A 71,849-nucleotide genomic window follows, 5' to 3' on the forward strand; every position below is an offset into this window, starting at 1 on the left:
CTAGTTGGCTGTAGAGGATGCCATGTGGAGAAATCAGTTTGAAGAGATGAAAGCATGCAAAAAAAGAAGCCCAAAGTCTCAGAAGCTGACAGGGTCATCTAAGCAGGGATGGGTGGGGTGGGTGGGCAGCCTCATTCTTTCAGGACACTGTGTCAGGAGTATTTCTCCTGTGGAACACATGACTAATTTCATTTATTCTAACTCCAAGATAACTAAGTAAACATCTGGATGGAATTTGTCTTCTTAAATCCATTTACCTATAAAGGGAGACTGTGCTTGCCCTGAAAGCATGAGTATTCTGGTCAGTTGGTCATAATTCAGGTATGTACATCAGTCTCTGGGGTCTGGTTAATGTGAGTCCACTGGAGGAAGGTCAGGATCTGGGCCTTGATGATATTGTGACATTTGTGGTAAGTCAGTCAGCTGGAAATACTCTTCCATTCACTCTGTGTACAGTAATGTCAAAAGACTACACAGTGTCCCCACCCTCTGCCATGTTAGCATTTGCATATGACTGATTGCAGGACCCAACAAACTTAGTGATAGCCCAGTAAAATAATTGTTTAAAAAGCAAAAAAATAAATTAATACTTAAGTTAAAAATAAACACATTTGGCTTTGATGGTGGTTGTAGTTTTCAAATTTCTGCATCCTGTGGATTTGTCTGAATTTCTAAAGCAGTGGCTTCTTCAAAAATCGTTTCCAATTTTTCATTTTTGTTTTCCAAATTGCATCACTCAGCAGCTTCACCAGACCCCAGCCTGATAAGGCTTTTCATATTCCATCATGCAAAGACCAAAAGAACCAGGCCTTCTGTGAACGGAGAACATTCGCCAGGAGTGGACTCAAACAGGGAGATTTCGGCTGCATCTTCCCCTCCTCCATGCCCCAAAGTGTCTAAATTTAGTTTACTGGTTAGACTATAATGACATTAACATGTTGCAAGAACAAGAATCAAGCAAGAGAGAAAAAAGAAGCTTAATGTGGCCTGAGGTGTTTTAATGCCATGGCAACTCTGATGTCGTCTCCAGTATTTAATTCACTTCCTCAGGTCAGGTTATTCTGCCCTCTCTCTCCTGCACTTCCTGTTGCTGTAATCAAATCAGGTCACTCTGAATTCCTGAGTGTTGTTCCCGACTGCAGTCATGTCTATTTCCAGCAGAATGTATTTTCTCCACCTCTTCCTTTGCTCCCGGACCTTTGTTTGGTGCCCTTGTTCACCATGGCTCCTCTGTGCTCCACAAGCTGTAAATGCCTCTTTCATCCACATCCCCTCCCCCGTGCCCGTCTCCTTGCTGCTCCTTTCCCTGCCCCTCCTTCCTGCTTCGCACTTGTCACCAACATAGTTAGCCGCTTGATTTGTGACTCAGTGCTTCAGAACTCAAGGACCCTGGCTCTCCTGAAAGGCCCATGCCTCTCTTCCTAGAGTAAGATTCCTTCCTCGTGCCCAGGTCTCAGTGCCATCGCGTTGAGATGACTGGGGGACTTGAATATGGTGGCTACCCCTTTCCTTTTCCTGTGCATGTCCCCGGGACTCTCCAGGCTCTATTTAGCTTTTCTCCAGGAAAGGTGGACAGAGAAGGTTTGAGTCCAACCTCCTTCCTCACTTCCAGATGAAAAAACTAAGGTCCAGAGCGCTTCACTGACCAGTTGCATGGCTAGTTCTTGGAGGAATCAAAACAAATAGGGTGAAAACTCAATCAAATTGGCGAATTTGGTGGGGGAAAAATCTTGTTAAGGCATGAGCTCTTCTGATTATCACTCATTCTGTCCTTGTCTTCCCGCCAGCAGTGTAAACAAGCAAAGCAGAACGGAGACACCAGCCATAGACCCACAGGACACCTGGAGAGCTCCTTGCCTTCCAGGAGCGTGGAGGCTGGGAAGACTGCCTGGGCCCCCGCGGCCTCTACCATCAGGGCAGGGTGAGGGATCAGGGACAGGCCGCACTAGGGAATTCTGCAGAGTTCCACATCCATTAGGTTTTGCCCAATTTGCACGTGCGCATAGTGGTGAATTGACAGAATTGTTTCCCCTAAATGTAGGAAAGTGTATGAAATACAAGATATCTATAAAAACATATTTACTGTAAAAGTTATATCATCTTATAAGTAAGCCCCAGCCTTCTCTGGGGAGAGACATGGATGATAAAAATGAATAAAAGAACTCAGTATTTTGGTTGCTTGCTGCAGTGGAAGAGGGATTTACGTTTCCCAAGCTGAGGGTGGAAAGGAGGGATATGTCCTTGGGTGCAAAGGAAGCAAGCCAGACAGCTTAGAAAAAGCCACTCCTTGGTGTGAGCGTGGAAGCAGGTCCCACGTGGGGTGCTGTGCGGTCCCTGCGCTCCCAGCGAGGGCTGGTTCTGGCGCATTGATCTGCTGAGTTAGGCCCTGAGCCACGCAGCTGCTGCAGCTACCCACTGTGATTAAGAGCTTTATTGATTTTCTAGCCCAGGACCACATCGGTAGGGACAGAGTACGACAGAGGAGAATGGCGGGAAGCCAAGAGGAAAGAGGGTTTATGAAATGAGCTCTCAATGAAGAAAACTGTGGGGAAGAATGCGGTGGAAGCAGATTTGGGGCCAGTAGATGTGGGAAAGTAGAACACCTCAAAAACTCTTCCGACTTGAGCTGAAACAAAGCACATTGCCAACACAGGCAGAGGATCCCGTCTGTGAGAGAGAGACTCAGCACTGTGTATCTGCAACAGAATATTCCTCTCTGCAAAATCACCGCTGACATGGCCTAACCCTCATTCTGTACCAGGCACTGTGTTGGGCTGTAGGGCTGTAAATAACAACCGGTCGGTCTAGAGAAGGAGATTGAACACATACCTAAAACGATTTGCAAAAATGCAAATGTATCTCCAGAGAGTCACAAAAACATTTTGCCTAAATGTGGGGCCCAGAGCCAGCAGGCATGAATGGGGGCTCAAGGAGGCAGGACTGTGTGTTGGCTGCTGCCTGCCTCACGTGCAAATCTGATGCAGGGTCTCCGGGATCTTTCAGCCCCGTCACTGCCCTTCCTGGCAGGAAGACCCTGGCGGCTTCCCATGCCCACCCCTTACTGGTCCGGAGGAGGCGTGCTTGGGGGATGCAGGCTGGGCTCCCAGTGCTCTTATGGCAGCAGGTGGAAAGGGAGCAGTTGACAGTTTGGGTGTGCAGTACAGGCTGGGAAACCGTCATGGCCCCAACCGGATGGCTAGACAACCCTTTGGAACCAAGAGATAGGGGCCAAGCATTTAGGATGTGATTCTTGCCTCCAGCCCCACGTACCCACCCAGCATGAACTTGTGTATCTGTGGCTCACTTGTGTGTTTTGAGGAGAGATTTCTTCCAACCTACATTTCCATTCCCTTAGCCTTCTTTCAGTAAAGAAATAAATTATTTTTGCTTCCTGTTTGCTTTCAAAAAATTCTTTTTTGCCCCTGAAAATAAACTGGAAACTGGGGAAGATGTGTATCTGATGTGTTTTGGTATGTCGGTGTAATATATAAGGGAGGAGATGATATGTTCAAAAAAGGAAAATAAAAAAATATCATATAACTCAAAACCAGTGAGTGACCAAGCTCAGTACATGATGGCTTTTTTTTTTTCCCCAGTCAAAAATAAAACCCCATTTCTGTGGTCCCTGTGTGAAAATGGTGTGACCTGTGTGGCTCTGGCATCTATCTTCCACTGCGAGAAACACCTTCTCCGTGCAGCTTTGGAACCCAGGTATCTGCACTGGGGGGGCTCCAAGGAGGCTCAACTTAAGCCAGAAGCGTTCAGAGAGGCGCAGCCCAAACTGGAGGCCCTCTGAGTGGTCCAGCCCAAGCCAGAGGGATCTTATCCCAGTGTGGCCTCTGGGGGAGGAAAGCAAGCTGGCAGGGCTGGGGAGCAGCACCCGTCTCCCAACTCATAATCCACCACCCTTCCCTGTCTTTCTAAAACAGTCAAAAGGGATTGAAATTCCTGGCAGTGTGTGGGACAAATGTCCCCACCACTGTTCTTTTCTTCACAGAGGAAAACCGAATTTAAGAAGAAACTCATAACACCTGGCGTTTAAATACGGAGCCAAAAGCAAGGTGCGGTCTCCCCGGTGCTAGAAGTTCTCTGAAATCTTCAAAGCCTCATTCGTTGTTCAGAAAACAAAATCAAACAACTTTCTTTGCTCCCTGCTGGCCCCTCCCTCGCGCAGCGGCTGTTCTTGGCAGACGCCCAGAGCGGCACCCGGTAATTCCACGGCACTCTGTGTACATTTGCCTCCATGTAAGCAGCTATTTACAGCCACCGTTTATGCCACCTGTAAGAGGCGGCGCCACAATGACACTAAGTGGCTGGGCCGGGAACCGGGTGCCCCGTGATATTGTCCGCCTGAAAAGCCTGAATTTATGGCGTGGTTGGCACTTGGACAAACAGGGTAACAGCTGGGGACATCACAGGAGCGGTGCGGGAGGTGCGAGAAGGAGGCGCACCAGACGGAGGGTCCTTCCGCGTCTGCTCCACTCGGTGGCTCCTTTTCTATGACCCACCGCGAGGAGGAACCTGCGGGCCTTCCGTGCAGCCGGTTTCCTGCCTGACAAAGAGTCCGCAGCCGTTTGGACTTGAATCACCGAGACGCCTGGCGGTCCCGAGGAGGACGGGGACGCGATGCGCTGGGGTGGGAGCCTTAGTCCCGCGGAATCGGGACTGGATGTCACGCCCTGGAGTCTGGGAAACATGCTCGCGTATGTGATGCGGCGACACGGGGACACCTGCGCTCCCGTGCGTGCCGCACTCGTGCAGCTCCGGGTGGCAAACGGGGTGAAGTGAGGACGTGGGCGAGAGGAAGTTGAGGCGCAGGAGCGTCAGAAACACTGCCTTAGCGTCCCTTGTTCTTTGGAGGCTGTCCCGACGTGGGGGTCGGGGGGTGGCTGGTGGGCACCGCACGATGGACTTCCAAGTTGCCGGCACAGCTGGAGGTCGGGAGTGCAGGGCCCCCCGAGGGTCGGTACCCGGTGGTCCCAAGTGCCTACGAGACGCCCGCGGCGCCCAGGACCGCATGGTGCGCTCGGAGCTCACAGAGCTGCCAAGAAGCCAAGCAGAAACCCTGATGGGCCCGGGGGCTGGTTGGCTGGGGCGCAGAGGCAACGCGGACTCCGAGCGCCTTTCGTTTTAAGGAGCCTTACTTCTGGGAAGGGACAGGGAACTGTCAATCAGCGAGGGAGGGAGCGCACCGGCTCCGGGTGATGTCAGCGGATCAGCTGCTCGCTAACAAAGAGGGGGTATTACAGGAGAAAGTTGCGGCGGCGGCGGTCACGGCGGCACCCCGGAGCCTCGGAGGAGCGGGGCAAGTAGGCGAAGGGAGGGGGGACGGCTGCGGCAGCAGCAGCTGAAGGCCAAGGAATTGAAAGGGCTGTAGGGGGAGGCAGTGCGAGCCAGCCCCGACTGCTCCTCCTCTTCCTCCTCCTCCAAACTCGCAGGGTTCAGCCCCAGCGCTCGCCCAGCCGCCGGAGCACCCGGAGGGACGGGAGGCAGCCGCGCGGCCCCGAGCTGGGCAGGGTCCCCAGCCGCCATGGATAGCGACGACGAGATGGTGGAGGAGGCGGTGGAAGGTACAAACATTTCTCTGGGTCCGGGGGAGGAGGCGCCAAGGGCTCGGAACGCGGAAGGAGTGGCGGGCTGTGACCGGCGCTGCGCGGAGCCCCGCGGCCGCCACTGTACCCTACACGGGTGGCCCGGCTCCGGCAGGGGCTGGACAGCCACCGCCACACAGCCGGGAGCGCGCATTGAGCGGCGGGGCGCAGGCCGGGAACCGGGCTCCGCGGGGCCGGGGTCCCCAGTAGAGCACGGCGGCTCCATCCCGCCGGCCACAGCCTGCATCCCATCCTAGGAGTTTCTAAACCTGCCCTGCACTCTTCCCCCTTTCGGGGATGGAAGGTGGGGGTGCGCAGCAGGACAGTGCTTTGAGAACCGTGGTCTCCGCGGAGCAATGCCCCCGCCAGCTTTTGGCAACCCCGATCCCCTCTCCGGCCGCCAGCCCTTTCCTTCTTGCCCCTGCGAATCACCGTGACCACGGCTGCGGCCGGGTGGGTTCCCCCCCACCCCCGCCCGCGCAGCGCATGGTACCGAATCTGGCACGTGGCAGCCGCGGCCCGAGCGGCCGCTCCTCCGAAAAGATGAAATCATTGCAGGGCAAGGGACGATGCTCCCGACCCGGGGCTTGAACGTGCGCAGACAGGGAGCGGGTGGCCCTCCCCTTTGCTGTCCCCAAGCGAACTCAGTCACACCGCCCCCTCCCCCTTCCTGCTTCCGAGCCGGGTGCCGCCGCCACGCTGTGCAGGCGCGCCGCAAGCCCGGACCGAAATTGCTGGGTGACACTTAACTTTCTGAATTCCATGCAGTTGGCTGTGGGTGATATCACTGCCTGGGTGTCGTGTTTCTCCGCCCCTTCTCTTCTAGCGCCCCTCCCCCGACTTTTCTCGCACTTTGTTTTGCTGAGTTTCTCCACCTCTTTTTTTGCTAGTTCTAAAAAGCGAGGTGGGGACGTTATACAATCTCGTTGTTTGTATCATGAGATGTTATGATTTTGTAACAGTGAATACTGGAAGATACTCTTTAGCGTATTTATTTATTTGATTCTACCCAGACAGTACGTCGTGATGTTTTGCAATGTTGTGTGGTATTATTCCAGAATACTTTAAGCATCTAAGTAAACAATTTTTAGCTTTTGGTTGAATCTGGTTTCTACCTCATTTGTATAAACAATTTCTCATAAACGGTAAAGAGAAACAAAGTAGCAACACCGTACAAATTCATAAAGATACGTAATTATGGCTACATTGGGAAAAGAAATCCATTTTTATGTTTTCATAAAACATAATTGACTCTTCAGCAGCGCTCCAGAGGTCTTAGGATGAGATTAAGTAGAATAATATTTCTGAATTCTCTGAAAGGTATCCATTATAATGTAACTATTAAAACTTATTTCTTTATCCATCTTCAAAGAGTGTTTGTTGTTGTTTTAATTTCACAATGTTGTGAATTCTCTAATAAGTAAAGCCAGTGCTGGGGCTTGCTGGGGCCCAAAGACATTGATGGAGTCCGTCCATTGAAAGCCTTCTTGCAATTTAAGTTATTGACTTCTTGTGCCTTCATGTTGTGCAAGATAAATGAAAAAATGCTCTTCTCAAGTTGTCAGGGCTTTCTCTCCTTCTTCAAAGGGTACTTCTACTTGAGCTTGTAAAAATTTAATGCAAACCCTTGAGCATGGGGAGTGCTCCCCAGGTTAAACCACTTTTCCCTTTGAAGCTGCCTAGAAATAGAAGGCCCAGTTGCCCATGGTCCTCAAGCGCCTTGCAGAATGTGGACAAGCAACTTTAGAAATGTATCTCAATGTTGTTTTTGAGCTTGTCTAATTTGTAGAAACAGAGACCATTCTGTGTATAAACAAGGAATGTTCTGTTATATAGGGTGACTATATACATGGTTGTCCAAAATCAGAATATACCTGAGAATGAGAGGGACCACTATTAATACTTATGCTGGTAAAACAAAAACAAACTCACAGACACAGAGAACAGACCAGTGATTACCAGAGGGAAAGGGGGTTGGGGAGGGTGGGTGAAAGGGGTGAAGGAAGTCAATTGTATGCTGATGGATCATAACTAGGCTTTTGGGGGTGATCACTTTGTAGTGTATACAGGTAAATTACAAAGCTGTACACCTGAAACTTGTGTATGTATATACTTAATGCCGGGACAACTGGGTAAGCCTTCAGCATTTGGGGCCATCCAGGACACATAATCACTCAGCTGTACCTAAGCGTAAACAATTAGAGTAACAGGATCTTTAAAAGTCCTTAGAAGCAGCCAAGGCTCAAACTCACACAGTGTCTAGAATGTGTGAGTATACACGCGGTAAACTGTACCAGTGGGCTTTTCTCCAGCCATTCTTGGCCTTTTCAGTGCTGTTCGTAATAGTCTTTACTTAACATGTAACAACACATCATGGGGGACTGGTATAAAGCTAGTCTGACTATCTTGGAAGGACCAACTAACCTACCTCTCTGCATAAACAAAAACTCTGTTTTCAGTATTTTCACCGACTTAGCTATTATTATTATTGTTGTTGTTGTTGTTGCTACTATAATTATTTAGTTCTTATTTTATGCAGGCTCTGTGCTGGATGTTTCACACACACATTACCCATTCAGTCTTATGAGGTGGGTACTAATATTATCCTAATTTTACAGAGGAGGAAACTGAGGCATAGAGCAGTTAAGAACTAATCCAAGGACACTCAGTGGGACAGCAGACAGGCTTGGACCTCCAGATCCCAACCCCACCATACCCAACACTACATTTTTCAATTTTTTTGATTTTTAATGACTCATCAAATATATGAAATATATGAAATATATTCCAGCCGAGCCTGGAAGCAACAGTTAAATATTATGTCAGTATCAGTTCTTTATCAGTGGTTAACTTTCTAGAGGCTGGTTCTGATGGAGTTCAGTGATTTTCAGAAAAATGTATTTGGGGAAAGAGTTTCACTTACAGCCTCTACAATAAACATCCTTTTTCTTCCTCCTAAGAAATTTACTCTGGGGGAAAAAAATTGGTCTTTTCAGGACTTGATTTGAAATGCCTTTTGTCACATCAGACACATTTGGGTTCTCTGTCAAGGCGGAACCAGCTCTGGTGAAGTGCTAAACTCAGGATGGACCATGCGGGAGGGGAGCTGGTGGTCGGTGCACATGGCCCCTCCGGGATGGCAGTATAGCGAGCCCTGGGCCTCAGAGGCCTGAGACGCCACCTGAACTCCCGCGGTGGATTTAAAAAAATTCTTTTGAGTCTCCCTGGCTCAGTGGGAAGGATGTTTAGCTTTGGGAACAGAAATATGTATTACTATAGCCTGTCTTTGTCTCCCCACAAACAGACAGATGACTATAATGTGGTTCCTAAGATAATTTCAAATTAATATAGCATAGCTAAACAGGTGAAGTACCGGGCTTGAGAAGAAGTAAAACTTACTTCCAGCTTGAGACAGGAGATGGGGAAAGAGTTCCCACAAGGGGTGGAATGGAGTTGAGCCCAGTTGACGGGGATCATTGTGAATATAGACATAGAGGTAGGGAATTATGCAGGCACGCCCAAAGACAAATCACTGGGTTCTGCTATAGCAGAGAGCCCAGGGGGAGAAAAATGGAGAGTAAGACAGGGAAATGGTGGCTATATCACAGGTCAAGGCTGGGACTGTACTGGAAGCCACAGGAAGCCGTGGGTTCCTTAGAACTGGGAACCACAGGATCAGAACGTGCTCTGGGAAGATGAACCGGCCGTGGTGAGCAGGTGAGGCCATCACCTGGAAGGCTCTTGGCAATGGTCCCAATGTGCACTTATGAGGACAGAAAAAAAATGGAAAGGCCTGGAAATGTACAGGAGACTCTCAGGAAGAACACTCAGACAGGGGAAATAACAGAATCCCCGGAACCAAGGAGCCCGAATGAAAACACGGATCTCAGTGTTCCTGCCCTCAGCCCCTCAAAATATCAAGAATGTTTTAACTGTCTCCCTAATATCTATCCTGCCTGTCTCTGTTAAGATTGCGCATTCTCTGTACTTAGGAAAAATGCACTCTGCGTGTGCTGGCAGCGCCCTTTCCTGTGGCCACACCTCAAAACTGTGACCCTCACCGCTATTAATTGAGCTCTTGTAAAGAATTACCCTCAGAAATCAAATTACGTTTTTAACAACCAGTGTCAACGCATCATCATGAGGGCATGTTCTTTGCACCAAATCGAATAAGCTTGCCTTTTTTATTATTATTACTTTTTTAAAGCAGTTCTAGTCTATAAAACCAACAGTGCACGTAAGAGTCTCTTGTTGTAAGGAACACACACACACACCCCACTCTCAGATCTCCTGTGAGTAAGCCTGAGGCAGTAAGCAGCTGGGTGTGTGATCCGGAGGGAATTTGCCAAGCCCAGATGCAACCATCACCACCAGAATACAGGCCTGGCTCTCATCCGGTTAAGGAAAAAAACCTCAGGTAACACAAAGGGGGAAATTTCACTTTCTGTCCATTCAGTAGAGAGTGGTCTTCAGAATAAAGTGAAAAAGGAGACTTGTGAAACTGTTACATTTTTGTTCCTTTTCTCTAATGTCTGTAAATATGTAAAATCATGCTGCAGACACACAGACAGCACATAAGCTGGGACAGACAGCATTATTAAGCAGTCATTCCAGTGAATTTTCCCTGTTGTTTGGCCCGGTGTTCAACCTCCGTTTAGTGGGAACTGGCCTGGATGGCTAGCTGTTGGCTGATTTGGCGCATTTCACAAACTGACCTCACTCAGAGCAAGAAGGACTCGTGTTTCAATTTGAGTTAGGTAACACTTGGAAGGGGTAGGAATTCACAACCAGGATATGCTGTTGGAAAGGCTGGTGGTTCTGTGAGAACTATCTTCATTACAAAGTCTCTTCCATTTTTCTGCCTGGGACCTGGGCACACCTCCCTGTTTAGAAGCACCTGCTTCCAGTTTGCCCTTCCCTAGAGAGAAGCAGAATGGAAAGACCTGGGCAAGGGGCTTTCAGCATTTGGTAGCACATTCAGGGCTATTAAGGAGTTCCTTGGGCAAGTCATGTACCGTTGGCTTCCTCCTCTATAAGCTTGGCACTCGGGAGACTGTTGTGAGGTTAATTTAGGTAAAAGGAATGCACGCAACCCAGTGCCAGATGCACAGTAGGCACACAAACCTTTTTCTTCGCTATATATCAGCATCTCTCTCCATGAAACTGACTAATACCAACATGACAACTACAACCTGATCTATTGTCCAGATGGCATTTCACCAAGAGTTGGACCAGAAGCTCTTCTAGCGCTAATGTCGAAAGATGTGAGGGCACTGCCACCCAGTCTGTTCTCTTCCCTACATCTCTTGTTTTGGGAAGTCTCTTTGTTCTTCTTACTGTTTGGGTTGTGCTGCTGTTTTCTACACAAAGTTCTGCTTAGGACAACCACACTCGGCTATTAAACACTAACGGTGGAAACCCTGAATGATGATAACCCTTAATATTGAGTTCCAGTTCATTGATCACATCCTGTTAATTGATCACATTGTCCTCCTTTTAGAAGAAAACAACAAATAGGCCAAGAAGGGGTCCTGCAGTGGCCTGATAGAGGCAGATTCAGAACTTTCCCACAACCAGCAACCTAACACTTTAGAATGGCAGGGGAGCGTCACGCGTCCAAGCACTTCCTCCAGTGTTTGTTGAAGAAATGGCCATCGTTCCATCGTTCGGCAGCTCTTCTCTGTTCCTCTCTCTCCCTGGAGACTAAGAAGGTGATGGGACCCCTCTTCACTGGCCTGTTGAAAGAGGCGTTGAAACAAGTATCCTTCACTAAGTGGGGTTGATATTTCTGTTTTCGTCTCAATACCGTCCCTCTAGTGCTTTTAGTGTGTTATATGACACTTTCCATTTTTCTCTACTATCTAAATTCCATTGCTGAGGGTGCACCTGCGGTGTTTTATTCAGAAATAGGACTATTGTCACTGAGGAAAGGTGGATATGAATTTACAATGGGTTTTTCCCCCCTTCATGTTGTTCATGGTTATCTTAATATTTCTCTTGATCTAAAGTAGAATAACCAATTTTATCAAACACTAACTTTTTAAAGTCTGAAATATGTGAACTGTTTTCTTTGGAGGAAGCAGTTCCAACAAATTAGTAAATACTTCGATATAAGGCTAACATGATTATTCTGATATTTATACTTAAATCAAAAGTAAAATGCCAAAATCACAGGAATGTTAAAAGCTAAATCTAATTTGATCCCAACAGCATTTCATAAAAGAAGGCTTTTAGCTATACATTGAGTGGGGCTTTTTTTTTTATATATAATGAAAAGGAAAAATGATTTATTTCATTAAAAGAGATGTCATCAGTAGATATTTAGAAAATAATGGTCCAAATTATTTCATCTGACTCAAGTGTCATTGAATTATGTCACATACAATTTGTTATTGAGTGAGAAAAAAGCAATTATGGCCCATTTCCCTCCTGACCATTAATTTCCTGGCTCTAGGTAGAAAAAAAAATTGTGTTGAGGGGAAAGGAACTCGATCAATTGCAATTTAAGTAGCAATGTTTTATTGCAATATATTCTAGGTAACATTCTATACAGAGTCAGATGTAGCAATAAAACAGTATATTTGTTCATTGTTGTTTTATGCTTATGTAATAACACAATAAAAATTTAAGAGCTTGTTTGTTCTCTATAAGAGTTTTTACTTACCATCTCTTCCAAGGGATGCTATTCTTTTATCACTTTAAAGAAATCATTTTAGGACACTAAAGTGTTCATGGTGGTGAGATGGTTTGTGCTTTCTTTCATGTCTGTGAGCCATCTGGAAGCCACATTTAAGTGTTTAATGTGCCTGCATTGCACACAGTGTTTTCATCTATGACCCAGGTCATTAACCCAGGAAAAAGCCAGTAGATTAACTACTGCCTTCAGTTTCACCCGCCTCTGCAAAACTCAGCTCACCGGAATGACTGGGGAGACATCAATGAGTTGACTGCTGGGTTTTGGGAAATACACAGATAATAATTTAAAAAAAACAAAACAAAACCCTAAACACGGACTGTAGACATCAATGTCAGAATATACCAGTCTGTGACCCAGGCAGAAACAGCAGTTTAAAGAATACAGTATAGTAATTGCTGCTGATGTTCAAAATCACTGCTTAAATGGCCATGTGGATGCTTCTAGCTGCATTTAAAGCACAAGCCCTCCAAACACAGTAGAGAAGGTATATAACAAGGTTATTACTAAACATTCAAACCTGGGAGATTTTGTAACGTAAAGCAGTAAGTTCAGGATTAAGCTTAAATTCAAGCTTTGAAGGACTCTAAATTCATGTGTTAGCACAAGGAGCTTTATAAATATCAGGGCAGTTTTAGAGACATGGCTAAGCCCCTTGTTTGAATGTGATGAATACCGATGGGGTTTTCAGAAATCACCTGGCTGGTCATCCTCCACATCATGCTATATAATGATATATAAATTCATGCTATATAATAGTTCTAGAATTAGATGACTTATTGCAAAGATACTGTATCTGGCAATAGCCTGTAAAATGGTGCTATCTGAACTACATTTCTGTTAAGCATGAGTTTGGGGACCTTAATGCCAAATATGAGAAGTACCATGTGGGGAGGTACTTGGTAAATTGAAACATGCACTGCAGATGTTATTATTGATAAGAACTCTTGGTCCCCAGTAAAATGCAAGATTATGTTCTGTTCATGTTCTGAAATGTGTCTGAGTCGCTCTATTGTGCACCCGTCCGTTCACAAAGTATACAGAACAGTCAGGTCAATACTGTGCCAAAGTGGGAATACTGCAGGCAAAGCGGGAAGCTGTTGCATTCCCTCCCCTGTCCAGCAGGACAGGGACCCTTTGGCTGCTCAGGGGCCTTGCTGGCAGCACCGAGGGAGCACGGATGTGTCAGTGGGGAAGCAATGAAGATGCTAAGCTTTGCCTTGTGGTTCCATTTCCCCAGGGCACCTGGATGACGATGGATTACCCCACGGGTTCTGTACCGTCACCTACTCCTCCACGGACAGATTTGAGGGGAACTTTGTTCACGGAGAAAAGAACGGACGGGGGAAGTTCTTCTTCTTTGATGGCAGGTAGCATTCAGAGTTTTGTTTTGTTTTGTTTTGTTATGTTGGGGGTGGGTACCAAGTTACTTTATTTGGAGGAATGATACAGATGAAATAATCTAAGTGGATGTGCTCGTGCAGCTTACAGAAAACGTAAAGGGAACCCCAACACACATGCATGCACTGCTTTGGGGACCAGGGAAGTCACCCCCTGTGGTCCTGGGGAAGCCAGCTTAAGGCTTAGCTCTGTCATCACTGCCTCCTGGGGTGTGCTTGGCAAAGGGAGACTGCGGTGAGGTGCAGGAGCCCCCACCTCGCACAAGGTAGTGAGGTAGTCGCTCAGTTGTTTGATGGATTTCATCTGCTCAGATAATGAGTCTCAATGAAACCACACAGTAGGGTTATTTATGTGAGGGGCCGGTCTGTGCATGGCCAGCAGGGACCGACTCACGCTGTTTCCCACGTGTACTGCACACTCCATTGCATTCAGCCCGCCCTCTCAGTCCTCACGGTCTGGCTTCTATTCTGAAGGAAGATTCAGCCACCTGGTTGGTTCTGCAGCTTCACCAGTTTCTCAGCATGTTCCCTCTCCTCATGACATTGGTCAAGAAAACATGTAGCAAAGGTCTGCAAAGCCACATCATCGTGGTCCAAGCACGAACAGGTAGACGCAGGAGGAGGTGGACAGCTCTGGCCTCACAGGGCTGTAAACGCCTGTCTGGGGATAACTGCTCTTTCTGTGTGATTCCTTCTCTTGTGATCACAGGTAAACTGGCCAGAGGGAAACTTTTCCTATTTCCTCCTTTTCTTATTTCCATAACAGTTTAGTTATTGCTCTCTTCTGGACAGTGTCTCTTTTTACCTCATGTTGCAATTATTCTTTTATTTATTCAGCAAATATAATTTATGCCAATGTCTTATTTCTCCTACAGAACAGAGGTTTCCTTGAGGGCAGAATCTTATGTTTCATCTCCTATGCTTCATAGCACTTTCCCTTAATTGGATGCTTTAAAAAAATTCTTGCTGAATGAGTGTGGGAGCTGAGAGAGAGTCGAATTCACCCAGAAAACACACACACACACTCACACACACTCACACACACACACATTCATGCTTTAAATCAGATAATTTGATGATCAGAGCAAGTAACTGACTGGCTCTGAAAAAACAGCCCAGCAGGTTTGGTTTTATTTCGAGTTGGTTACCTGATTGCTTCACAGACCAAATACACAGAGCACTGACGGGCAGGACCCAGCTTCTGAGCCTTTGCCAAGAACGAGCTACATGTGAGCGCCACAATACTGACCCCTCAGCCCTGGGGTGCCCCGTGGGCCTGACATTTCCCCCAGCACCTCCCTTCCTCTGTCAAGCTCCTCACTTCTAGCTCCAAGCACCATCCTCCAGGCACCCCAGTGTGTTGTACAAATGCAGTAATTTGCATGTGTGTCATGACATGAAAAAACGGAAGCATTAGGTCAGGTTTAAGCACCAGGCCAATAGCTATCTACAGGACAGGAATAACAGCCTATGGGATAGAAATAAATAACCTTGGTTAGCTTTCTTCAAATAGACGGGGACTAATGCCTCGAGGGGAGGTCAGTGTCATGCTTTTATGACATATGGCGAAGCGGTACGGTGACAGGTTCTCATCACCTTCTTTCTTAAGCCCACTACTGACGTGATGAGACACCGCGAAAAAGATTCAGTGTAAAAATTAATGAGTTAGTCTAGTCTTCTGACTGGAACAAAGGATGTGCAACTGATTAGGTCTTTCTAAGGGGGATGCAGGCTTTCGTCCTGGAGAACTCAGTTGTTTCTACAGGAAGCAGCACCTTAATTTACAGTTATCTGTTCATTTTTCTCCCTATTGCCCCTCCCAATTTTTAGGGTCTGATATGCTAGGTAAAATAAAACGGGGCCCCTACACCTTTCCTGCCAGTCAGGAGGCTTTGGTATGGAAAAAATTGCCCCCAAAAGGCTGAGATCAAGGTTTTAAAATAACAGGTGAGGAAACAAAAAGTTTCTATGAGAGTTTTAAAAAGTTGTTCAAACCTGTAGCACTGGCTTGCGTTCCTATCAAAGGGTTTGTTTGCAAGTGTGGAACCTGTGTTTGCAAAATCACAAAGTGTGGCGATAAAAGATTTAGACCGGTACATCCTAATCTTATGTATTAATAAAACCTGAACCCAACTGTGTGATGTTTTTAAACTACTTTATTGAGATATGATTCACATGCAAAAAGCTGTACATATTTAATGTGTACAACTAGAGGACTTTGGAGTTAAATATATGTCCATGAAACTGTCACCATAATCGATGCCATTAACTGGGTGTGTGATTCATGGGACAGTTTCACACAAATAGGAATTTATATCAAGAAAATTCCAGAATCAATTTTTCCCTTAACATAGATTCTGATAAACCCAAATAAGGATTTTAAATATTAAAATCACCAGGAAAATGGCCCTGTTAAATTTTTTAACCAAGTTCCTAGATAGCAGAATATTTTATTTTGTTTCTAAATTACATGTGTGACAAATGCTTGGTTAGAATTAAAAATTTCAAGAAATACAGAAATGTGAAAAGTGAATGCGTTCCCCTTTTGTTCAACCTCACCCCCATGTCACAGAGGTAACCACTATTGGCAAAGAATGTAAGCATCTTAATTAAATATTTTCAAGGCAAAATAAGAAATAAATATCTACTTCTAAATCTCTAAATTAAGTTTAAACAGCCAAAATGTACACTGTTTACCTTTGTCTCAGCTTCAGAATGTTTGCTAGTTTTAAGATCTCAATCAACAGTTAGTCTTTCCTTCATTATATGACAAAATGTAACACAGAAGAGCTAAGTTATTACAAACTGCTTATCAAGTCGGAAATCTCAAGTCAGACCACTCATCCTTTACCAGACAGTTTATCACACAAATGAGGAATGAATGTGAAAATTGACCCTTAATTTGAAACTTGTCTTTTCAAGCAGCTATTGTTTTCTATTTTTCCCTCTTATTAAAGGAAAGAAGAAAATCGTCCTTAGATTATTGGGACTTACCGTCTGCTCTGGTCCTGAGGTAGACATTTATGCAGCAAAAGGAAGCTTGGGGCTTTGTTGGCTCTGCACTGATTCGCGGACCACTGTGGGGGTGTTATTAAAATGTTTAGTATGCAAAATACTTTGATATACACATCTCAAATTTTTATACTAATCCCTGATTCTGGATGTTTATTATATTTTTCCCCTTAATTGTTCTCATGGCAACCAAGATTTATGGATGTAAAGACAATTTAGCAGGACTTCTCAACATCTTAGAATGGTTACAAGGAAGTGGTATTTCAATGCAGATTGGCTTCAGGCTGTGTAATATTAGGGAAACGTGCAGGTTTTGGCTTGGTTACTAGGTAGAGATAATTCATTCAGTTTTACTTTTTTATGTTGTTTTTTCTTCTCCTTATGGGCCAATTTGATTTCAAAGTATTATTTACTGCTCATGACTTCACTTTCCTGTGTGCTCACCATTTTCTGATGTTGATTTGCAACATTAATGTGTCTGGCTAAGAGGGCTCCTTGTAGTTTATCACCAGCCAAATAACGTAAGCGAGGTTGTGCATCTGGTGAGTCCAAAGAAGGCTGATGTTATTCCAGGTGACAGGTCCATGCAGGATTTCTTGTGTTTGCTTTTCAGAAAGTGCTTGCTCACATTTCAGAGAAATTGGAGATAGAATGGACTTCTGAAATCATGTATTCCAACCTCCCACACAAGGCAAAAAAAAAAAGCCCCTTCTCTATTCCTGACAGTCATCCAGCTTTTGTTGGAACCAGGCTCAACAAATACATTTATCTGTATTCTAAAGAACACTGCTGATTAAGTCAATATTTTCATGACATACAAGAAGAAAGGGAGTGGAAAAGAAGTGGATAACTCTGAATACTTTTCATCTGGTCAACATGGGACACGTTGCCTTCATATAATCTGGGAAGTCGGTTCTATAATCCTATTTTACATATGAAGAAACTGAGGCACAGAGTGGCGAAGTAACTTACCCAAGTCCCCCTAGTTAGTAAGGGTGGGAGCTGAGATTCCAGCCAAGGTGAGTTCAAGGGCAGAGCCACCCCTCTTCTCACTACATCTATTACTCTCCTCTAACGAGACACGAGACACGAGGAAATACTTCTGATCCTGAGGACCTTGCTTCCATGCTTTAACTTTTCTTGAGGTCACTCATTAGCTATAATTGTGAGAAATTCAAAGGAGTCCTGGGGTGAATTCAGTTACTTTCTTGTAGGAGTTTGAACAACTTGGTAGGAGTTGTTAGTTTGACGGAAGGGTTTCCTGAGGAAAAACTCAGAGGGGCCCTGTTCTGGCGAGTTGGCCTCTTCCTCATTTGTAAAATGCAGATAATTGCGCCTACTTCTGAGTTGTTGCGAGGACCGAATGAGAAAACCTGCAAAGACCTTGCAGAGTGAACAACACCTAGTAGATACTCACAGGAAAGCATGATTTCTTTTCTTCTGTTACTCTGTTATCTGCATTTTCCCGCTTTATTGCGATATGATTGACATATAACACATGTAAGTTTAAGGTGTTTAGTGTGATTTGATACATGTATATATTGAGAAATTGTTACTTCACACATAATTAACATTTTTGTGTGTATGGTGATAATATTTAAGATCTGTTCTCTGAACAAGTTTTAAGTATATGACGCAGTATTGTTAATTGAAGTCACCATGTGGTACCTTAGAGCCCCAAACTTATTCAGCTTACAGCTACAAGTCTGTACCCTTTGGAATAGAGTCAACAGAATTGTAACAGCTATATACGATGTCAGAGGGGTAGTAGATTGGGGGAGAGAAGTTATCACTTTGCGAGACGTGTAAATGTCTAACTATTACATTGTTTTGTACACTTGAAACTAATAAAAAGAAATCCTTAACTTAAACAAACAAACAAGCGAAAGGTTTGTACCCTTTGGCCAACATCTCACCATTTCCTCTGCCCGTCCCCCCCCCCCCCCCCCCCCCCCCCCCCGTCCTCTGGCAACCACCATTCTACTCTCTATTTCTGTGAGTTGGGCCTTTTTAGATTCCACGCGTAAGTGATGACACGTAGGGTTTGTCTATCTCTGTCTGACTTATTTTAGTTAGCACAATGCCCTCCAGGTCAAGGATGGATTATTATTATCTTTTATCATTGTGGTCAGTGTTATTATTTGTTGATTGCAGTGCTGGCAGCATTTTCTCAGGGTTTGATTTCAGAGAGCAAAATTCAGTTTCACCAATTGCTTCTCAAAATATTCTCCTGTCCTCTCGAGCCTTTATAAGAATCAGATCCCACAGGCTCCTAGACCTTCTGGGAGAGGGTGAAAACCTCTGCAAGTGGACAGCACATGTTACACGGAAGCTTTGGCAGTCTCCTCTCCGCGGCCATCACACCGTGGAAGCTGACGCTTCTGGCTGGATAGAGCACTAGCAGACATTCTTCTTCTTTACTTAGTTTCAAGTATTTTAAGAGATAATATATATTGTCATATAAAATCATTCCTAAAACAATGTTTTAATACTAAAGATCACTATTTAATTTGGTTAGAGATGGGAATTTAAAGTGGAATTATGATTCATTTAAAATGTCCCTCTTGGTTCTTCCATCGCTTTACATTTTACTGCCCGAGAGGAAGGGAACTCGTGGGGGCGGGGAGGGAATAGTTTATGCCCCTGAGGTGGAAAGCCCAAAACCTTCTAGATCCCAAAACTAGGAAGAAGAAGCCAAAGCTGCTAAGTGTCCTCAGACCACTTTTGTGTATTCAGATATTAAAGAGAATTTTAAAATGAAAATACAGTAATATTTGCATAGACTGCAGATGTGTTAGTCTAGGTCAAAGAGAATGTGACCCATACATTTTTTTTTTCTGAATGTCCTCAGGGATTTTAAAAGTTTGGTTATATATGTTTTAAGGAAAGAAGCAAGGAAAACATACATGGAAGCTAAGATATATAGAGGTGTGCTTGCAGCCCATGAATAAACTAATGTGAGCAGAAAATTCTAGAGCAGGGGTCAGCAAACTTTTTCTGTATAGGGTGAGACAGTACAAAAGCAAACTTTTCTGTATAGGGTGAGGCTTCTCAGACCACATACAGTCTCTGCTGCAACTATTCAACTCTGCTGTTGTAATATGAAAGCAGCCATAGCGGATACAGGAAGGAATGTACATGGCTGTGTTCCAATAAAACTCTGTTTACAAAAACAGATAACAGGCCATGGCTTGCCAGCCTCCTCTGGCTGAGGAAGAAGTTGGAAAGAAAGAAAGCGCCCTTAACACCAGACTGAGAAGCTTTTCGTTTATTTCCCCCCATAACAGAGGATTTCAAAGCCTTATCATTTTCACTGCTCTGTGGAGAACCCACTGGGATAACATGCCCCCTTTGTCATCAGATCCCATCCAAGCCACCAAAAAATTTGCCAAAATAATGCAGTTAAGTTTTGCTCTCCAGTGCCTTAAGAATTTGCATTTGTGTATCTTCCATCTGTTGAGCTAAGAGGAAATATCAGTTTGTTCTTAGTATTATGGTACAAATAAGGATGGGCTCCACTGCCAGGGGGGTGGGACAAACTACTGGATATGGTGGAATATGTGCAGGTCCACGATTGTTTAACTGATTCACAAGACCCATGCCTTATCGATTTGATCATGAACCTGGGAAATACTGGCAGACTCGTCCATCCGGGAATAACTCCACCCAACACACAATTCAATTTTCAGAGCTGCTGAGAATCCAAAATCCAGTTTTCACAAATAAATATCCAGGACACCCACTGAAAATGGTATGGTAGATAAACAAGGAAAAATATATTGGTATAACTATGTCCCATCCAATATTTGGGACATATTTATACGAAAAATTTATTTGCTATTTATCTGAAATTTAAACTTAACTGAGCCTCCTGCGTTTTCTCTGGCAGGCCTAACAATGAAGATACAGGATTAGTTTTTTTGCACTATTTATTGCATCATTATGTCAGTTGATTAGTTATCCTTCAGCAAGGCTGTTCTTTTTTTTAATTAATTGTGGGAGTCTAATGACAGTCAAATCTCATTAATTCCAAACTCACTGATTTAGAATTTTGATTATTTATGCAAAGGTTTTGCTGAAATGTACTTTAAAATAAGCCTATTTGTCATTGATAGTACAAACAAAAGTGAAAGAGAACTATTTATCTCCTTGGGAGACTACAAATAGTGTAATTATAATATAATCAGAGGCTATTGTCATTTAGACTGTATGTTTCATTTAATAATTACAGATCATTCTGTCATTTATTGAAGCAAGCCAAGACTTGACCAGGCAGAGTCAGGTGCAGCCACCTAAGTCCCCCTAGCCCTTGTGTCCCACCTGTCCCCAGTACACAGTGTGTGCCAGTCTCTCCTGTTTGATGGCGTTGCTTTTGTTCATTGGGCTTGCTAGAACCGCACTACTTAGAAGGTACCCTATAAATGTGTGTTAGGTGGGTTAATGAATGAGTGTTATCTGCACATGGTAACATAATCAAAGTGTCTTTGTGGCTAAACATCTTACATTTTATATTTAAAAAGATAAATTTGAGCTGGTGTCCCCCTCATTCCAAATTTCAGTCCATAAAGAGAGTTTTGGGTAAAGTTAGTTTCATTGCATAACGGCCCATGTGAGGCTAACACTGAAAACATGTTATTGAAATTCTGCAAGTGTTTTATGAGGCGAGAAAGAGAGAGAGGTGCTTGTAAAGTCACCATGAGCACCCCTCTCTTCTGTGCTAGGATCGTGGGTCTCAAACATTATCAGGCCGCTAATGATGTACAAGTGAATAAGGTTTAGCCTGCAATCTTCCTTACTGGCTCCCAGTTTCCATGATCACGTACACACACACACACACACACACACACACACACACACACACACACACCAAGTATGGCTGTCACTGACAATATATTAATGATTTCAAACAAATATGTAGACATTTACACATGCTAAACTGTATTTGTATTATTGGAGACTACTATATGCAAGCCAACTGACAGATCCTTGGGCCTACCAGTGGACTCTGGACTACTTGTGAGGGATATTAGGCCTGAGTGGCTTACATGGGGAAAGCGTGACACCAGAATCTCTATTGCCAGGGAATGGTCAGCATCTAGTCTTAGAGACACATTCAGATGAGGCTTGTTCTCAGTTTCTATCTGTGGCTTCTTTCTTCTCTATTTCCTCCAGCAGAGAAAATGCATTCATAGGAACCAGGGGATTAAGAATGAAATCTCCCTGTATGTTCATAATCCCACCCACATTTCAGGAGTATTTTTCCCAGAAATCTAGGAGAATTCAGGAGGGTGATCAGGGGCTTTTGGATGTGAGCTGACTCATGGTCTGACGACTGCCTGTGTTCTTCCTTGTCTCACAGCACCCTAGAGGGGTACTATGTGGACGACGCCCTGCAGGGCCAGGGTGTTTACACTTATGAGGACGGGGGCGTTCTCCAGGGCTCCTATGTGGACGGAGAGCTGAATGGTCCGGCTCAGGAATACGACACAGACGGGAGACTGATCTTCAAGGGACAATACAAAGATAATATTCGGCACGGAGTATGCTGGATATATTTCCCAGTAAGCCTTGCTTTGGGTCATTTTGCTGGAAAATAGCGTGTTTTAAGACAATGCTTTGACTCTTTACAATAAAGAGTAAAATGTATTCTCTACATCAGCAAATGTGAAGCTGTGAATGTTGAGTCACAGTAGCTGAAGCCAACAGTTCATGGGCTATGTCCTTTCATTGACTTAGATTGCCAGTCCTTCCACCTACCATGAGTTTCTTTTCAGTTGGTTTGGAAAGGGATGATTCAGCATGACTAAAACAAACTGAGACCAATTGGTTGTATTGTGTACCACTAATGAAGACAAAAATACAGAACTTTTAAACAATATTTCTTTGATTTACTATAGAAAGAGGTGGTGGAATATTTCATAGTTGCATTTAATTTTATTCTGTTTCTCATATGCAAGAACTAATCCAAAAATTCCCCATCTTTTTAGACTTACTACACTGTAGTTACTTGATTTTACAATCTTATTGTTTAATAAGGTGCTTTGTGGTTTATATTGCTTAAATTGATTAAAATTAACTTGCCTTTGAGTATTTGATAACATTTTATAATATGTCTGGAGTTTACCAGAGCAAAAAGATGTGGCAAAAACCATAATTGGGAATTAATGCTGTAATTTTTGTTTGCATTTCAAACATCCCATCTGTTGTTAGTAAATTTCCAGAAAATGTTTCAGAAAATCGACCTTAGAAAATATTTCATCTAATATTTTATTTTGTCTAGAGCTTCAGTCAAAATATATTTTTCCTTACTCTGAACCCTATCTTCCTATGATTAAAAAGTATTAATAAAAACAAAGTATCTATTACATGTAGAACAAGAAAAGTAGTCCCAGCCAGACCTACTTATACATTATTGTTCTTAAAAAATGTTATACTCTGGGAACAGGGCATAATCAAAGAACATAGTAAAACATTTTGAAAATAATTTCTAAAGCATTTGCACATCCTCTCGATAGGATCTGCAGTAGATCAGAAGTCCTTTCAGTTACTGCCTAGAAGGAGCGAGAAGAGGGATGTGGTGGGGGCCACTTACCAGTTTAGAAAGACCTGAAGTTTCCTTGCTTCATGAGTACACGGGGTGAACTTCTTGCCGCTGACAGGACAGGGACTCTTGAAGTCAGGAGAAGTGGAACTCTGCGTGAGAATGTGTATAAGAAAGAGGCAAAATGTGGTCTAGCAGATTCTCCCACTACCTGTCATTTTACTTGTGACTATGATCAATTAAGTCCCTAGAGATCAAAGATGCACTGACCGAATGGGTCCACCTTCCTCATTGTAGTTGCATTTTGAAACCTAAATGGGCAGCTACATTTTAGCCTTTAGCCTTATTAGCTTTTTTTAAATTATTTATTTTTTTCAGTTTCAGTTGACATTCAAGATTATTTTATATTAGTTTCAGGTATACAGCATAGTGGTTAGACATTTATATAATGTATGCAGTGATCCCCCGATTAATCATTATCTCATTAAACACCAAGAGAAGACTCTGCCATGGGAAGGAAATATTGGGGAGTTATACGCCGTCAAATTAATGTGGTTGAGAACACTAGCCTTCTCTCCAGCGGCTCTTGGCAGTGGAGGGGCTAATCCCACCCCTTTGCTCTCTGGATTCAGAATCAACTAAGAAGCAGGCAGAGGTGTCAGGGATAACAGTGTGGGTTTTATTATGGCAGTGTTGGATAGGAGAGGTCATGTGGGCTCTTACCTTCCCCTCTGAACCGAACATCTGGACCAGCTGCAGACAGAGCAACTAGAAAGCTGCAGATTTCCCCTGGGGAAGCAGGGCCTCCCTGGGGGAGCTCCCCTAAGGGGAGGACAGGAGAGGAGAGGTAAACAGATGTACCTGCGGGCACTGACAGTTCCCAGGCCCCTGGAGACGGTGAGCAAATATGTAGCAGGCCGCATGGGAGCAGCAGGCTTTCTCCTGTTCTAACCCCAACCCAATAGCGAGCTGGGTGTCAGTGGGTGTCAGACTCTGCCTTCTCACTAATGAGTCCTCCTCTCAAGAGAAGGAGCCACTGGGCAGAGGAGAGAAAACAGCTTCTTCCCCAACCCTCCCTGACACAGCAGACAAGGAAGTTACTGTGACCTGGGGTCAAAGCAGGAACAAGGGGAGGAAAAACTACTGATTCTCCCTGCAGTGTTTACAAGCTCTCTCTATGGACAGCTTCTTTTTTTCAAAATTTTACCTTGGGACAGGGCAGTCAAGTTTTTAATTAAAAATTCATAACCCCTTTTGGAAATAAAAGTAGAACCTCTGCTTTATTATTCTAGACAAATAAATTCGCTTGCCCCCAAAACCCAAAGTTTAAAGCATGTAAGGGAAGAAAAATGTAAGACCCTAGAAATGCAGAATAAACAGCACCGTTGATGGCTTATATTCGTTTGGGCATGTAAGAAACACAAAAGCTCTAACACCCTTCAGCTAAATAGCCACTGAAGCCTGAAGGCAGGTCTTGCAGAAAGCGTCAGACCCATTTATGCCGGGTTATTAAGAATTAACTCGGGGAGGAGAAAGCAATAATAGATCCCTAATGTACTTTCTCCGTGAAAAACGCTTCCAAGTATTTTTCTTTCTATGAAGTGCTGTGGTTCGTTTTTTAGTTTATAACCTTTTTTCTCCAAAGAGCAATTAGATTCAGGGAACTACAGAAATCATGTACCCGATGTTATTCGTTCCTGCTGGCTTTCAGTAAGCAGCATTTTTGGGATGACTGAGAAATCATCCTACATCACTGACTCTGAGTAGCTGCTCCTAGAACCTCTGAGTTGGGGAAATAACCAAGCTTTTAGAAGATGTCCTAGTATTACTATTGTTACATCAAATCCACAGAGTTCTTAGAATTTCAAAGTTATACCGTAAGGACCTTCTGGTGGGGGGAAGGAGACAGCTCTTGCAGTCTAGATTAGATTATTTTGTGATTATTTATTAGGTTGGTGCAAAAGTAATTGCAGTTTAAAAGGTTAAAAATAATTGCAAAAACCGCAATTACTTTTGCACCAAACTAATATTAGATTATTTTTCGACATTCCAAGTCACTTCAAAAAGTATTTATGGATCGGGAGCATTTGAGATCTTGCTCCTTGCCATACGTCATCAGTTTAGCTCAATATTAGGTTGGTGCAAAAGTAATTGCAGGTTAAAAATATAATTGCAAAAACCACAATTACTTTTGCACCAACCTAATAAACTTAGAAAAAATTACAAATATACTGTGGATTACTTTCTGTGTCCCTAGAGCTTACCAGGATACAGAATTCTATGACAGCCTCTGCCCTAAAGCATTTAATGACCCTTAGGAATGAAGTAAGTGACAATTAAACAGGAAGCACAGCTGGCTTCTCTCCTGGAAAGAGGCAGGAGGGAGCAGTAAATAAAGAAGATTGGGAAGAAAGAAGTGATGGGGAAGGGAGTGGAATCTAGGTGATCTTTTTTCACTTTTTCTTCTAACTCCCAAAAAAGTGATGGTAGAGGATTCTCAGAAAGATAGTGTCCAGAAGACCTTTTGTTTATCTCCTAGAAAATGCAGACAACTCTCTTCACTCACATACACTAAATTAATTCTTACCTACACTTGAACTAAAGATTTTCCCAACAGACAAGCAATCCAAAATACAACACTGAGAAGTGAAATTGTATAAATAGTAGGTCAGACTGTCTTGCCACAGAGCCTCATCATATCTGGTATTGGCCCAAAGTAACACGTAGTTACATTTCCTTTAAATGTTTGTAACTAATATTACAAATATGACATATTTGTTTCTTAGATCATAAACCAAGATAGAGTATCAGTAACTTGCGCAGGATTATAAATTGCAACTCAATCTCTGACTCTAAATCAGGCCTCTCTGCACCTCTGCATATAACTTCTAGAAGTTTATCCATATGGGGCTGAATGGGGAGATAGGCGTCATGGGTTTTGCATTCTTTTGAAAAGTTCTTTGTTCTTAAACTGTTACGATCCATATTAGTGCTATTAACCATGGGAGTACACAAGAGAAATTTCTTGAAATGCATGTCATAGAGATAAATACTATATATAATGTTCTCTGGGTTTTGGTTTCTCCCATTAGGATGGAGGCAGCCTTGTAGGAGAAGTAAATGAAGATGGGGAGATGACTGGAGAGAAGATAGCCTATGTGTACCCTGATGAGAGGACTGCACTGTATGGAAAATTCATCGATGGAGAGATGATAGAAGGAAAGCTGGCTACCCTTGTGTCCACTGACGAAGGAAGGCCTCACTTTCAACTGATGCCCGGAAGTAAGTGGAATCTGCTTCAGGTGGGCTGCTCTAATTCCAAAGCAGGTTGTTAGGGCTTATATGAGAGAAGTTCATTTCTTCATCTAGTCCACTTTCATCAGCTTTGCTGCATAAACCTCAACACCTCAATAGTTTACAACAACAAACACACATCTGCTGACCAGCTCGTCTCGGCTGGGCTTGGCTGGACCAGGGTAGCCCTGAAGCTTCTAGTCAGGTTTCAGTCTGCTCTGTATGTCTTCATTCTAGGGCCCAGTCGGAAGGGCCAGTGGCAACCTGTGTCAAGATCTTCTCAGCTGGGTCACAGGAGGCCAGAGCATGAGCAGACACCTGTGATGCCTCTTAAAGCCTCAACTTGGAACTGACACAATGTCACTTTCACCCACGTTTCATTGGTCAAAGCAAAGTCACACGGTGAAGCCAAACATCAGTGGGGCAGTGAAATATACACCAGGCACTTTCACAGCAGATGCTGAAAAGTCACATGACAAGGGTATAGCTGTATAATTCAAATATAGGGAAAGAGTAAAGAAATGACAGCAGTAATCCAATCAATTTCAAACATGATATTTCAGTAAAAACTGAACTACAGATTAATAACACTAAAGAATCAAATTAGGCAGATCTCCAAATTGGTACAAATTGTAAAGCTGACTCAACTTGAACTCTGATTGGGAAAAATAAATGCATATTGGCATCCCTGCCCTCTTCAGAACCTGGCATCTGCCTGGAGTACACACTTGATACATGAGTGAGCCCATTGGAATCCATATTAGGAAAAAATCCTATTTCCTTTTAGAAGTACAGTGGAGTACACAAAACATTTTTTTCTGATTATAAAATTTTATATTGTAGAAAATCTGGAAAATAGATAAGGAAAAAAAAAATCAAGACTTTTTTGAGTATTTTGAGTGGTACCACATAGGAAAGCTGTTTGAGTTGGTCTGATTCCTTGAAAACAATATATGCACATATTTCCAATCCAAGTTAAGCTATGAAGAGAGAAATGAGAAAAGATAATAAATGTAGGCATTAATGGGCCTAAATAATCTTTAGCTATTTGTGATCTGAAGGAGACTCTCCAAAGGGAGGTTTTGTCCAAAAATAGAACATGTGGAACTTTACATTTAGGTCTAACTTGGGTTGTCTTAAATCTCTCTCTTTTTTTTTTTTTAAATTAAAAATTGAGGCCATCTAAGTGCAATGTGGGGTTCTGGGTTGGGTCTTGGAAGAGAAAAAAAAACATTATGGAAAAACTGGTGAAATCTGAAGAAAGCCTGGAGTTTAGTTAATAGTAATATAGCTATGCTGGTCTCTTAATTTTGACAAACATGCCCTGTAACATAAGAAGTTACATTAGGAGAAACCATGAGGGGTTTTTGAACTCTCTACACTATCTTTGCAACTTTTCTGTAAATTTAAAATCATTCCCAAATCAAAAGGCTGTTTGTTGTTGTTTTTTAAGTGCAACAGCAATCGTTGAACTTCACACTCTAATAATCTGTGCTGTTCACGTATGTTCCAAAAGGAGACGTGTTATAATGTTCAGAAATGAGGAGACTCAGGCCAGGGGAGGATCCCAATGGGTGATGCAAATTTTAAAACTTCAGAAGTGGCAGCATTTTTAGTGGCAAGATCCTTGAACTTCAGAGTCACTTAATTTGTGAAGAGGGTAAAGGGGGTCAAATATATGGTGACAGAAGGAGACTAGACTTTGGGTGGTAAACACACAATAGAGTAGACAGATACTGTATTATAAAGTTGTACACCTGAAACTTATATAACGTTATTTAACCAATGTTACCCCAATAAATTTCATTAAAATTTAGAAAGGAATAAATAATAACAATGGGGAAAAAAGAATCACTTAATTTGAGTCTCAGCTCCAACATTTACTGTATTACATTTTTGGGCAAGTTACTTTTTATTTATCCTTTTGGAACTGTTTCTTCATTGTAAAATACAGATCTTGGCACCTACCATAAAATACCATAATGAAAGTTCTTGTTACTACATTCTTCTTGGTATTAGTAAAAAAAACAGATTTAGGAAAGTCAGAGTAATCATTCTTAGGGGAATGATAGTTTTGCTTAGAACCCCTGGTTGCAAATAACGAGCATCCTCTTCAAACTACCTTAAGGCAAACAAAAGCAGGGCCGGGGAGTGGGGTGGAGAGTTCACTGTCAAGATCCAGGCAGGTCTCAGCTGTTTTAAGGACTGAAGAACAATTCGGGCTTCAGAAGGGTCAGAAGCCATGGCTATTTTGGACGACTCAGAAGAAGCCATGCACAAATCTTGAGCGCGCTGCCACTTTTGCTTGTCTCGCCAATTCTCTCTTGCAGTTACATTTATTGACCTGCTGATCAGCCAATAGATCAGGTCTTACAGGGTCATGTGGCCATCTGGCCCAATGGTCAGGGAAGGAGGAGGAAACCGGAATGCCAATACCTCTCCTGAAACATTCCTGACCTCTCCCCCCGCAACCTTTCTTTCTCCTTAGATTTTTGTAACCACAGATTGCTTCCAGGTCTTCACTTTCTTCATGCTGATTTCTTTACCATGCCTCTGGCTGGAATTGCTTCTCACCTTTTCTCTACATAGGAAGTCCTGTCCCTGGCTCATTCCTATTCCAGCTTTAAGGCTTGGCTCACCTCTTAGAATCAATGTTGGTCAAGTGAATAAATGAATTCTAGCCAAAGATCCTAGTGTAAACTATAGAGAAAAGGAGGAAAAGTAAAGAATGGCTTCTGTTTGCCCGGAGCACCAGGATTGGAGGAAGGGACAACAAGCCTTGGGAAAGGTGGCATCAATTCGCTGACAGCAGGAAGATGTTTGTTACTCCTCTGTGTGTCTGCGCAGCCCCCAGCACAGCGCTTGCACTTTCTTGGCATTTAGCACGTTTGTGATGAGTGTTAGTCTAAGGAAAGGAGATGGAAGTTCACAGGAGAATTTCTGCACAATAAAACATATATTCCACAGAAAAAGTTTGTTTAAAAAGTGTGGTTTGTTTGATATATCTCCTTGGGCAAGGGAAACAAAGGGGGGAAAAAATGGGACTACAGCAAACTACAAAGTTGTTGCACAGCAAAGGAAACCATCAACAAAATGCAAAGGTATCCTACTTAATGGGAGAATATATTGAACAATGATACTTCTGATAAGGGGTTAATATCCAAAATTTATAAAGAACTCATACAACTCAATGCCAAAAAGACAAACAATCCAGTTAAAAAGTGAGCAGAGGCCCTGAATAGACATTTCTCCGAAGAGGACATACAGATGGCCAATAGACATATGAAAAGATGGTTAACATCACTAATCATCAGAGAAATGCAAATAGAAACTACAGTGAGATATCACCTCACACCTGTCAGAACGGCCATCATCAAAAAATTATCAAAAATCAAGTATTTGCGAGGATGTGGAGAAAAGGGAACCCCTCGTGCACAGTTAGTGAGATTACAAATTGGTGCAGCTACTGAGGAGAACAGTATGGAGGTTCCTCAAAAAATTAAAAATAGAACTACCTTATGACCCAGCAATTCCACTCCTGGGTATTTATCTAAAGAAATCAAAAACACTAATTTGAAAAGATATATAACCCCCCATGCTCACTGCAGTGTGATTTGCAATAGCTAAAATATGGAAGCAACCTAAATGCCCGTCAATACACAATTGGATAAAGAAGATATGGTACATATGGAATACTACTTGGCCATAAAAAAGAATGAAATCTTACAACTCTTGAAATATGGATGGACCTAGAAGGTATTATGCTAAGTGAAATAAGTCAGACAGAGAAAGACTAATACTGCATGATCTCACTTATATGTGGACTCTAAAGAACAAAATAAACTAAGAAATAAAACAGAAACAGACTCATAGCTACCGACAACAAACTGATGGTTACCAGATGGGAGAGGGGTTGGGGGCCTGGGTGAAAAAGGTGAAAGGATTAGGAAGTGAAAATTGGTAGTTACAGAATAGTCACAGGGATGTAAAGTACAGCATAGAGAATATAGTAACATTGTAATAACTATGCATAGTGCCAGGGGGGGTACTAGACTAGTCAGGGGGATCACTTCTTAAATTATATAAATGTCTAACCACTCTGCTGTACACCTGAAACTAATATAAAATAACATTGAATGTCAACGGTAATTGAAAAATAAATTTTAAAAAATAATAAAAATAATTTAAAAAGCTGATCCCGAGAGGGAAAATAAAAGTGTGTTTTTTTGTGTGTGTTTTGTTTTTCTTCCTTCTTTTGAACTAATTTCCTTTAATGGAAGGCGTGCTGGTCCATTGCCAGTGTGCTCTCAGGTGCATGCCTCGGCCTTTCCCTGCCCGGCTTCTATGCAGGAGGGTCTTCCCCTTACAGGCTGCCTTTCCCAGGCTCCTGTGCCTCTGGCTTCTGTCGGGGTTTGGCCAACTGGAGGCACTGGCTAGGGACATGAGAGAGAAGGGAGTAGGGAGAAGCCCTCTTTGTGTCCAGCAATATCTCAACAGTGGCCTCTCTCCTGACTTCGTCTTATACCAGGAATGTCCCCATAGTTCCAGCTTTGCCAGGCTTCCCCAGACCTAGAGCTCCAGGAACCCCAGCTCTGCCTTTGTCCTTCTGGCTTGGGGTTGTGGCTTCCTGCTTTTGCCAGTTTCTGGGCTCTTCACTGACTCATCTGGCTTCTCAGCTCTCCCATCCTCTGTGTAACCAATTTCCTGAATTCAGCTCTCTCTAAAATACTCTAATGCTCCGTTTCCTAGTTAGACACTGACTGACTGGCTTGTTTTCTAACTTTTAGTTTGAGACATTAATTTGGGTTTTAATTGTAATATAAAAAAAGGAATAGGTCCTGGTAACCCCTGAGAACCTCTAAGGAATTGCTTAATGGAATTATTTGTGACGCCTTAGTGCCTAAAATAACTTACTTTGCAGGAGCAAACCCTCCAGTTCCAAAACTTGTTTCTTTACTCATTAGCCTTTGGAGCATCGTGTGTCTTCACTGTGCTCTGGGGTGATCCTCTGAGGCCAATCCTTTGCAGAGAACCAATGTTAATTCTAGGCCTGAGGTTAATTCTAGGACCATAGTTTCTGGAATAAATTACTAATTGGCTTTTGAACCACTTTAATAGAAATAGGATGACTTTGTAAATGCTTCATCAAAAGTAGTTCCGTTCTTAATTCTGGTGAAGCCAAGTGTTTATTTTTAGTGAAAGAGACAAGTGCCAGGGCTGGGTGGTTGGATTCTATAGACTGTGTCTAGTATGAAGAAAACCACAAGAAAATTTTAAGACCATTATCCAATATGATCTGACCAGAGAGATCTCAACGTTTCATGACAAAGCGTTTTCTTGATTAAAAATTTTAATTATGCAAGCATCTTTTAAACCATTTGAATCAAGAAAATTCAAGAGCAAAAATAGGATTTTAAGGGCTACTTCTGATCGCTATTCATTAAGACCTGAAACTAAAACTCAAGAGCAAATCTAAACACTGTGTCCATTTATTTTGAAGAAGTTCATTCTAGTTGGTATAACTTGAATCAACATTTTTCGTTAGTTAACTTTTCCTGGTCCCATGGACACAGAGAAGTTTTAAATGCTTTCCCCTAACTCTGTATCCAGACTGAGATTTTTGTTTGCTTTTTAGGTGCGGTGTACCACTTCGATAAGTCAACTTCATCTTGCATTTCTACCAGTGCTCTTCTTCCAGACCCATATGAATCAGACAGGTAATTTTTTCCTTGTGGTTTTAATGGCACTGTTTGCATGAGGTTAAATAACCCTGGTGGTGGGAACTCATGGTCCTCTGTGGCCCTCTGCTCAGGCCACGTTCCTGACCAGAAAACAATGTTCATATGTTCTGAAGAAGAATGTTTTTATTCTCACATAGAAGCTGTGCCTGTAAGAGAGTTTCTCCATTGAGAAAGCACAGAACAGCCGTTCTAGAATGAAATCTCTACATTCGGGCCAGGCAGCCAGCTATGCCGTGCCCAGGTGTCCCCTTTCTCGGGGCTCTGGTGCCACATGCTGGCCTCTAGGGGAGCATTTCACACTCATTAAAGCTCTAACCTGGGCAGGGACCAGAATGCCTTCTTTTCTACTCAGCCCAGCTGAGGGAGGCTGGAACGCAAGGCAACTGATTCACTAAGGGAGAACAAGAGTGAAACGACGAAAATATAAGAAGCATAAAAACATTCCAGCTTATGACTTACAAGTGTCTGATTCTATAAGCTCACTCCCCAAGTGTCAAGTCCTGTTCCATTTCCTCTCTTATCTAAACTCAGCTCCTGATTCTTGCTACAGCTTCTCTGGTGCCTTCCTGGGGTTCTTATTCCCTAGCAACTGGTCTATTGATGAGTTAAGAGACCGTCTGCAGGTAGTTTCCTCTTGGCCTCACTCTTTGTAAGCCTGGCTTACAGAGCCTGGTTTCCATTCACTTTCTGCTCCCATCTGAGAAATAGGCCTCTCTTGGTTCAACTGACATGGTTGACCCCACAATGTCATAATGAGTGACTGGTCTCTTTCTTGACATGAGGCTCTGGCCCATTTACAAAGGGAAGGGTTTGGTCTCTTGTTAGCCCTGAAACACAACAGTATCATCATCGTGCGTATGTCTTTTTGGTTACTGTCGTTGTGATGATGTTGCACACTGATATCCTCAACACTTATCAGTGGTTTATGAAGGCAAACCTTTTATTTTACACTCATGGTTCTGTGGGTTGGCTGAGATTCAGTCACTTTTGACTGGGCTCATCTCAGCTCAGCTGGACTAGGCTGGACTCCAGGTTTCAAGTTGGGTTCAGGTCTGTTTCACATGTCTTCATTCCAAAATTCAGGCTAAAGGAGCAAGAACCACCTGGGCCATCTTCTTCTTGAGGCGATGAATGGAAACTCTGGAGGTGGCTGGCAGAAGCTTGCCATGCTTCATAACACCTGAGACCTGGCATGCAGTCACTCTGCCCACATTCTAATAGCAAAGCAGGTCATACAACCAAGCTCAAAGTCAGTCAGGCAGGGACGTACCCTCTGCTAGCTCTGAAGAAACACCGCAAGGTCACGTGGCAAAGTGGCAGGATGTATAGTTCTCTCACAGGAGGGAGTAAAGAGTTGGAAGCAGTAATTCAGTCTTCCACTCCATAAAATAAGCGTGAGATCCATGTAACAGAAATTACAGATGACCAGTTTCACTATAGCCATCACATCCCAGTGTCCGAAGGAACTGAAATAGATGTTGATGGATCGTGTGCTCTCTGATAAATCCAGTCCAATAATCACCGGTGCTGTTTTCTTGTAAAACAAGGGGTGGGCGAACTTTTTCTGTACAGGGCCACATAGTAAAGATTTTAGGCTTTGTGGGTCTCTATTGCAACTACTCAGCTGTGCCTTTGTAATACTAAAGCAGTCATAGACAATACTAAACAAATAGGTTTGGCTGTGTTCCAATAAAACTTTATTTACAAAAATGGGCAGCAGCCAGATTTGGCCCCTGGGCCAGAGTCAGCTGACCTGTTATAAACTCCTTTGTTGGGAAGTGCTTTTTGAATGGATTCTATTAACTATTTGTCATGCTTTCACATAAAAGATTCATCTTGGGACTTAATTAAAACAATTTTTCCCTCCTATTTGGCACTGACAAACCTGGGTATCACTTTAACTAGCTTTGGAGAATGTTTTATTTGTCTAGGAAGACAGTGAAAATTGACACTAACTAAAAACATAAATTTTTTAAAACCTTGTATCAAGCACTGAGTTGCTTTATGAATGTCCCATAATAACCCTCTTATTAGAGAACAAATTTTGAACATCACTCTCAAAAGAGACATAAATACCAGTTTTTCAATTTCCAGGGCCAAAATATTTCCTTCCTTCCTTCCTTCCTTCCTTCCTTCCTTCCTTCCTTCCTTCCTTCCTTCCTTCCTTCCTTCTTTCCTCCTTCCCTCCCTCCCTCCCTTTTTCCTCATTGGATTATTACGAACTGACAGTTTGCATTCAGTAGCCATAATGATATTTTGGTGATTGATGTAAGGAAAGACGTATCAAACTTAAAGAATCATTATTGGACTCTTTTTGCTATTTAGGGTTTATGTTGCTGAGTCTCTCATTCCCAGCGCCGGGGAAGGACTATTTTCAAAGGCAGCAGTGGGACCTAATACTGTTATGTCTTTTTATAATGGAGTCCGAATTACACACCAAGAGGTGAGTGCAGTAGAAGTGGAAAATCCCCTCGATTTGTTAAAGGGCTTTGCTTCAAACACCCTTAATTTTCTCATTAGTCCCCTTTATTTTAGTATTTATTAGAAATGTAAAGGAACAAACAGATAGGCTTTTTTGTAACATTGATTGGATATTGTCTTATAGCAGTCTTCAGCCCGCTAGAGCAAAAATACCATAGACTGGGTAGCTTAAGAACAGCAAAAATTTATTTCCCAGAGTTCTGGAGGCTCAGAAGTTCAAGGTCAAGGTGTCAGCAGATTTGGTGTCTGCCAAAAGTCCACTTTGCTTCCTGGTTTGTGGATGGCCCTCTTTTCTCTGTAACCTCACGTGGCGGGACGGTGGAGGGAGCTCTCTGGGATCCCTTATATAAGGCCATTATTCCATTCATGAGGGACCATATGACCTAATTACCTCTCAAAGCCCCCCACGTTGGGGTTAGGTTTCAACATGTGAATTTGGGGGGGAAACAAACATTCAGCCTATAGCAAATGTTTTCCTCTGTGAGTCTTAGAATGATTTTTCTTTGGAGTTCCACAACTATTTTATAGAAAGTGGGGTGGTGCTTTCAATGACACAGTGATTGCTTTGTCCTGGACAATACCCAGTGTCTGAAAAACTGAGATCCAGTTGGACTTTGTCAATGACTAATTTCTGACCTTGGGAAGGGAGATTTATAAGAAGACCCCCTGTTTGTGCAAAAGCTATACAATCCCCTTCCTGGCTTCTATTGCCAAAAAATAATTTAAAATGAAAACTTAAAGAGTCGAATCACTTCTTGCCTTTAAGACACAATCTTTGTTGTATTTCCCAGATTTCATATTTTGTTTCTGTTGTTGTTTCTTCACTTCACAATTAACTTCCTTAAGTATCTGCTTAAGAGCAGAAAGTTCAACGATTCTAGCGTAGGTTGTACTCTCCATCCTGCTCTGATTTGTATTGAGTGTATGGGATTTAAATTTATCACTCATACCCCACATTCATGCCCTTACTTTTCACTTACTGCTATGGAGTGAGAAGGGGGAAATGCCATGAGATAATTAAGTTATTGCACATTCAAAGCAGTCACAAAGTCAAAGATGGCGATGCACTAAACCTGAGCTGTGGTCTGGCACACAATGACCCCCTGTGACACCAGACCTGTGGATTAGCAATCCTGAGAGCCCCAGAAATTCAGCATACGAAAGGTGGCTCAGGATACTGACATACAATTTACTTATTCAAATCTTTTACAGATAAAAAAACTGAAGCCCAGAGAGGTTAAGCAATTTGCCCAAGGTCACAAATACAGCAACTCCCTGAGTTCGAGCAGGGTTTCACATCGCAGAATCTGGCTCTGGGTAAATGAATGAGGCAACCTCCTTGCCCTCCTGAAATTTAGATTCCGTTGGGGGGATAAGAATACACAACTAATGGCAACATAATAATAAATAATAGCTTAATTATTTCATGGCACATCAAGTGCCACATATCAGTATCACAAGACAGGTCTGGAGTATTAAGATCCATGAAGATTTTTTCCCCTCTCATCACTGCTCTATTCCTACACCTACAACATTGCCTGGCACACAGCAGGCACTCAGTAAGTGTCTCTTGAATGAATATCGGATACACATAACAGCTTAAATGTAATTTAGAGGCGGGAGAGTTGGTATACCTCTGAAAGTCAACAGTTTTGTTTGTGCGCAAATGTGATCGTCTTTGTTTCAAAAGGCTGCTCTACTGGCCTCCGCAGATCCTGGGGTGTGGTTTGGAGGCGGGAAGCCTGTTGGTTGCACTGCAGATAGTGAGTGAGTCCTGTTGCAGAGGAGAAAGCGGGCCGGTAACCTGACTGTGCTGGTCACAGTGATTGCCCGCCCACCTGTAACAAAGATGTGAGATTTTCCTAGAGTGCAGTTTGCCATTCTTTATATTTCTGGTTCTTTTTTTTTTCTTTGGTTTTTCTTTTGCCTTCTTTTCCTCACTGTAGGGATTTGGACACTGATCCAAGAAAAAGCCATGACCCCAAGGGGCAGTAGCACACAGCAAGCTTGGGTGGGGTTCGGACAGGGTGCATGAGTGGGGATGTCCTCCCAGCATGAGAGGAGGAGGGCCAGGAGCTCCTGAGAAAGAGAGAGATCGTACATGTCCAGGTGACACGGAGCATGATGAGGAGTCTGGGGACCCGAGAGCTCCGAGGAGAGCAACGATCTGGGGTCCTCATGGTCTGGGTTTATCTTATCTGTCGCTCGAAGCTGGGGAGTAAGGGGTCCCCTTGAAAGCAGACTCTAAATGGTTGAAACTGCTTTGTTTGTGCTTTTTAAAACACAATGGGATGAGTAAAAATTTAAGTGTGGTGCTGGCAGACTTTTGAGGTGACAGTTCTCAGCCTGCAGCAAATAAGCCAACAACCGAGGGATACCTGGTTATATTTTTGGGTGTCTTTGTAAGGGACTTTTAATCCTTTTTTTCCATATAAGATAAGGCAACAATCAATAAATAAGAAGTTGAGCTCCCCAGGGATGGCCACGTGTGTCTTTTGCACCATCAACAGTGGAGGGATTCCTGAGGCTCTTTGCAAGTTTGTGGCACTCAAACCATGAAGTTCAAAGTCAAATGAGTTACATATATCGATGTCCTTTAAGCTTTGGGGAGAAAGGTCCCTCTCATGCTCACCTTTTTTGTTTTTTGCAGGTTGACAGCAGAGACTGGGCCCTTAATGGGAACACCCTCTCCCTTGATGAAGAAACGGTCATTGATGTGCCTGAGCCCTACAACCACGTGTCCAAGTACTGTGCCTCCTTGGGACACAAGGCAAATCACTCCTTCACTCCAAACTGTACCTACGACATGTAAGTGTGACACTTAGCTGCTGGGCAGATCTGTGCCTCAGGACCCTGAGGTGCAGGGGGGCTGGCGAAAGGTGTTATCCTGCCCCAGATGAGGCCGCTCCCTCAGAATCTCCAAGGGTCCCCCATCAGGGGTCTCACGGTTATGACTTGAAACTCAGAATCTAAACAGCCCCACTCTTTGGCCTTGGCAGGCTAAGAAATGGAAAAGTGCTTTAAAGAGTAGAAATGCTGTGGAAGTACCATACTTAGTGGTTACTGTTTTATTATGGCTCATTTTTGTCCTTCAGTTGTCTCATTCTGGAAAATGAAGGATAGTGGTATTTAAAATACTAAAAATTGAAATTACTCTGCATAGTGGACATGAGGGAACCCTTTTATGATGTGAAAGGAAGGAGGAAAATAAAATCCTAAGCATATGGCCTGCAGTCTCAGTGTTGGAAAAGACCTATAAAATCAGAGAGTGCCTATGATTTGACAATAAAGACAAATGAAGTACTGACACATGCTACAGCATGGATGAACCTTGAAAACATATGCCAAGTGCAAGAAGCCAACCACAAAAGACCATTTATATGAATTGTCCACTATAGCCAAATTCATAGAAACAGAAAGATCACTGCTTGCCTAGAGCTGGGGGGAGTGGGGAGAAGTGGGGGTTTCTCATGAGTATGGGATCTCTTTTGAGGGTGATGAAAGTTTTTTAAATTATAGTGGTGATGGTTGCACCACTGAAAAATTACTGAGTCGTTCACTTTAAATGGATGAATTTTATGATATGTGAATTACATCTCAACAAAGCTGCTATTTTAAAAAATCAAATAATCCTACCTCCCTCTCGTGGTTTGATCCTCCCCTTCCAACTGTTTATTGAACCTCTTCTTGGAAACTGCCATTGATGGGGCGCTTACTCTTATCCGTAAAGGCAGCTGTCTTGACAAACTGAAATAGATATTATGAAATTAGCTTTTGAGCTCTGATGATTAGAAAGGTCTTTTCACTGGGCCTAAATGGTTTTCCTGTCACACCCAGCCCTTGGCCCTAATTGTCTCCCTTTCTCATGTATTATGTCAATCTCTCTTCCACCTAGTAGCCCTCCAAATATTTTAGTTTTCATGTGCCCCCTGAATGTTCTCTTCCCAAAGTCAGCATCTCTGACTAAAGGATGCACTGGGATTTTTTTGTCCTATCGTCACTGCTGTCCTTCGCTCAACCTGAAAATGCCAGTTCTTCCTGGGAGCCACGGAGCTGGGTGCAAGCTTTCCTGCTCAGCTGTAGCTTGCAGACAGTCTCTCAGTCCTCTAGCTTGTTAACATAAGCAGGATCAGATCACGTGCATTTAATCTGTAGGAAAATTGCCAGGATTTGACTGTCCCTTCTTGCATCCCTGAGATGGCTTAGAAATTGCTCTGGCAGTGACTTCTCTCCTTGGCAGTCAGCAACAAGTACTGAAGCTACAACTTCTGTTTAAAGGGCGGGTAGAAATGGCAAAGGACGTGTGTCATGTGAAATGAAACTGACACTGTTATTAACGCCAAGGCTGTCATGGCCAATGTGAATTAGGCCGACACATGGTTTCAAGCTGCACGCAGCTGAACAACAGCCCTTTAAGGCAGGGATAACTGATGATACATGCTATATACTTAGACGGCTGTTTCAAAGCAAATGAGTTTTGTAATGTCACTGTAAGGACATGATTTTTCTCACCAAAAAGAAGAGAGCGCAGGACATAAGTGAAGGAACCATTTGTATAAAAGCAAGCCCCTGTACTCTTCAGGGTTATTTCTTAAAAGTCCAACATGACCAATTAGTTATTTGGGGCAACGGGAAGACCACCTGAAGGATAATCAAATATAAAATTCAGGTATCAATTCAGGGCACTTACTTGTTTCTAAAAGCCTCGGTATTATTATGCACACTCAACATAAACAAAACAATGCCTTTGTTTTCACTGTAGTCTGGTAGCTAATGCCAAATGGACACACAGTCGAGAACGCCTTTCCTAGTTGTAAATACAGGTAGCATGTTGACAAGCTAACATTTTCTGCACACTCACTCTGGGCCGATGCGGTGCTTCTCGGGCATTCTCCTTCAGTTCTCCCAGGGACTCCATGGGGCAACTCCTGTCACCATCCCAGGTCACAGACAGCACGCCTGGTCTCTCAAAGGACCTAAGTGTTCTGAAGTGCTGCGTCTTAGCGCCCGCCCCCTTGAAGAGCCTACACCTGCAACTGAGTTCTTCGTTTTCAGTCTGTCCATTTTCTACTCTCTGAAAATCAAGATAATGAGCAGGAAAGGCTTCTCGCAGGAAATTTTTCAGTGTACCAAAAGATGAAACTAGAGCTCCATTTCAGGGGTTTTGTTTTTGTTTTTGTTTTTTTTATAATGAACTATTTTAATTTAGAGACAAAGAGTTGTGATTTTAATAAGGAATTCCTGAATCCCTGATCCACGGATCTCCTCTGTGGAGGAGCACAGCTTGAGAATTCTGTGCACGTGCACGAGCACGCTGTGTCTCTCACACATGCATACGCTCACCATAGTAACTAATACTAGTTGAGGCCTCATTTGCTGCCAGGCAGCGTGTGAGGTGACTCTTATTTTGTCACAACAACTCTTGTTGGATAAGGGTGACTAGTGTTATCATGATTTTGCAGACGGAAAGTGAGATTCAGACAAAGATACCAAGGTGAGCTTTCCAAGAGGAGGCAATGATCATGTGTGGAACCAGCAGTCACATTAGAGTCTTCCCACCCCAACTCAAGTATGCTTTCGGGGAATCATGGCCCCGAGTAGGGTGGACATAGAGACCCCCCTTGGAGTAAGGATGGCGTTGTTCCTTTTAACCCCACATGAAAGATGTCCCTAAGCCACAGACGTATTCCTTTCTCGCCACCGTTAGAGGGAATCAGCCAAGGACTTGACTCATGCCCTATGTACCAAAATACTCTGGGCCTGCAACCTTCTCCTTTGGTGTCTCAATGCCTTTTATTAAAAAAGTGACAATAAATGAATGAGACTGATTTGACCAGATGCGTATAAAAATAAAGCTCATTTCTTTCTGGCCATGCCTTCCACCCGTTTTGGGTTTCAGCAGCTGTTAGGGTAGCTGAGTCCATTACTTATTTATTTCGTGTCCTCCTGAAGGGAGCTGGGCAGGCGATCAGGGTTGGGAGCCTTTGGCGGAGGTATATACATAGTGACAGCCCTGCCTCTGTTTCTGAAAGGACTCCATACCGGACGAGAGGCTGCTCCCTTCACGGGATACTTCGCAGGGAACTCGGCAGATAGCTCTAGACTTCCCTCTTGAAGAGAAACAACCCTGCATCTAGGATTTTGCTAGGAAGGAATACTTCCTCTATCTGTATAGGATGGAATACAGAGATTTTTGCCTCGGAAACCCACAGGGCTCTTTCTTACAAAAGTGTCCTGGTAACGCCTCCCCGGCCCCTCCCCCAGGTGCAGCCGGTAATCCGATGCCACAGGCCCCATGAGCTGAAACGTTGACGGGTCTGATTTCTCATTAAGGACAGATTTTTGATGTTGACCATGATTGTTGGTTTATAAATACCGAGTGCCAAATATGCTCAAAAAGGAAGATGAGAGCAGTGCTTTTTAAAGTTTAATGCGCCTGTGAATCACCAGGGGGTGTCTGAAAGATGCCAGCCCAGCAGGTCTCCTGTTAGCACTGGTTGAGGACCTACCCGTGGTGTCAGCATTACACCAGGTGTGATTCCCGCATCAGCCCCCTCCTCCCCCGCCTGTGCCCCTCACCTGCCCGGGAATGACTGTGCACGTCTTGATGTCTAGGTTTGTCCACCCCCGTTTCGGGCCCATCAAATGCATCCGCACCCTCCGAGCTGTGGAAGCCAATGAGGAGCTCACCGTGGCTTATGGCTATGACCACAGCCCCCCAGGGAAGAGTGGGCCTGAAGCCCCCGAGTGGTACCAGGTGGAGCTGAAGGCCTTCCAGGCCACCCAGCAGAAGTGAGGGGCCTGGCTCTGGGCTTCAGAGACCGGGAGTCGAAACTTGGATCTATGCACTTCGTTTATCCGACAACGGGACAACCAGGGACTCGTGCTGTGACATCACGTCCTCTCACTCTGCGTTCACAACAACTTTCTCGCATACTAACTAGGTTTGACTGTATTACTCATACCAGATTTAAAATTAGCTAGCCCTGCAACAACGTCCTGCTGAGAGGGATTGTCAAGCACTTGAATAAGACAGCATGATGTCCTTGGGTGGTTCGAGTCTAAATCTGTACCACATTCAGAGATGCCAAATGATGAGACTGAAAAAGGGAAAGGAGGGTTTTCAGTCATTTTTAGTCTGTGGTTTTTCCATGCTGTTTTTTCCTATGGTCAATGCAAACTGTGTTGTCATCACACTTGCAGATGTGCCATATGGAAGAGAGAATTACTACATTTTTATTCTCTAAATGTAGTATAATTTGCCTTTTAACCTTTGATCTGTATCTTGCAATAGAATGGCTTTGTTCTTTTTCCTAGCAAATAGAACCCCACTCTTTGAGTCACTTCACCCCCAGTCCTGTTCTCTATCTGAGCTACCTTTTACAGGAGAAACTTCCCAATGGATTTTGTGTCAGTGCCAGTGTGTAGGTCTCTCTGGCTCTTTCTATATCATTGCTTCCTTATTATGTCCTGATATAAATAACTGGCTCATAGGGCCAGGGTATTATTATAGAATTATTATTCTCGCATGTAAACAAAGATATCTTTGCTTTAAGATGAGAAGAGTTTACTTTGTTTGCATTAAGTTATGGAAGAGTTGTAATATATAATTTAAGAAAGAAGAGAGAGAACTTAGTATTTCTAAGCAGTAACTGTGGCAATTTTGCAATATCTTCAATAGTGCTAGTAATTTTTTTCTCCTTGCATACACATTACATGTATATAACATACAGCAGTCTGGCTTGTGGCACAGTGCATTGAATTCAAAAGTCAGAAAGCAAACTTGAATTCTAACACAGAATTCACAAGTTTTTTTTTTTTAATTGCTACTATTAAGAGAGACATACTGATCACTAGGTACAAATCAAACCTTACCGCTAAAACTCTTTATCATTGTAATTTCAAAGCACTTATCTGCTTCAGAGCATTGTGAATTAAGAATAACACCTGTATAGTTTAAAAGCAATGATTATCAGTAGCATTTCAGCCATTTTGCAAGCCATATGTAATCATACCTGCAGAAACAAGGAGAAAACCCTGTTTTTAGTTTAGCTGATTAGGTATATAACATAACTGGGATGGCTCTGAATGAATTCTGGAGTTTGGGGTTTTTGTAAGCGCCCTCACCACACGCGGTAGCTATGTCTCCTTTAGATGCCTGCATGAGACAGCTAGGAGGTCTGGAGCACAGCAGTTGCTCCAACTTGCAAGTGTCAATGCCAGCACCTGTCTCCTCCGCCAGTTTGGACTTGAAAGCTGAAGCTTTCCAAGCTGTAGCCCATGGTGAGCTCTGGCTGAGAAAGCTTACGGGGTGTGGGAAAAGAGGGAAGAAACAGGCAGAAGGAAGCTTGATATTTCTTGTCAGTTGCATGTCGCTCTTACTAGAAGAATTTCACGGAAATACTTGATCCAGGGCTGCTCATGACTTTAAGTTCAGGCAGCCCCTGGGCACAGGATTCAGCCCTCAAGACAGTGACAAAAGCAGCCCTTCTCTTTTTTGCAAAGCAGAGCTGGAGGAACTAGGTGGCAGTGGTTTCAGGCAGACAAGCTGATGGTTCACACATGAGAAGTTGTCAGGGCTGCCGGAAAGATCTCCCACAAAGGGAACTGAAGAGAGTGTTTAGGTTAAAAGGCACCCGGGATAGGATCGCTTCTATTCTGTAGAAAGAGACCGGTCTGTAAACTGTGACAGATGGGCAATCTTGGTATTCTGATAGGTGCTTTAATTCAAATGGGTCCCAAAGTGAGTGACTGTTATTAGGAAGAGAAAGATGGCTTTAATTAACCCCAGTCAGCTGTGTTGTGGAGTCAGGTCAGGGAGAGGGCGGCACAGGTCACACCTACGATGCAGCTACAAAGCTTTGAATGTTCCTGAGGGTGGTACTCCTCTGGCTGGGGCTGCAATGGGCTATGATTTCTGTCCTGATGAGCTACTCTAATTACCCCATTCACATGGAATCTTTCTTCCTTTTTTCTTTTTTGATAAAAGGGATTGAAGAGTTGTAAGTAGTGATTAACCAACTAATCCATTTTTTAAATTAGATATTGAATGATAACACTCTGAGTGTGTCTGTGACCTTCAGACAAATCAGAGGGAACAAGACACCCAAGCAGAGCCTTTCTCTGTCTTTCTCCCTCTTCTCTTCTATGTGTCTACTGGCTCTTCCCTCTCCTTCCTCTTTCTCTTGTCTGTGAAAATGCCTGGGTGTCCGTGTGTAACAAGACCCCCAGCTGATCTCTCCCGCTCTGTTCCTCTGTCTCCTCTGTGTTCTGAGCTCCTGTCTTGCTCTGTGTGCCCTGTAGACACTCTCTCTCTGTCTTTCCCTCTGTGTCCATGTCTAGCTCTGCTGGTTGTGATCTCCCCCTGCCGTACACAGACACACAGACTCTCTCTCTCAGCCAAATGTAAGGCTGTGTCCACAGGGTAGAATCAGAGGGGGCTTCAGATTCACTGTTATGTAGGCAGGAAAAGAAGTCCAGGGGGTTGGTGTTCCCTAAGGAAGTAACTGGGGAGGAAATACGGGTGTGTTCCTTGTCTGAGCCCAAGTCTGAGGGGGAAAGCCTCGGGATGTATTTTTCTGCTGAATCTTACATCTGCTATAAAAAAAAATAATGTCAGGAAGCAGCCAAAGCTGGTAGTTTCATCAACATCATAATCACAACAGAAATGTGGAAGGTTCCATGTGGTGGGGGAAAAAGACGGAACTTTTAGCTCTCCCCAAAACCAGCTGACGCCTGTTGAATGGGCAGGATGCCGTAGTCTCAAGGAAATTCACTCAGAGCCGTCTCAGCCCAACCCCTGCATGACTAGATCTTTCCTTAGCAGCTTTTCTATGATGGAATATTATCTTGTGTTAGAGTTAGGAATAGGAACTAATCTGTAGGAGTATGTCCTCAAATGGACATTTGAGTGGACTAATGAAAACAACTGTAAGGACTGAATTTCTGATGCAAAGGAAGGATGACATTTAAAAAAGTAACAGGTTAGGAAGACTTGAGTTTTGTTAGGACCTATTCTTATTTTAACCTGCTTCATTCCTGGTCTACCTGAGAAACTAAGAAGGAAATTTGTTTTTCAAGACCTCTTTGAACCTGTCAGGGGCTTGGTTAAACTCATTTACCTTCTGGAGGTTCTTCACACTTGAAAAACTATTTCCTTATCACCAACAACCTGAAAAGGCCACTGTGGAGGCCAAGTGTAACCATTTACAACATTCAATGTAACTATTAAAAATGCAGTAACTGTGAACAGTGAATTCAAGGGTTGTCTTCTCAGTGAGACAGTATGTGGCACTTTGGTAACTTTTTCCTTTAATATAAACAATTTTAAATCACTCACTGCAAAATGCATTTAAGATCTTCTAAGAAGGTATAGTTTTCTGTTTTGCTTTGTTTTAAAACAGTTGCCTCAAGTTTCTGTCATAAGAGTAGTGATTTAGAATCCAGACATTTTTTGTTTTAGAAAAAAACGAGCAAAACTATGTTGCAAGACTGATCTTTGTAGTGTTTATTTGCCACAGATCAAAGGTTCACAATATATTAAATTTACATCTACTTGAGGTATCTTGACAGATTTTTTTCTTTGATCTTTCCCTTCAGGAATTGGACCCTGTGTCACTTTTTTATTTTAAAAATACTAAATTTTAATAGTTTTGTTTTGCCAAATGTGTGCATACATATTCAAAGCAATGGAACTACTTCAAGCCATACAACCCCAGGGGTGGAAACCCTTTTCACAAATTTTAATGTGTTTGTATGTAAATAGATGTTTGTATGAAATATTTTCATGGTAGAATGAATATATTTAAATGAAGTTGAATTATTCCAGTGCTATTTAAACAAATTACAAAATTTTTGGTGAGAATATCTGAGTCTATCGAGATATAATGCAGATCAATTTTGATTTTTAAAAATCTAAAGCCTACAGATCAACTCTGACCCAAGGCAACTTCCCTGCGTTGTTGCATCTGACGTGGAGAGAGCTTGTAGGCTTCCCCAGTGCCTCAGCCGCTTCCTGGTGTAAGTTAGGTGCTCGTGGAGGTGTGTCCACCTTTCAGTGACATCGCTCTGGGCCTTCGAGGGCCTGCGAGTGTATTCGAGGCATTAGAGACACTGGTGCATTTATCCAGAGCACAATTTCCTTGCAGGGCAGCAGAATCAGAAGCCAGACGTGGCCCTGGGACCCTCAGAAGTGGGTTTTCCGGCCGCCATCAACCGCCACCTTACTGCCTAGACACACATGTCAGGGAGGCTGCCCTCAGTGGAGTTGGGGTTCAGACCTCAGGGGGGGACTTCACGGTTCGCCAGCAGTGCCTGTGTCCCGGCCTCCACCTCACAGAGAGGAGCGAGGAGGGTGCTGCTGGCGACGGGCCTATTTGTCAGCACAGTACATCCTGTCTCAGCTCTGGGAGACTATGCACGTAAGCACCAAACTTCCAACCAGAGAGAGACGCCCTCCGATCACGCCAACCCTGGCTTCCTCTGCCTGTGACTTTAATAGCAAGACCAATCACAGCCCTACAACATGCCTCCCAGTTCTCCTGACGCTTATGTTACCAGAACGCTCCTTTACAGCGTGATTCCACTTGAGTGGGGGTTTTCTGTTTTCCACTTTGGTCCCGGATATAATGAAATGATCAATTTTCTGACAAATTTTCACTGTGTATACTAGCAATATGTACACACATGCCCATGGATCTTAACATATCAACTTGGTTACATTTTGGGTTACTATAATTAATCTCGATTCGTGCAGTGGGAAGTACAGGGACTACGTAATGTCTGCTTGGCATAGAAGAAACTAGGTTCATGGTTCTGAGCTCCCTACTTCAAAAGTTTTCCTCCTGGGTTCCTTACGTTCTTGTTTTATCCTGAAATGCATTTATGAGGTTGTGAGGTATGTTTAAGACACGGAAGTCAAGGGTTCGCTTTTGGCATTTATTGCAACCAACAGTTAACCCATCACAGTTAACGAGCATCCTTGATTGGTCTTTTGTGGAAATGGAACAAAATCTATGAGCCTTATTCAATATCTATAATTCTATGATTTTTTTAAATTATGGGAAATTAATGAAAGATGTTTACATGAATAATGTTTGCCCTTACTGTGTTATGAATGAGTTTTTTGTAGTGTGTCTGGGTGCATGTGCAAGAGAGTAGGAAAAATGTTTCTGAAACAAAACTTGACAAATATTTGTAATGAAAAGTAAATTTAAAGATTGCTATAATTGCGCTATAGAAACAATGCAAGTATTAAACAAAATATACAATCATCTGTCATTGTCTTCCTTTGGTCGTCAAGGGCAAAAAGGCAGTAACATTTTTGTTATGACACTCTCACCTGTATGTTTTAAATTACTAAGCAAACTGTATATTTTAAGTGGTTTAACCATGTCATTAACCAGTTTCCATTTTCAAAGCATTGCAGTAAGACCTGAGGAGGGGATAGAAAGATTAGGAGCTTGCATGACTCCACATACACCCCCGAATCCAGAAACAGCAAGATAACTCAGGAATGTCGGATTGATGACATAAATGTTAAGGGCCCTGAACATAAATGAGAGGATGAGGGAAGAGACCTGGAGGGTGGGAAAGCAAAACAAAAAGATGGGCCCTCCCTGGTCTCCCTCCCCTGCGCCCCCGTGGGAGTCGACAGGTCACCTCAGGCCACACATCCTCCATTGTTTAATGACTGGAACATCTAGCTCACTTCCCCCTCAGATGACACACTTTGGGGGACCAGCAAGTATGTCTTACTGGATGCATACAAAGCATTCCCCAAATATTTGAGGTGAGAATGACTGAACCAGAGTGTCTTTTTTTTTTTTTTTTTTTAAATCATGTTCTCAGTTTGCTCATTTATTTGGCATGTATATCTTAAGCTTTTTCTTACGCTTTACCATCTAGCAGTCACTATTCTAGGCCATTGAATAAAAACAAATCAGTGGACAAAAACAAAGTCCCTGCTTTGTGGAGCTTACATTTTCATGGGGACACCTGTTGTGAACCAGCCGAGGAAATGACTGAGTGCCAGGTAAGTGCTATGGAACAAGGAAGTAGGGGAAGGAGTGTTGGGAGAGGGGTGCAGGGGCAAGACTGGGGAGACCTCACTGAAAGGGGAAAGCACAAATGGGGAGGTCTGGGGAAAGGAGCCAAGCCCTGAGGTAGGGATTTGCGTGGAGTGTCCAAGAACAGTGGGGTGACTGGTGAGGAGGGAGGTTTGTGTGATGCACTCAGAGGGAGCTGAGAGGGAATCAGATTCTGCAGGGCCCCCAAAGCCATTTTGAGGACTTTATTTTTAACTCGGAGTGCAATGGGAGGTCAACCAATGACGTAAAATATAACAGCTTTGTCCAACTTAGTGTACTGCAGGGCCACAACATGCTTTTGACATTTTAATTGCTAGTAGTCCTTCCCCTGGTGGGCTCTGAACAGAAGAGTGGTTGAGACCTGCCTTCCTTGTGTGACAGGATTTCTCTGGCTGTTAACAGGTGGAGAACAGACTGGAGTAGGGGGTGAGGACCCAAGTGAAAATAGGAAATACAAAATGATGGTGGGTGGGAAGAAGGGGTGACAGTGATGGGAAGAGGTTGAATTTTGGATATACCATAAAGGCAGAGACAACAGAATTTGCTGAGATGTGGGGTTAGGTATAGCAAAATGTAGGTTTTATTATTCAGGTATGGTGAGGCCAAGGGGTCAGGAGACAGGTGCCATTAAAAAGACAGTTCCCAAGAGGAGGGGGGTACCCCAAGCTTCGGGCTACACGGAAACACCAGGGACAGTCAAGAGGCCGAGGGGGCAGGGGAAATCTGGGCCAGAGCCTTTATTGTGGCTTCTAGGGGGAAGGTAGGGGAGGCACAGCAAGCAGGTTTAGGATTGGCTAGTTTGCGTCATTTCCATGGGCTCTGGGGTGCAGGGGTTGCCTTTAGCTGTCCAGTAACTGGCTCTGGGGTGAGAGTGGCCCAGAGTGTAAGAGTCTGTAAAGAAACTGGTTGCCATGTGGGCTCTGGATGGGCTGGTCTGCATGTGAAAGCTATGCATTGTTTGCTGTCTCTAGGAATTGGTAGCCCCGGGTCAGCAGGCCCCGGATGCCAAAGGCTGAGAATCAAAAGGAATGCTGAATACATCGGGAAATAAGGAATTGAAGCCGACTCTGAATCCTGGTCTGAGCAACTGAAAGAGCAGACTCATCACTTGTGAAAATAACTCTGTCACCATCCATAATACGGGTGGTCTCACCCTGTTTTTATTCGTAGTTCCAGAATGACCCATTAATTCTGTCAGGGTCCAGCTCCCTCTTGTGGTGGCGTTTGGCGCTTGTTCTCGTACTGCTTCTGAGGTGAAGCTACGAGACAAAACGAACTGGAGCAAATTGATGATGTAATGCATTTAAAAAACAAACACGAACACAGAGCTGATGTTTACTCCTGTCGTCAGGTTGAACTTTGACTGGGCAAATGAAGATACCACTTCCAGGGCTTTTTTATTTTTTAAATAAGCCCACATTTCAAAAGGGCTCACCGCACTTGGAGCCTGCAGCCAACTCCGTTGAACAAAGCTTGTTTATCTTTTAAAACAAACAGAAGCATTTCGATGTCACCTACCTCTTTAAAATTGATTTAGCTAGAGCACATTTTCTGCAAAACAGGGGTTATAAGTTCATTATGAATTAATCTAATCTTGTACTTCTGATTTATCACTTTTTCTTTCTTTCTTTTTTTTAATGAGTCAACTAAGGTGTGCCCAAAGAGTCAGAGAACAGCAGGGGAAGTTACCTTCCAAATAACCATATGCACAAGCCATACAGAATTAAATGGAAGTTGTAGATACTTTCACTGACAAGCAGCTTCCTGAATTTCTCCTAGACTCTAGAATCTAGCTCCTAGCCCGGGAAAGAGGAATACAGTTTTTCCAAAACAAGGAAATCTTAAGTAGCTTGAAATAAAAAATGGGAGTTATTTTCAGGCTTACCATGTGAGCAGGATACACACTGAGGGGAGTTGTGTCCATCCCACATGTACTGAAATTAGTCCCTAAAAGGAACTTCTCCCAGTAGAATAATGGCGATATTAGAGACATTTCTAGAAATTATTTACATAGAACTATTCCAAATACAGCATCTGGCCTGTGTGGGTTGTATGCTTGTGTGTGTGTGTGTGTGTGTGTGTGTGTGTCTAGGAACACCACTTATCTAGGTAAGATTTGCAGCACCCACAACTGCGTGGAACACAGCCAGAAACCTGAAAGCTGGTGACTTCCGAGCAGCCAATAATTCTTTAGAAGTTCAGGTATTTTGCCCTGTAGAACCCCTGACACAGCCACCATGGAACCTCAGATTCCAGCCTCACGGTCTCTGACCCAGTGAGATGTGAGAGCCAGCAAGAGAGGGTGGGAGAAGCATTAGAAAAATGCAGCTGGTTTTCTAAAAGTCTCTTTTCCAGTTTTTCAGCAAGGTGAATTGAAACGTTATGGGCTGAGCAATGTCTGCCCAGGTTCATGGCCCACGCTTCCCCAGCTTCAACAGGCAGAATCACGAGGGAACGTGGGAACGATGCAGATTCTTAGGCCCCCAGCCAGAGGTCCTGCATGTGGGATCACCCCCACCCCACCCCCTGCAGCACGCAGAAGACCTAGTATTTCTGCTTCATAGTGCAGTCCATTAAGTGATGTTCAGGACGATTCCTGAGTAATTCAGATCAAAGTACCTGGCAGGTACTGCACCTAATGATCATGGCAATTGTCAGAGCATAGGCCTTCCCCCAAGAACTCAAAAATCACTCTCTGGGAGCCGTGTTGAGATTAGGGCAGAGATTATCTAAAGTCACCAGAGAAAGAGAAAAAAAAAGGCTCTCAAACCAGCAGGACTTGATTTGACAAAATATCTTTTAAAACAATCGGGATGTTTGGCATTTTCTTCAAATACCAATAAAGGAAATGGGGAAGTGGGTGGGGACGTAGATAAAAGCAGACTGGCTATGTGTGGATAATGAGAGAGCTGGGTGTGGGTACGTGGGGGTTCATTATCATATACTGTGTATTTTTATGTCTCCAAATATCCACAATAAAAAGTCAAAGAAAAAAAGAAATTGAAAAAGAGAAAGTCATCAACTATAAATATATCAAAAACAAGTGTCACAAACATTACCTGTCCTAATTCTGTCCAAGTAATGGCCTTTCTGGAATTCCCTGGGCTTACTGGCAAACTAATCTCTACCGTGACATCAATCTATTAGGTGCCATTAAATCTATTAGGTCACATGTATATAAGTAAACATTCCCCTTGTTCTCATTCCTGGAGCAAATACTCTAGCACAGCACCTCCATCCAATCATATCCTTATGATCCATGACCACACGAGGATTCTGGTTCTGATTCTGGTGTTACGAGTTTGGTTATTGGATCTGTTCTGAAAGGTGGAGCTATTCCCAAAGTGCTGACAAAATATCCAGTTTCCGAGCCTATAAAAACCAGGAAAAGCTCTAAGCCAAGGCAATTTTCCCAAGATACTGAATGTCTCCTGATGTAACCTCTATGAAGAGGCCAGGACGGTCAATAAACATCCAGCCCATCCAGCTTGTGGTTGCCCTCCTTGAACTTCTGGAGTAACAGAAGCGTAATTTATTGAATGTCTACTATTCAGCAAGCAGTGTACTGGGTACGTTCCATCAGTTATCTCACTTAGTTTCCACAGTAGAAAACACTGCATGTAATTACTTGGGAAAGAATTCCATCTTAACTGCTAGTTAAAAGAAAACAAACACATGAAAGATTTTTCATTAATCTGGAAAAATGTACCTTTGTGGAATACTCACTGCGTATTATCTATAATGTAGTGGGGCTACAATGCATGTGCAAATAAGTAAATTAAAAATAAATATATATAACAATTGTTAAGCATTGTTTTTCTAACAAGAATTTCATTGACACTCCCCCATCTCATTACAAAGAATTATAGAGTGTACCATTTAAGATAATAAGACTAGTAAATCCATTTAGCCAGGCACCTGTAAACCCCTCTTGTCACAATCCACTGAAAGTGAATGCACAGTGAGGGTGCAGTGTAGACTGCAGAATCAGGGTACCTGGATTCCGTAAGTGTGAGGCATGTGTCTGTCTGACATCCAGTGTCAATTCATGGATTCAGTATGAGCCATGCTGAACTTCTGTATCTACACCACCTAGATTCACACAAACAGAATCCTGCCGTCCTTCCCACACTATAGTGGGTTGCCTTCCATAGCCTCTGGTGTATGCTCTTATTCTGCTTGGTGGAACAGTATTTCCTAGTATAACAGAAGACACTATTTATTGTTTTATTCTCAGTTAAAAGAGGCTTCTCTCCGTTCCAAAGTCTGGTCCCATAAACGTGTCATCCCAGCTGTGGTAATTGCTCAGGTACACTGGACATTGAACAGTTAGGAGAATGACTCACCCAGGACACACGGGACTGGGGTAAGCCTTTAGCAGGGCCCAGGATACTGAAAGGTCGTGAGAAGAGCATCTTCAATTTGAGGCCAAAAGACAGGACTCTATGAGCCTTGTGCTCTTTAATGCTCTTTCCCCTTTATAAACAAGTCCAATGAAAATTGCCCCACTAATTCCACAGGCCTGTTTTAAGACTAATGCAGCTGACTCCAGTGGCAGATGCTGCCCCAAAGCCATGCACACGCCATTTTCCCCCTTGCCTTCTGTGCCTAAACTATTCACATTCCAAGAATCCCTTGCAGCTGGGATTGGCCAGCAGACCCAGTTTCAGTCAATAAGATTTCGGGGGCAGGGGGTGGGCAGTTGCTGAGTGGAGCCCCTGGGAAAGCTGTGCAAAAGGAGGACACTCAGTTGGTACATTGCCTTCATCTCTTACTCTCCATTTTTTTTAAATTTTAGTCGTTTGTCTTTTTTTTTTTTTTTTTTTAAGATTTTATTGGGGAAGGGGAACAGGACTTTATTGGGGAACAGTATGTACTTCCAGGCCTTTTTTCCAAGTCAAGTTGTTGTCCTTTCAATCTTAGTTGTGGAGGGCGCAGCTCAGTTCCAGGTCCAGTTGCCGTTTTCTAGTTGCAGGCGGCACAGCCCACCATCCCTTGTGGGACTCGAGGAATTGAACTGGCAACCTTGTGGTTGAGAGGACACGCTCCAACCGAGCCCTCTGGGAGGCAGCTCAGCTCAAGTTGCCGTGTTCAATCTTAGCTGCAGGGGGCACAGCCCACCATCCCTTGTGAGAGTCGAACCAACTGAGCCATCCGGGAACTCAGCAGAAGCTGGGCTCAAGGTGCCATGTTCAATTTTAGTTGCAGGGGTTGCTGCCCACCATCCCTTATGGGACTCAAGGAATTGAACTGGCAACCTTGTGGTTGAGAGCCCACTGGCCCATGTGGGAATCGAACCGGCAGCCTTCGGAGTTAGGAGCACGGAGCTCTAACCGCCTGAGCCACCGGGCCGGCCCTCCAATCCACTTTTTACACAGCATCCAGAGTCATCTTTTAAACCAGTAAAGCAGATCATGCCATTGCATTGCTGAAAGCCTTCAGTGGCTTCCTAGTTCAGTGAGAACAGTCTAAACTATGTACCATAGACTGGCTCCCTCTACCTCTCCACTGTCATTGTCCACTCCCCCCACACACTGCAACCCAGCCAGACCTTCTGTTTCTCAAAAATGCCAAGCGTTTTCCTGGCTCCCAGCCTCTACACCTGCTGATTCCTCTGCCTGCTGTAAGTTCTCCACCAGCTCTTTGCATGACTTGCTCTCAACTGTCAGCTTTTAACTCATACCGTCAGAGATGCTTTCCCTGACCATCCTGTTTCAGAAGGCCACCTGCATTTACCCTCTGTTTCGTCACCCAATTTGTTTTGTTATCCCTCATCCCAATCCACAGTTGTGTTGTGTATTTGCTTACTTGGTCGCTGTCTTTTATCGCTGGAAGATAAGCATCAGTGGGCTCCAGCCTTTGTCTACCTTGTTTATTGCTATATCCTTACCCCTTGCACGGTGCCTGAAACATAAAGACACTTGTTCAATATCTGCTGAATAAATGAATGGATCTCCAGCTTCTATTCCTCACTTCTTCATCAAAGGAAATGAGATGCTAAACAAGAGTTTGTAGTGGGAATAATAAGTGCTTAACACGGGACATGTATGATGGTTGGACAACTTCCAGGAAGGGGTAAATCAGAGAAGCCAACTTGGTAGGGAAAAAAAGGGAGCAACTGTGATTGGTTGAGAGTTGAATGTAGTGGAAAATACTGTTGCCATCATTGCCCAATAGTGACTTGGATTGCCACGGCTATCGACACCTCAGGGACTCTTGGAAGAAGACACTGGAAGTGAAGGTGACCCAGCCAGTCAAGATAAAACGCCTCTTCCTGCAAAGTCAGCATCACATACCGGGCTGAGGTGGCTCTCCCTGTTCATTTAAATTCCCCTTTCTCTTTACTTCCTCTCCTCACAGGCCTCCTCTATTCAACCCAACTCTGACTCATCTCCTTGGGGTTCTTTAAAGCACTTGTTAACATTTATTCTCTCTGTGTGTATGTATGTACAGATGCTCCTTCACTTACAATGCGATCACATCCCAAGAAACCCATCATAAACTAAAAACATTGGAAGTGGAAAATGCAATTAATGCATCCAACTTACTGACCATCATAGCTTAGCCTAGTCCACCCTAAATGGCTCAGAACACTTACATTAGCCTACAGTTGGGCAAAACTATCTAACACAAAGCCTATTTTATATTCAAGTTTTTAATATCTCATGTAAATTATTAAGCATATTGCTTTCAGACCACCATAAAATTGAAAAATCGTAGTCGGGACCGTCTGTGTGTATATGGAAATACACACACATATATTTGTTACCATTTTGCAGAAACTTTTGAAAGCAGGTGGCTGACTTGCTGAGTGATTTTCAAATGGCAAGCACTTAAAGGATGATTGTGTAGGAAACAAATCATACTCAAATATAAGATACTGACCTCAAAGATGTAGAAACAATTATCCATGATCAGGGCCACTGTGAGCAGAATAAGTGAGACTACTTCCTCCTCCTTCCCACCATGTAGTCATTATTTTGCAGAACATTTTGAAAGCAAGTTGCTGACATCAAGAGACTTCACCCCTAAATACCTCCATAGGTACCTCCTAAGATTCTCCCACTTAACACAATACCATTATCACAGCTAAGAAAATTCACAATCATTCTCTAATACCATCTCGCACCACAGTCTGTACTCAAATTTCCAAGCATTCTTTCTTTTGGAAGTCTCACTCCATATGATGTCAAATAGATTAAAATGCACCCACAATACAGTTTTTCTGGAAAATTTTTTTTAATGATTTAGCTACAAGTAAGCCATTTAATTTGTGATCAGTTAGTTTCTCAGCAAGCATGGTATATGGTCCTTTGGAAGCAAAATAATCTAACCTCCTAATTGATTTAAAATATAATTAGTTTCTGGTGAGGATGTGGAGAAACGGGAACCCCTGTACACTGTTGGTGGGATTGCAGATTGGTGCAGCCTCTATGGAAAACAGTCTGGAGGTTCCTCAAAAAATTAAAAATAGCACTACCATATGACCCAGCAATTCCACTTCTATTTATCCAAAGAAATCCAAAACACAAACTCGTAAAAATATATGCACCCCTGTGTTCACTGCAGCACTATTTATGATAGCCAAGATATGGAATCAACCAAATGCCCATCAGTAGACGACTGGATAAAGAAATTGTGGAACATTTATACAATGGAGTATTACTCTGCCATAAAAAAGAATGAAATCTTACCATTTGCAACAATATGGATGGACCTAGAAGGTATTATGCTGAGTAAAATAGACTGATAAAGACAAATACCATATGATCTCAATCATATGTGGAATCTAAAGAACAAAATAAACAAACAAAGCATAAACAGACTCATCGATATAGATGAACAAACTGATGGTTACCAGGTGGGAGGGGGTTGGGGGACTGGATGAAAAAGGTGAAGGGATTAAGTACAAATTGGTAATTACAGAACAGTCACGGGGATGTCAAGTTCAGTATGGGGAATATAGTTGGTAACATTGTAGTAACTATGTATAGTGCCAAGTGGGTACTAGACTTGCCTGGGGATCACTTCATGAATTACATAAAGGCCTAACCACTACGCTGTACACCTGAAACTAATATAAAATAATACTGAATGACAACTATAATTTAAAAAAATTTATAATTAGTTTTATGACTATTAATATTTTATCAGTTAATGTTAGCATGACTTTTAGTTTGCAGACATTTATTTTCATATTCTGAGGTCGATCCTTTCTTTTGTTCAGGTCTCAAAACTTTTCATAGCTCAGAGAGCGCCTTGGTCCTAGGCTTGGTGCCGATGCTGCCTGCTGTAGGGAGCTCGCTGGGGGGCAGGAGATGGGAGAAGGGGACTCAGCGTGTGGCCTCCAAAATATAAAGATGCAGACTTCAAACCCAGAAGCTCCCTCTCCCTGAGGCAGCTGCCATTGCCTGAATTTCCAAACCTGGACTAAAGTGAGTTCTTGAGGCTCAAAGAGTGAGAGAAAAAAGCTGCTTCTAGGAGACAGCAGTTTCTAGCCTGTGCAGCCTAGCATTCATGGGTCACTTCTGAAAAAAACAGGCTTTAAGATAGTAATGAAATGTAATCTGAGCAAGCCTCTGAGCTGGTCAGAAACTCCAGACTAGGGCACATGGTTTGGAAGCGTTTGGAGGCTTTTTGTTCGTTTTGCTTTGTTTCTGCTGTAGGGGATATCTGAAATCAAGAGTATCTAATTTGAATTCAATTCATAAAGCTGAAAAAGCGTCTAACTGTAAGAAATTTCAGGATGATGGTCCCCATTAAGACAAAATACAATAGAAAACGGAGAAGTTTGTACTAGAAACTACTCTGTCAACTGAAGAAGAAGTCCTACTTATGCTTCCAAGAGGATTTCATTAGTGTAAGTCAATCTAATAACTGCCTTACAGCATAAAAGGGGGCCGGCATTGTTATTGGCCCCATTTTGTAGATGGGGAAGCTGAGGCCTAGAGATGTAACATGGCTTATAGAGGTCTTCCTGAGATTCAGCTGGTAGAACTGTCTGCCATCATGATACAAGAGAAAAAGATGAAGACTTCAGTATTTTTTAAGTTCACTATCTTTTTTAAATTAAGAACTGCTGCTTTGTTTTTCTAAGCTGAGGAAAGGAGTTAAAAGCAGAGTGACTTCATCCTTCCTTTCATGTAACAAAACTCCCAGAAGACACATGTTCTCGGCAGAGTCTGGATGCAGTATTGCTACAGCATCATGCTGGGCATGAATTGCTCATTTTCACGAAGCATGACTCAGCCTTCACATCAGCAATTTTTTTCCTCTTGAAACCTCTTGCAGCTAACTTGTTAAAGACTCAAGAGGAATCACTTAAGGACATGAGTGATTGTCAAATGGCAAACACTCTGGGAAAGAGGGTGACTGTGGAGGAGACAAATGACATTCAAATACTAGATACTGACTGTGAAGATGGGGAAGCTGTTATATGCGATCAAGCCTCCTAGAAGCAGAATTAATGAAAGCAGTTCCTCCTCCTCCCACTGCAATATCCTAGGGACGGATGGAATGAAAGTGCTGCGATTAAAAATGCTTCATTACTTTGACAATCTTGATTTAACATTTTATGATGTTTCTAAATCCAGTTTATGTTGATAACTTGTACTTAATGACTGTCAGTTAAAAAAAAACAAACCCTCACAAAGACCCTTGGGTCCAAATAGAAGAACATCATCCACTGGGTTTATTAAACCTGGTGTGGAGTTTTCAGTTCCACCCACCGGCTACACAAAGGTTTTTAGTGAAATTCTTTTGCTAGATTTCCATCTCCCCAATTCGTTCTTGCAAATTACGATGCTGCATTTACACTTTAACAAATGGATCCAAAGTCTAGTGCGAGTCTTAGTTGGAAAATTTTTCAACAGAATGGAAAATTCTAACTTTTAAAATGCTCAAATAAGAGCGTTTTTGTAGGTGACAGAGGCTTTAGAAACATAGCCCATCAGACAGAAACTTTTCCAAACATCCACCAGGAAGAGATAGTGTTTGTTTTTGTAAAAATAACTCGTAAGTAGCATATTCCTTACTATGAAATAAATTCGACACATTTCATTATAGAAATGGTCAACAATTTGACTGATGTCACTTTATAAAAGAAAAATGTGTTGCACATCTTTCAGTTTGTTAACTACTATAAACTCTGCCATGAGATAACCAGTGAATCATCTGAATGGCACGAATTGAAATAAAATTTCTTTATGGCAAAGCTGGTTTATTGAACTTCATGAGGGAAATGTTACAGTGACACTATTCCACCACAAAATTATTTAACTTTAGTTTAGATTTCATGAGGAAACGTATTAGCAGTATACTGTCAATAAAGCATCATTAATAGCTAACTATATTAAATTCTGAATTAGCTTCCTTTGGTGTTCTCAAATTAAAACTTCTCCAGATATATATGTTTTTAATTAAAAGGTCACAGTTAACATAAATTCACACGAGTTACAAAATATATTTGTGCTTTAAAAATTAATAATTAGTTGTTTGATAGCCACCATGTTGGAAGTGATTTCTCAACAGTCAATGAAGTGTTTTTATAAATATTTTAGAAAATACCTAAAAGCTTTATCTCCATTCAACTCATATGTATGCTCTTTGTAAAAATAAAAAACATACATATAAAAAATTAAAACAAATCATTAGAAAGATACAAATACTTTAAAATTAATAAATATTAAGGTGAAAAAAGTAAATCCTTTCACAGACCTGTAAAGAATAGTTAACTACTAACTTCTTACAAAAAGAAAGTTAAATTCCTTTTTTTAAAAACCATTAACACTAGCACTGAAAAAACATAAATGTGCTTGGAAAGTCTGTAAACTTTCTTCCCCCACTTTAGAAAATGTTTTGAAAAGCAATAAACAGATTCCCTTCTTTAAAAAACTGTTACACCCATCATAATTATTACAGCTGTCACTGTTTTACTATAAAAATAGTTACAAATCAACATTAATTTAGATAAAGTCAAATCCTTTTTAATTCTAGCATCTCCCTAAACATAAAGCCAAGTTGTTTTTCCTTAATCTCTAATATTTAAAACTGAAGAATTATTTCCCGTAATTATTACTTGCAGTTAGTTCAGTTCATAGAATTATCTTTCATAATTAAATTATCCAGTTAGGACCATCATGGTGATAAAACAAAAATCCTAGATTAGACACATATTTGATTCCCACATTCTGAAATACTGTAAGTACAATCATCTTTTGGCTTAAGTTCCTCTAAAATGATGCAGGACAGCAATCTATCAGAGTTAGTGCACACACGGCAGTAAAAGTCCATGGCTTACGTCCGTTCATATGATAGTTTCGTATGCAAGCTTACTATTTCCTCTGTGCAAAGTCTTAACTTCAAAACAAAAGTAGGGTAAAAAACTTTTTGAAAGATTCTTTCCACCACTGAAGGACAAACAAGATATTTTCCAATATATAATTTGTTTTTCATACTGAGGAGGAATAGCATGTTGTGGCCATAAAATTTAAAGATTTTAAAAATTGATATACTGTAACACAATACTATTACAGATACATGGGAACTCACAGCAATTAGAGGTCTGTCCTTGGAGCTACAATCCAAATGGAAGATGATTTGTTAATTCAGCCTTTAGTCCATTAAGTTGATTGGGTGTGAGGGAGAGCAAGAGATACTATGCCAGATACACATCCAGAAATTACTAAAAGCTAAGAATAGGTCTCCTGTGGTAGCCAGGAACCACGTTTACCTATTTTCCCCCCAAGTTACAACTCCTCATATGCTTTCAATTTGTTTTTCACTGTTTAAAGATATCATAATAAAATATAAAGCACCTTATTATGTCATTTCATTTGCATTAAAACTTAACGTATTTTGCATATTTTAATAGAATTTACTAAGAAAACAGTTCAAATTACTCTTCTAAAAGTAAGTTTTTATAGACCTGATACTGATTAGAAATATCAAGCATCACAATCTGTTGGCAAAGTCATTCTTTATGGACTGAGAACCAGAACACACTCGATGCCTTCTCCTCCCACTGGAACTAAAGTCTTAGCTCTAAAATGCACCGATAGTAATGCAATTAAATCCATCAATACAAAGAAAGAAGTCTAAGGAGAGGCAAATACCAGTTTTTAGCCAATTGAGAACACTCCCCCATTCAAAGGACATACCATTAAGTGTGTACTGAACCCTTAATATTTGGTTTTCAATCACAGGAACACAGGATTGAATAGTCACTGACTCTTGAAACTCCATCATACGCTTATTTGAAGCCCCCTTCACCGGGCTCTCAAGGGAGAGATGTTCTGATTCGTCCCACCTTGGCTTCATTTTCAACCTCACCTGAAAACCAACTTTTTCCTTGTGCTGTCACAGTGACAAACTTGATTAAGCAAATACAGAATACAAAAGTGAGCATGAAGATGATAAACAGCCAAGTGTCAGGATGATTCACTGTATTTGAGATGAAATCTTATGACTATCACTGTCATACTTCCAAAGTATTTCTTTAGTCAAAATTAAGTAGTATAACAAAGACTGTTATTTAGCACCAGCACGTCACTGAAGGCTTTGGTTCAGGTTTCAGGATAACTCCGTTATCAGGGGGTTGACTAAGCATTAATGGTTTGTGGCTCTTAAGCTTATGGGCCAAGGTCATAAATATAGCTTCCACGTGGTCATTATCATTGGGGTTTTTAGCAGAGGTTTCAAACAAAGGCATACTGTGTGTGTCAGCAAATTTTTGTGCCAAGTCTGTAGGTACCTGAATGGCACTTCTTAAGTCACATTTATTTCCAACGAGAATCCGTGGTATGTCACTGGCTAGCAAATGTTGTTTGCATTCTTCTATCCAAGATGGCAGGCTGTGAAAACTAGCCATGTTGGTCATATCATACACGAAGACCACGGCATGGACGTTTCTGTAGTAGTGCTGTACCATGCTCTTTCTGAAGCGTTCCTGTCCTGCTGTGTCCCATAGCTGGATCTGAAAACGGAAAGAAAAGAGAGAGAGAGAGAAACTGATTCCAATTATTCATACTGAAAATCTGAATCACCCTTGCATGGTCTTTAGTACTCCTTCCCTTCTACTACTTTGTTCCCTTCCATACGCCTTTTCAGTGTTATTTATGGGATCCACATTTCATGATGCTAGACACCTTGCAATTAATGCAAGTCCAGACAACTTGCAATTAATGCAAGCATCTGAACAAATATTTCAATTTAGCATTTACATTTCATTAAATCAAATGTCTGAATAAAATTATGCCTCAAAAATGGATTTTAAAATATTAAAACTGTATCAGGTTTCAACAAACGTAAGTGTCTAATTCCTATCAATTTAGTTACTATATGCCCTTCTCTACCTTTCACAAGTCTAATTTAAAACAGCAGATTTAGGACAGACGTTAGAGTCATGAAGTCTAGCCCCCAACATACACACACACACACACACACACACACACACACACACATACAGTCTACGAAATCCAAGCCCCCTTGAAAATTTTAAAGGCTAAAAGAATTCACTTATCTATCCTAAACATCTCTAACAACAAAACACTTACAATATCTCCTAGTTGAAATAAAAGGAAATTGGGGAAAATGACGTCTAAAGATGGCCCTTTGTAAATGCCTCATTAACTCAGTAATTACTTTCATTGCTCTCCAATAAAGTGTGAAGTTATTATTTCACACTTTTTCTTTCCCAGAAATCTTGATGTGATTAGGTGTAAGTTCAGCAGGATTGATGGGAAGAGTATTGCTGAGTCCACCCCATCCTAGAACAAAACCAAAGGATGGTCTTAGGGGTAAACAGCCTCATCATCACCACTTGCGTTTATTGAGGACTTGGAGACAGGTCTAAATTCTGTGTATTTTTTTGAAGTTTAGTTTTCATAAAAGAAATTCATGTTCGTTATGGAAAACAGAAAATAGAAATAAATGGAAAATTGACTTAAAGACAATCATTAATAATATTTTGGTATATTTCCTTTTTGTGCGCTTTTTTTTAAACTTATAAGTATATTGTGCTTGAAACATTATAAATCATTCTTCACTGATGAAATTACTGTTTGAATAGAGTTACAGGAAATGTTACTAAAAGAGAAAAGATCAGCTCCAATTTATTTGGGCAGCTTTTAGATGGGTCATCCAAATTATTTCCAAATATCTTTCTAAATGTTAAAGATACATTTTTTTAATTTACAAAAAACCAGCAGATATAATTCCCATACCATAAAATTTACCCTTTAAAAATATACAATTCAGTGGTTTTTAGTATATTCCCAAGGCTAAGCAATCCTCATCACTATCTAATTCCAGAACGTTTCATCACTCCAAAAAGAAACCCCAGGCCCATTAGCAGTCACCCCCATTCCTCCCCTGGATGATGCTGAGCAGAAACTGGAGAGGCAGAAAGTCTCAGAGACATAGAGAAAAAACGGAGGGTTGCTAGATGGGAGGGGAGTGCGGATAAAGGAGAGGGTGAGGGGATTAGAAAGCACAGTCAGTAACCACAAGATGGCCACGGGGATATGAAAGATATTTTGGGGAATGTAATCAATAATGTAAAGATTTTGTATGGTATCCGATGGACACCTGTCTTATTAGGGAGACCCTTCAGGGATGGTGTAGATGCCTGATCACTGCACTGTACACCTGAAGCTGAATAATAATGAATGTCTACTATAATTTAATATATATATATAGTCACAGGATGTGGAGTACAGCATAGGGAATAGACTCAATGGAGTTGTAACAGCTACATACGATGACAGAGGGGTAGTAGATTGGGGGACAGGGGTTATCACTTTGTGAGGGGTGTTAATGTCTAACTAGTACATTGTTTTGTACACCTAAAGAAAAGAGAAAAGAAACAGGAGAGGCAGATTTGCTAGGAAAGATGAATTCCTTCAGACATTTGAGACGAAGGAGGGATTATCCAAACAGCCATGTCGAGAAGACAGCAGGAAATGCAGAATGGCAGGAGGACAGAGATCTGGGCCAACCAAAGACTCGGAAGTAGTCTTCCCAGAAGTGACAGGTAAAGCCGAGAGAGTACTACAGGCGAGACTGTAGATAGAAGAACAGGTCAAGGGTAGACTGAGGCTCACCCTGGAATCGTCCTCAATTGCTGCCACATTTATTTTCCTCTTTTAATTCTACATATGTAATACTTAGGAACAGATGAACAAGTATAGACTTTATTACATTTCCTAAAGCATTTAACTGATTCTGAAAGGGCACCGCTACACAACATGCTCTATGAAAAATTTCTAGTCCACAATTAAAAACATTTAGCACAATATCTCATTTTTATCAAACAAAATAGTCTAGTACGTCATTTTATTAAAGTAACATAGAGCTGTCCAGCTTTCACTTTAAGATGAAATTAGAAGAAAAGTCATTTCAGATTAGGCTTATAATTTTCAGCAGCACTTAAGATGGAGTACAGATTAACAAAAAAGCAGAAACAGTACATGGGATGAAGCTCTTCTATTCACTTCATTTTTTTTTAAGACACTAAAAAAATTAAGTTTTTAAAAAGTGTCCAATGTAGCTGTATCTTTTTCTGATACAGAAATTTCAGAATATTTCTGTAATCTTTTGAACCACAATAAATATCTCTCTCAGGTTTTCCAGTTGGAGGTACAAATCAATGGCTCAGGCCTTAGAAAGGAGAAAACGAAACTGTGTCCAGGTCCTTGTTGACATAACAGGTTAGGCTGAAGCTCAGGAAGAATGACCCCAGAAAAAATGTTTTCTCCTTACTCCTCTCACGGGACCACAAGGACCGACTCTGTGCTCCCAGTTTCCTCACACCGGTGGTCCTGGTTTACTTTTCACTGCCAGCACTTGTCCCAGTAGTTAAGTGTTCAACTTTATACACTGGACATGCTTTGTATTTTTTCAATATAAGTATCTCTTCAATTTGCACCTGACTCATCTGTGATCCTAAAGTATGAATGGCAAACCAGAAGCAAGTAAAGTGCTATCAAATCTCAACTCCCCCCCTGCCTCCCTTCGGGCTACTTATGTTAATATCCTGCTCCCAGTTGGGGGGAATTTCTCTCCCGTTCATCTGTCTGCCTATGCTCTACTTTATTTCTGCTTCACTCTCTGGTTATGCAGCTACAGACCTGATGGAGCCAAAGCAGAATGATGGTGTTAAGCCACGAGGGAAGAAGAATCTCCTAAAGATTACCAACTAACCTGGTGCTTCATATATGTTCTCCTCTAATTCTCACACCAGCCTGACACAGTATTATTATCTCAATGTTTCAGAAGAGAAAATAGACTGTGAAAGATTAAGGAACATGCCTAAGGACTAGAGTAACAAACCACCCCCAGCTTGCCTGAGACTGAGGGGGTTCCAGGGATGTGGAATTTCCAGTTTTAAAACTGGAACAGTCTCAGGCATTCTTGGTCACCCTACTAAGGACACACAACCCATCCTTACCCTTTCATAGGTTCAGATTTGAGCCAGGTCAGCTGGGCTCCAAAACCCATGCACTTTCTTCCAGAACTCCTGCTTCTCCCAAACTAAGGTTGCTCTCAAACCTCAGAAGCCCCATTATTTTCCTCACCTACAGTTCCTGGGCCTAACCTAATTCTGATGAAAATCTCCAGTCTCTTCTTATTCTATCTTTTCCTCTGTAATGCATACAAATCTTTTTTTAACGCCTTAATACAGCGCACCCAAAGGATCACCATTGGTAGCTTCAATGGGACAATGAAAAACTAAAGTGAAAATGAAAAGGCAAAAGGGTCTATAGAAGGATGATTTCTTTTCAACCCAATTTCTTCTTTGCTGTACTGTCATCAGCATTTAAACCCCTTTGGGGGTGGGGGGATAGGGGGGTGGGTAGGGAACTAAAAATTAAATTGTTCTTACCTCAAGGATGAGGGTGTAGGAAGAAAGCAGTGAGCCTAGTTTTACCCCCATGGAGGACTGAAGTAAAGATGAACATCCTATTAGGTTGGTGCAAAAGTAATCGCAGTTTTTGCAGTTATTTCTCACCTTTTAAACCACAATTACTTTTGCACCAACCTAATAATTTAAAGCAAAAACGTAAATGCAGTATAAGGCAGGCAGGGCAGTGCCTAGGGTCCGCATGTTTTAAGGGGTGGTATCAGCAGATGGCTGAGGAGTTAGCAGTGGCTTGGAATGAACACGAGTGTCAGGTTTACTCCATCAGGAGGCCTTGGCCCTGTCATTGGTCTTCATTCTCCAGTGCCCCATTCCAAGTCTTCGGAACCCCCGTCTTGGCCTTGGGCTTATGACCTTCTCCCCTATTATTACTGTGTCCTTAGTCTCAGGAGCCAGCAATAAACATTAAAAAGGAACTGGGAGAGAGTGGCACCAGGAATGTGCTTCTGGCAACACAAGCAGGAACTATAATAGTATGTACAGAATGTTTCTGCAGGAAAACAGATTTTTCTAAACAACTCAACGTCATACAGAAATTACAGCAGCAAAACTGGATGTGACAAACCTACCTAAGCACTTCCTCAAAGACAACAGGGCTTCACTGTCACAATACAATACCCAGGGCAATGCTCAGGTGACTGTTTAATAACTAATATTTACTAAACAGATTTTCCAAGCTGGAGAAATTTCGCAGTTTCTCCTTTGGTCTTACTTCACTGACTTCCAGCACATGAGACACTGCCAGTGAGTCAGTGGATGCCCCCCACACTCTTGCTACTCAAAGCACGGTCCGCGGACTAGCGGTTTCTGCATCTCCTGGGACCTCACCAAATCAGAATCCGCCTTTAAAAAAAAAAAAAAATGCTGGGTAAAGGGCACGACATTAAAGTTGGAGACGCACTGCCTTACAAGTTTGCTCTATACAAATCCTTCCAATCCCCAACTCCCATCTCCCCATCAGCGTTGAGAAAAAAATGGAGCGTACACACTGCACAGGGCCAGCGTTTAACCCACGGTGGGTTGGCACACGCATCACGCCGGGGCGCCCCTCCTCCCTGGCAGCCCCCCATCCGCTCACCTTGATGCGCTCCCCATCGATCTCCACTGCTCGTTCTCGGAAGTCCACCCCGATAGTCGCCTCTGTGCGGTCCGGGAAGCGGCCGGCGCAGAAGCGGTAGGTCAGGCACGTTTTGCCCACATTGGAGTCGCCGATCACGATTATCTTGAAGATGCGGGAGCGGGCCGGCGGCAGAAAGGCTGACGTCCCGGACAGCGCACCGCTGGACGTGAAGCTCGCCTCCAACGACGACTCCATCTCGGAAGCCATCTCCTGACCCGCCCCACACTGAGGCGGAGGAAAGCAGACGCAGACCCGCTAGGAGATTACGCCGCCGCGAGCGAGGGCGCCCAGCCTGCCGGCTCCGCTGAGCAACGTCGCCGGAGCCACCGCCCTCCAGGCCGGCGGCGCGCGTGCGCACCTTGGGCCCCGCCCCCGCCGGCGCAGGTGAGGCGCCCCCAGCCCCGCCTCGTAGGTCCTCCCGCCGGGCCGCCGCTGCACCCCAGCGTCACTCGGGCCGGCGCTCGTCTACCTGGGGAGGCCTGGGATCTGTCGGGGGCTTGACGGCGGCGCGGAAGGCCAGCCTGCCGAGCGGCCGAGCGGAGCGCCCCAGGCTTGGCTCCCGGGCTGGCCCCGTCACGCCACGTCCCAGGCTCCCGCCCTCCGGAGGAAGCCGCGCAGTCAGTCTGGGGGCGGGGAGAGAGGCAGCGGAGAGGAAGGAGGTACCGCCAGGCTTTCTCTCGCGAGACCGCCGTAGAGCCGCCTGTGCCGCGGGCGTGCGCCTGGTGACGGGCTGTAGGGTGTCCGAAGGCTCCGGTGTCGGTGTGGGCGCTGGGGTCGGCGTAGTGTTGGGGCCTTCGCGGACGTGCGAGTGGAGACGGGTGCCCTGGGCCTGCAGCTGGGCGCTGCGCCCTCGGCTGCGCTCCCTGCCTCGCCCGGCCGCTCTGGGCCGCGGGAGCTGGGCCGGCGACAAAGGCTGGAGGGGGTGGGACGCGAAGTGCCACCAAAGGCCCGCCCGGCGCGGGAAGCCCTTGCGGGCGAGCTGCGGGCTGCGGGGAGTGTGGCAGCCTTCATTCTTGGCAGGCGCGTGGCTGTCAGAGAGTAGGCAGGAGTTCGAGGCCGCCCACCGCGTGGGCGAGAGTAATTTCCTTAGCCGCCCGCTGGGCCCTGTGATGGTATCCGCGGGACCCTGGTGCCCAGGGCTCGTTTGGCAGATGTCCCCGGCCCAAGAAGTAAAGATCACCTGTAGGCCACTTGGGAGCATTGAACCTGGGAGTTACTAGATGGCTTCTCTGATGAGACTAAAACTCGTTATGCCCTAGTTACGTCTTATGCCTGGGTGACGATGGTGTAGCCGTTAAATACTACTGAGCGCACGCCGGAATTGTCTGGCAAACTCCCTAAGGAAAATATTACTAGGAGAGAACACCCAGCCTTAAAGAGCCTTCTCTGAATTACCGTGAATTTTACAGCGGAAACCTACCATACATTAAGTCATATAAAAGGTCCAAAATGTGCAAACATTGCATTTTGTGAAAAGTTGCTTTGCGATAAGACTTTTTGTATGTTTGAGCCAAATGGTTATGGCATTTTGAAAGTCAAGGACTATGGAGAGGAGGACATGGCAGGTCTTAAATAGAGTAAGGGGAATGACAGAACACTGAAAGTTCTAGGAAAGGAGATAAACTGTTTATTCCATTAGATAAAAATAGAGCAAATTAATTGTAGAACCTGAACATGGCCCGAGTTAACAGGAATTTACAACCTGGTTGAAATGTGTATGCCAATTACATTTATTCAGTTTTCTGCTTTGGGTACTAGAACATGGGCTGGAAAATTCTGATTGTTTATCTATGAAGTTATTTCCAGGAAGATTAATCATCCCAGAAACTATAGTAGCAAGCGTTGGAATATAGTCCTCTAATTTACTCTATCCCAGTCAAAGGAGAGAATCAGAAGATTTAGGACAAAAAGCCATTGAAGAATTCAAAGATGTGGATAATCATGTAATTTCAGAGGGTGGTGACAAAAGTATCAACATCTTTGCACCCCAAGACCTTTGCTCTTTGTTTTTTGTATTCTGGCTTTTTAAAATTTTTTTTTATTCTGGCTTTTTTGGTTTAACTCTTGCTACACTGCATCAGAAATTCTTTTATCTTGTCTGTTTATCCATATCCTATTCATATTTCACATCCTTGCTCAAAAATCTCGTCTCTGAAGCTTTTCTTGATTAGTTCAGCTCAGAATGTTCTTTGCTTTAGTCTAAGTCTAGCACACTTTTGGGGTATTGTTCTTTTGGTTTTTGAATGCTGTCTTCACTGTTTAAGTTTCATAATTATGTATTGTCTTACATACTGGATTGTCAACTCTTGACTATAGACTGAAAGCTCGTTGTTATTCAGCAAATGATGAATAAATGAGTGAAGTGAGAAATTTCTTGTGTAAGGATTATCAATTTGAACCCCAATTATACACAGTTGAGCACCACTGAGATGGAAAAATCACAGTGGACTCTGGACATAGTTATGAGTTTTGTATTTTCAGTTAGCAGTTTGAGAGACTCTTCATGAGACTAAAGTATATGCCTCTTCTTAACTGAAAAACACCAGAACCTCCAGGTTTGATAGTTGAAAGAGAGTCTATTATACTATCGGGAAGAGTAGACTTTTTAAAAAGTGGGTAAATTTTAAAGTCTTACTTCTCAGCAAAAATAATAGCAATATTTTGTGGGGATTATAACACATAGAAAGGGAATGTATGCCTACAATATCACAAAGGTTGGGAGGGGAAAATGAAAATATCTTACATTATAGTCTATGTGTTGTAGTATGATACTTTTTGAAGGTAGACTGATGAGTTAAAGACGTATATTGTAAAACTTAGAACTAAAATAATAAAGAAGCATAGCCAAGCCAACAGAGAAATTAAAATGGAATACTACAAACTAGTCCAAAAGGAACCAAAAAGGTAAAATAAAAAATAAAAATGTAGGTTGTTCAAATAGAAAACAAGTATCAATCATATCAATAATTAATTGTAAATTTAGACACTGCAATTAAAAGGAAGACATACTTCTCTAAATAAAAAAGCAAGGCCCAGTTATGTACTATTTACATAAAAGGCATCACCAACATAAAAACAGATAAGTTCAAATTAAAATGATGGGAAAGTATGCAAACAAGCTGGATCACCAGTATTAATGTTAGACAAAGTAGACTTCAGGAAAAGGAATTTGGTCCATCTTCAAGACAAGCGATAAAGACGGACATTTCATATAAAAGGGTCAATTCACCAAGAAGGTATAGTAACAAAGCTTCAAATTACATGAAGTAAAAACTGACAGAAAAGAAATAGAAAAAATCTACAATTATAGCTGAGATTTCAAGTCCCCTCTCAGTATCTGATAAGACAAGTAGACTTTAAAAATCAGTAATATATGTGAACTACAATAACAATTATGCAGAGTGAAATAAATGATATTTTTAAAAAGTAAATACTGTATAGAGTCTCATTTATATAAAACTGAAAAACAAACTAGATATAGAAAGCTGAGGGTAGGGCCTTGCATGGTAGGAGGGAGGGATTACAGAAGGGCAGGAGGAAACTAGGGTGATGGATATGTTTATTACTTTGGTGATTTCATGGGTGTGTACATATGTCTTGTACATTTTAAGTATAAGCAGTTTATTGTATAAATTATACCTCAATAAAACTAAAAATATACTTCCCTTTGAGGACCATCAAGTTCCTCTGTTATACTATTTTATGTCAAATCTGAGTAAAACATTAGAGTAAAATTTTAATAAGATGAGAGTGTGTGTGTGTGTGTGTATTTTAATTTCTGGACAAGATAATCATGACAATAAAGATAAAATCACCTGATTAGTTATAAACTATTATAGTTAAATGATTAAATACATAAGGTAAAATGGTCCACAATATTTTATTTCTAATGATTGAAATTGCTCCACTTTACTAGGGAATAAATATAAATACTAGGGAATATTTAAATTCGGAGTATGAGTAGGTAATGGAATAAATAGTACTGTTACTACTTCATGCAATAATGTAAAAACAGGTCATTGAGAGAAAATTTAGTTTTATTCATTTAGATGTAAACTGTAGAAACAACATTGGCATCTAGTTATTGAATACTGAGTATATTGTTGAAACTTCTTGACCGTTTCAATTTCTCTTTTATGTAGCTATTCAAGGAATAAACAGAAGGCCTCAGCCAATTACATTTCCTTCCAAAGGGGGTTGTGAATGAGACGGCCAGTGTGGCTTAATGCTGCCCCCGTAAGTACAAGCCTCAACACAGGCAGCTGATTGTGTTCCCTACGCTCAAGGCTCTTCTGTATTACACGTACACACTACAAGCAAAACCACACCAAACCGAAAAAACCACCAACTTGATCCCAGCCCTAAGGAGTTAGTTAGTCAGGGAAACCCATGACTAGGCATTTCTATACAGTGTCGTGGGTGCTCTGAGAGCAGAAGTACAGACACTATGTGGGCTCAGAAGGGCACCAGGAGCGTGTGGGGGTTCAGGGAAGACCAGTAGGAAGTTTATCTATAATAAAAGCATTGAATAAGAGGAGTGATGAATTAATGAGGTAAGAGAAGTAAGGAAAGATGACATTCTGCAGTGCCCTGTAAACTATTTTATCCTAGAAGCAACGGAAGCTTTTGAAGGATTTTAAGCCAAGCAATGAAATAATTAGATTTGTATTTTAGGAATACTATTCTGGTTGCGGTAGGGAGAATAGATTAAAAGGAGATGGGATTAGAGGCCATTTAAAGGTTGTTGGAATAATTTGGGCAAGAGATGATACTAAAATAGGATTATAAACAGGAAAGTGGAGAGAAGTGGGCTCGAAACAGGTAGAGTAAATGTGACTTGCTAAAAGCTCACTGTGCAGAACTGGGAAGAGGGAGACACCAAAGATGACTTCCATGCTTCTGACTTGAGAACTGAGCAGAAGGAGGTGCCCCGAAAAGCGGAGGAGCAGGTTTTGAGAACAGATAAAATTCAAGTTTAGCCCGTGCCGAGCTGAGGGACTTGTGGTATATCCAAGTGTATGTATTTAACAACTGCATGTATGACATGATGTTCGGGAGGGAAATATGGAACCTTCAGCACGTAAGTTATCACTGATACCGTAGGAGTAGAATGGAGCCCTGGCTGTATTTCAGGAAACGTGCCCTGCACATAGCGACATGCACAGAGTAGACGGAAGATGAGCAGAGAAAACAGAAGGAACAGCCAAGGAAGTCCCTGCCTTCCACTCCACGTCAGGCCGGCAGAACTTCCTGCTGCTCCCTCAGGCTCCCAGTTTTCCATCTATGCATCCATCAAGGCATATATTCCCGTCATTGAATATATTTATGTTCATCTCTCCTTCTACCAAACTAAGGATCTTAAGGCCCCAATCATGTCATATTCATCACTGGATTCCCAGGACTAAGCACAGTGCCTGGCAGATAGTCTTCCATAAGACTTAAGAATTAATGATGGGAAAACATTTATTGAGTATTTTTTGTGTTTGGGGCACTTTACATACCAGGTCTATTATTATACCCATAATGGATTAAGACTCAGAAAAGTGAACTGCCCAAGTTGCCAGGATTCAGGTCTGAGTCTTTGTGAGTCCAAGCCTTTTCCACTACATCATACTCTCTCCAAAAGACTGGTGAATGAAGTCTGTCTTTTACAAAAGCAGGAAAAAAGGGATTGCACCTTGTAGAAAGTACAGGTACTGATCCTTATGCTAAAGAGGGTGCAGTCCTGTAAAGTCCTTATATTCTGTCTGTTGGGACGTGTGCTGCAGGCCATGCCTGCCAGAAGTGTGGCCAGTCAACGGCTGTCTGTCTTACACCCATAAGGAAGTGGAGCAGAGACTAAGCCAAATACTACCACACTCAGCATTGTGCACAGCATCCTCTGCAAGGGTCCAACAATTATGACAGCCATGGATCTAGAAACACTCCTACAAAGGTCAAACACTGCCTGGGACCCTCAATTTATCATT

At 42.7% G+C, this 71,849-nt stretch overlaps 2 protein-coding genes across 4 annotated transcripts; one reads left to right on the forward strand and one right to left on the reverse strand.

The window, feature by feature from the left end:
* The first annotated feature begins 4,287 nt into the window (after positions 1 to 4,287).
* Positions 4,288 to 47,026, forward strand: SETD7 (SET domain containing 7, histone lysine methyltransferase). 3 transcript variants are annotated; one of them, XM_019730813.3, is made up of 9 exons: positions 4,288 to 4,703; positions 5,439 to 5,570; positions 13,526 to 13,655; positions 22,057 to 22,258; positions 26,331 to 26,520; positions 32,168 to 32,249; positions 34,599 to 34,716; positions 37,405 to 37,562; positions 41,370 to 47,026. In XM_019730813.3, the coding sequence occupies exons 1-9, from the start codon at positions 4,670 to 4,672 to the stop codon at positions 41,548 to 41,550; spliced, it is 1,227 nt and encodes a 408-aa protein (XP_019586372.3). In that variant the 5' UTR covers positions 4,288 to 4,669; the 3' UTR covers positions 41,551 to 47,026. The 3 variants fall into 3 exon arrangements, with proteins under 3 accessions (XP_019586372.3, XP_019586373.3, XP_088648733.1); XM_019730814.3 differs by lacking the exon at positions 4,288 to 4,703 and adding an exon at positions 4,807 to 5,309; XM_088792607.1 differs by lacking the exon at positions 4,288 to 4,703 and adding an exon at positions 4,807 to 5,305.
* Positions 47,027 to 55,057: 8,031 nt separating this feature from the next.
* On the reverse strand, positions 55,058 to 66,484 carry RAB33B (RAB33B, member RAS oncogene family). Its single transcript, XM_074338518.2, has 3 exons — positions 66,350 to 66,484; positions 65,839 to 66,105; positions 55,058 to 60,815 (listed from the first exon to the last, which is right to left on the reverse strand). The coding sequence occupies exons 2-3, from the start codon at positions 66,085 to 66,087 to the stop codon at positions 60,375 to 60,377; spliced, it is 690 nt and encodes a 229-aa protein (XP_074194619.1). The 5' UTR covers positions 66,088 to 66,105; positions 66,350 to 66,484; the 3' UTR covers positions 55,058 to 60,374.
* Positions 66,485 to 71,849: the final 5,365 nt, after the last annotated feature.

Source organism: Rhinolophus sinicus, chromosome 15 (assembly GCF_057876585.1).
Source record: "Rhinolophus sinicus isolate RSI-liver-muscle chromosome 15, RSI-T2T, whole genome shotgun sequence".
Classification (NCBI taxonomy): domain Eukaryota; kingdom Metazoa; phylum Chordata; class Mammalia; order Chiroptera; family Rhinolophidae; genus Rhinolophus; species Rhinolophus sinicus.

Excerpts from the sequence above, each read along its gene's own strand:
- RAB33B (XM_074338518.2), bottom strand. The coding sequence starts at position 66,087 with ATGGCTTCCGAGATGGAGTCGTCGTTGGAGGCGAGCTTCACGTCCAGC. Across the intron at positions 60,816-65,838 it reads TCGATGGGGAGCGCATCAAG|ATCCAGCTATGGGACACAGC; the intron begins GTGAGCGGATGG and ends TTCCGTTTTCAG.
- SETD7 (XM_019730813.3), top strand. The coding sequence starts at position 4,670 with ATGTCACGCCCTGGAGTCTGGGAAACATGCTCGC. Across the intron at positions 4,704-5,438 it reads AGTCTGGGAAACATGCTCGC|GGTTCAGCCCCAGCGCTCGC; the intron begins GTATGTGATGCG and ends CCAAACTCGCAG. Across the intron at positions 26,521-32,167 it reads CTTTCAACTGATGCCCGGAA|GTGCGGTGTACCACTTCGAT; the intron begins GTAAGTGGAATC and ends TTTGCTTTTTAG.